At 37.6% G+C, this 72089-nt stretch overlaps 1 pseudogene; it reads left to right on the top strand.

The window, feature by feature from the left end:
* Positions 1-23870: 23870 nt before the first annotated feature.
* LOC118834258 lies at positions 23871-24251 on the top strand (annotated as a pseudogene).
* The last annotated feature ends 47838 nt before the right edge of the window (positions 24252-72089 follow it).

Genomic DNA, 72089 nt, shown 5'->3' on the forward strand with positions numbered 1-72089 from the left:
ACTAGTCAGCTACAGTTTTCTTTGATCCCTGCCAACTTGTGAGTGTCACTGGAATGCAGCAGGGAGCAAATCTATGGGAGGTCAATGGGTGGATATCCCCAACCCATTCAGGTATTTTATTTTCATTATGTGCATTTGACTGTGACAAATTTTCTCCATTTGTGCCCTTTCAAGAAATGCAGAGTTGAATGTATTTCATATGTGACAACTCTGGCATAGTTTCTGAATGCCAACACAGGCATTCGCTAGCCCTAGTAATGTCACTCCAGTGGGCTTTGCAAAGTTCTCTGTAATTTAGGTTTGCTTCAGCTTTTCAGTCAGATGAAAGAATCATTTTTAGCGTGTGCCCTTGTCAGCTGTTTCTCTGAGAATAGGGCCTTTGATAAGGCAGAGAAAAAAAGGCAATTGTGCCCCCGCCCCTGGTTCATTTACATAACTCAGATTGATGAGATGGGAAGGAAAGTGTTTACAATGCAAGAAGATAGGAATTTTGGGATTAAGTAGGAAGCAAACTGAAATGAGCTGTCTGAGGTAATTATGAAACACATACTTCATATGTTTTCATTAGATATTGCTATTATACTACACAAGGCAAAGGAGTTTGATTAAACTACCATTCAGTATATAAATGTACGCATAAATTATAAGGAAAGCAGTTACTTCATTACATCTCAAGAACTCTTCGGGAAGACAAAGTAAGTAGAATTTTTAGACTTTAGGCATACTTGTTTAATATCTTGGAAAAGATATTGGGGGTGGGGTGGGGGGGAAGTCAAAAGTCAAAAGAGTTAATAAATACACCCCACAAAACATATGTAATAAAACTAAAGAAATGCTTATTAAGATGGGAAGTGGGTAATACTATGTAACATCAAATAAAAAGGCATACCTGCTCCACAGTGGTTGTTGAAATCTATGTAATAAATAATGGGTTTGAATTTTCTTTTCTACAAGTTCATATGAAACATTGTAGTCACTCCATCTATCAAGTTGATTATATGCACATTCTCAAAAAACTCCTCAAAATAAAACGTTTTCTCAATATAAAATATTGTCGCAACAGCCAATATGATCTGCCATAATTTTTCACATCTACAAAGATAATAGGTTTGAATTCTTCTTCCCTTTGTTTAATTCTTCATTCATAAACCACTTATGGATTGGGTTCTTTATCTACTCAGGGCCATTTTTGTCTTGCAACACTGTGCAGAGAAAAAAAAAACATGTCACTTCCATCTCCTGCCAGAATCACCCTCTTTCTCCTCAAAGTCCTGTTGCTAAATGCTTTCAAGTACCTGTCATTGAGCTGAATTGGATTCATTCAGAAAGTCTCATTCATTGAACTAATAGTTCTTGAATTCTAGGAACTCTTACTCCAAATCCAATGCTGTTTTCACTGTGTCATGAAGTTTCAGTCAACTAGAAGAGTGCATACGTTTGCTATATAGGAGCACCAAAAGGAATTGGTGGAAATTAGTTTAATCAGGAGTTAACATGGTATGATGTAAAGCATACCAGCTGTGGAATCAGAAGACCTGTGTCTAAATCCCACTTCGGACCTTTACTCCTCATGCTACTTGACCTTCCTCAGATGTCCTGGGTAACCTACGGGGTCCCTTCCAGCTCTTGATCTGTGATCCCATGCTCCTCTGAGTCCAAGAACAATAATACATCATTCCATGGGACATCTGATCATCTTGCCTGTCAGTGTTCATATAAATATAAACAAAAAGATGGAAAACTGAAGTGTATGTATTAATAAGCCATAGAGAAAAATGCTTGTTTTATTCCATGAATTAAAAATAAAATAAAATAAAATAAAAACCAAGCCATACAGAGGATGAAATTTAGTAGAGAGGGGGGAGGGAGAAAGAGAGACAGAGAAAGAGAGACAGAGACAGAGAGAAACAGAGAGAGATTATCTGGGCTTAGAGTAAAAAAGATCTAGTTTTGAATCCTACACTGTGCACTTACTAGCTATGTGACTATCAGCGAATCACAACCTTTCTGGGCCTCAGTTTCCTTGTCTATTAAATAAGGGGTTAGATGACCTCTCTGGCAGTTCACAGCTCTAAATCTATGATCATGCCATGTAAGAAAGACAAATTCTTTGAAGAACTCAGATTCTCCAGGTTAGAAGAAGGGCAATAATAGATAGTGAGCAGGCCTCAAAGCTAGGAAGACTGGGGTTAAAGTCCTGCCTCACATGAAATAGCTATGTGACTCTGGGCAAGTTACTTAACCTCTAGACAATTCTCCGAAGCCCTTAAAATGCAGAGAAGCTGCTGATCTGCAATGGTTGAAGGAGTTTGCACTCCTGGGAATTCCCTGTATCAGTGAAATCACAAGTCTAGTTCATTGCCAATATTTTCAGATTAAATTGACACATACCTTAAAACTTAGTGATTTCACTGCAAAGGTGGGTAGGAATGGGGAGAAAGATAAAAAACATGTTGGAAAATATGACAGAGTATTAAGAAACAGAAGAGATCAAGGGCTTATAGACTATATAGAATATCATAAACTATTTTAAAATTTTTATTTATTCAATTTTTAATTTATGGAATAAATCAAATATTTCCATATTACAGTATAATTAAAAAAGATGCTTGTGTGCGAAACTGAAAAGCTATTATGCACGACTTGCTATTCATTTTAAATATATAATAAAGTTATCATGTAAATTCCTTCCTTTTTTTCTCCTCTTTTTTTTCTTCCCTCCCCACTCTTGCCCTAGACATGGCTACTATTAGACACAATTATATATTTATATCTTTCCATAAATCTACATAAATATATATACATATATAATATATACACATATGTATATATGTAAAATCATTCTGTGCATCTATTTATTAGTTCACAAATTATTTAAGAAGACAATAAAAAGACATGAGACATGGCAAATATCACATAACATCACAAAAATAAAATCTACTATACCTTAGTCAGGAAACAACTGTTTTCCAAGGTAGGAATCATTTCCAAGTCAGCTGTGTATAATCAGAACCTAGACTTATTAATGGAAAAATCAACAGTAAGAACAAATAAAAAGAAAGAAGAAGATATGATATATAATTAAAAGAGCTCTAACTTGACCTGTTTAATAATTTCAGTGCTCAAAAATGGCAAATATGTAAAGGAACACCCATCCACACAGACTACTACCACAATCACAATGAAGATGCCCCTAAAATCAAAAAGCCTAGAAATGACTTTTTTTTCCAGCGAATTATTCATTTCCTTGCCAAACAAAGAGACATGGGATGCAAGGCCAACACCATTTTAGAATAGGATCTCATTTGTAAAATCTTACTACAATAGATGGTGCAAGGTTACGAGGAGTCTGCTCATTAAGAATTAATTGATATAAGGAAAAATTAGTTTTTAGGCACTATGTCATGAGACAATTGAAATTGATCATACTGAGAATATTTAAGATTTAAGTTGAGAGGATAACAGCCAAAAAATAGAAAAGACTTCTTAACAGTTTTTTTTTCATCTGTGACAGGAAAACAATCATATTTGAGTGATAATACTACAGTCTGTGATGCATGAGGAACTGGAAATAGTGGTAAAGAAAACAAAGATAGGAATAATCACACTTTTAAAACTTCAACCCAATTATTTTATTCAGCAAGAAGGCAAAGGGCAGGTAGGTGGCGCACTGGATAGGGTGCTGGGCCTGAAATCAGGAAGACTCAATTTCCTTAGTTCAAATCTGGCCTCAGACACTTACTAGCTGTGTGACCCTGGGAAAGTCACTTAACCCTGTTTGCCTCAGTTTCTCATCTGCAAAATGAGCTGGAGAAATGCCAAATCACTCCAGTATCTTTTCTAAGAAAACCCCAAATGGGATTATGAAGAGTTCCACATGATTGAAATGACTAAACAACAACAACAAAAAGGCAAAAGAAATAATAATACTAATACTAGCATGTTGAAGCAAATCTATAAATAATATAACATATTGAAATACATGTATAAGCCTGGATGACATTGTTCCAGTGATGTTTTCAATAATTATGGTGAAGAGTTGGCACATACTCACAGGAATATGGCATAGAAGCAAGTAAAGGAGGAAAACTCATGCACTTAGGGCAACAAACAACTAGGGACTACAGGCTGCAATGTTCGTGGTGCATGCAGGAACATCTTCACCCATGAAACTACTTTTCTGCTCATTGCTTGGCTGTTGATCCTCACCATCCTAGACAGGGACATTCTTGGATTTTTCCATTAGCCAGTCCCCTTATAAAGGATATTCAGAACGTCCAAGCTGTTAATATAAAAGTCAAAGAATTTCCAGGCTTATCATACTGGCTACTGATATAGGTTATATTAATAAGCCCAATCAGTTATTCATTCACCTGAATGCCACATGCTATCTAATCAGAATGGAGGTCATAGCAACATAGTTCAGGTGCACTCTTCAATCACTAAACATTCATTAAGTGCCTATTATGTGCCAGGCACTGTGCTAAAAAAGCAAAAGACAGACCCTTCCCTCAAGGAGTTTACAATGGAATAGAAAAGACAGCATGAAAACAAATATGTACAAACCAGCAATATACATCCGGCCCTTATTAAAAAGCTTTACTCTTCTCCAAATCTAGGTAGTGCTGAAGGACAGAGCTGTCCCTGGATTTCTTGGGAAATGATGTTACTTCTTTCTGACCAATCAGAATCACTCAGCTGAATCCTTTGCTCAGATGAGTGCCCCTAATTGTCGAAGTACCGATGGAGTAGTTTTCCACCTCTCCCCCACCCTCACTCTCTAGAGTGATACCTCATATCTTTCTAAATAAGAGCTTCCTAACACTCCATGACTCACCTTTACATTAAAAAGTCACACCTCCCCAAATTACTCTGATCAAATTGCCAGTCCTTTTTCAATCATACCTTAGTCTCCAAATATTTGTTTGCTGATTGTTTTAGTTTTCCCCTCTTTAGTAATAAGGCATGCAAATGCAAAATATGGGCGGTACCCATCAAGGCTCTTGTCTGAAATCTCCTACAAGACAATCTATCTTTCTGGTTACCTTCAAACTGCATTTCTTTATGCTTACATTTATCTAGTTTTTAATAAATAAAAGCTCTTCCTTTTCTTCTATATGACATTAGACTTTTCCCACACAAATGAGGCACCAATCCACATCGTTAATGAGAGATCAGATACCTCATCCATACCACAGATCATTTTCTCTCCATAACTGTCCAAAATCTAGTCTGAAAGATATATTTCTTCATACATATAGTTTAGCAGTTAATGCTAAAAAATTATTTTTCTATTCCTATTAGACATCAAACTTTCAACCACAGGAGTACCCATACCTGTATGGGCAATCAAAATGGCCTCTTAGCACTTAATTCAACCAAGTGCCCTTGAAGAGTTTGGCCTTTATTTCCTTGATTAAATTAAGGGTCCTTGCCAACCTCCTTGCCTCAAGGGAAAGCCTAGTTTACATGGGTTTGAGTGACATGTTTGTGACATCAGAGGCTTTTAGACCACGTGTATTTAAGTTGCAGTTTTGTGACGATTTTAGGTCATGTGGGTGGGTCGCATGTATGACTCATCCTTGACCCTGAAAAAGATATAAAACCAGGGGGTAGCTTTCTCTTTTTCGGAGCTCTGACCCACAGCTGTGGTGGCGGGTGCGTGACTCTGGGCCAGCCCTTGTTATGAGCTCCTGGGCTAAACTTAGATGTTGGTAACTATGAATTGTATTTGGCCTGTCTGTCGATGTTTGTAATTTGTTTGCATTTGCTCTGAAGTTCAGGGTGCTGGCTTCTTCCCCTGAACTAAGTGAATGGTATTTGTATGCTGGATTAAAGTAAACTTGTCAACCCCTTAAAGTTGCTTTCTTTAGTAAAGCAGATCAAAAGAACCTGGGCTTGCAGCATCCTGTAAGCTGGTTGTTGTTGGTTTTACACTCCCCCACAGCAGCTGCTAGCCAAATTGTTGCAACAATACCTTACATCATTCTGCAACAAATGCAAATATTTTCCTTTGTACAAAAATTTTTGGCCTTTTTCATCATTAGCTATTTTGTATGAAAAGGGCTTTAAAGAGACAGAGCACCTTACAAGTCCATGAACTCAAGTAGTTTACATAGGGGGAAATAAAATATAAATGGTAGTACTGGCCCTGAAGGGATCTTTTGGTTTAGAAAATTTCAGGTTTGGTGAGTAGAACTATAGGGGAGTCAAAAGACATATCCTTTCAGTAGCAAAGGTGGTATTGTTTTGATTATTGTTCTAGAACTGAAAAAAGGGGAAGACGTGGGGGAAAGGTAGTGAGGAGGATACAGCAAATTGGCCCATAAGGAAAAAATGGGAGGGGAGCAAAGTGAATCAAGGCTACAGCCAGCCTGGCCTGATATAAATTGATCACATGAAACACCAATCAGGACAGGAAACCCCAAAGTAAAAGTGCCAGAGATGAAGTGGTTAAGTTCTCTAGGACACAGACTCTGGTCCTTAGGACAAGGCAAACGTTGACCAGTGTGGGGTCCAAAATTGTCCAATGTGCAAGAAAAACCACTGAATCAGAGCTCCAAGCCAATAGCACTTTATTAAAGGGTCCATGACCCCCTCTAATCAAGTGGATCTCAGACCTTTCTCACAAGCTGAGATACCTGCTTTCCCCAGGGCTTTACTTTTATAAGGTTTGATACCCAAACATGCAAAAGAGGAGTGGAAAAATACAAAATCTCATTGATTGATAGACCTTGATTTTGACCCTCTGGGAGGTCAAGAAATCATGCATCAGCATGCGTGGTCTCAAGATGGACAAGGCAAGGGTCATCTCCGTTTGTTTAAGTGGCCATAAGATCATGTTGGACAAAAGAGAATGGTCTGGAGTTACAAAAATAGGTTGGGGAATTTTTCAAAGAATAAGGCATTGCATACATGCTGGGCTTGGACGTAGAATTTTAGCGAAAAACAGAATTGGAAATATCTTTGTCTGCATTCTTATGGTTGCTCAAGTGAGCTTCATAACCAGTAAACAAGTGGTGAGTGTTGTATTAGTTTAAGCCTGACTATAAGAACCTATCTTATCTAATTATCCCTGTATGATTTATGTAAAATATCAAACTGATTAATACTGATTGGAATAGAGTAGGGCTCCAAATGAATCATTTCTCACATCAGGGAGTAAAATGAATGTCCTTAAAAAAAAAAGTGAAAGAGACAAAACATGCCAACTTGGATTAGTATCTCTGATGCCACATATCCTATAATCCAGGCCTACGTTTCTGCCTACTGAAGAACTTTGCTAAAATAATCAGTCCATTTGTCTACTGTTTTTCTCTTCCGACACTTCCCCCATTTTGATTCATGCCCTTATCATCTCCCCTATGGACTATTTCAGTTACCTATTGGTTTATCTCTCTCCTTCAAGTCTCTAGTTCATTCTCTACTCGATTGGTAACTGATTTGCCTAAAGTTGAGGTTTGAACACGTCAGCCACCCTAACCCACTACCCCATTCAATAAACTCTGATTGTTCCCCATCATCTCCAGAAATAAATATGAAATACTCTGGTGTTCAAGTCCCTTCATCACCTGGTCCCTTTCTACCTTTCTCATCTTCATAGATGAGAACCTAGACTTAGACCTTAGACTTCTTAGACTTCCATATACTTTGAGATCCAGTGACAACGGCCTCCTTGTTATTTATTACTCAAAACACTCCATCTGCAGACTTCTGGCATTTGCACTGGCTGTGGCCCATGCCTGGAATGCTCTCCATCCTCATTTCTGCCCCCTGCCTTACCTGGTTTCTTTCAAGTCTCAGCTAAAGTTCCATCTTCTACAAGAAGGCTTTTCCTTGTCCTCCTCCTCAACCTTAGTGCAGGGCAAGCTCTTACATGGTGGTCAGAAAAAGCAATACAAGGACATTCTCCAGCTCTCCCTTAAGAACTTTGGAATTGATTGTGTGAGATGGGAAACACTGTCACAGGACCACCCAGCATGGCATGCCCTTATCAGAGAAGCTTTGTGCTCTATGAGCAAAGCAGAATTGAGGTAGCTCAAAAGAAATGCTACATGTGCAAATTTAGAGAATCCACTCCAAATGATCACAGAGACTATTTGTGCCTGACCTGTGGTAGAGCATTCTGAGCTCATACTGGTCTGATCAGCCACAGTCAGACACACTGTAACTTGACCCTAGCATAGTGATGTCATTTTGGTCCTCTTCAAGAACAAAGGATAACAAACAACCAACCAGCTTCCCTCCAATTTATCTATTTCCAATTTTTCCTGTATATAACTTGTTTGTATGTAGTTGTTGGCATATCATCTCCCCCATTAGACTCTGAGCCCCTTGAGAGGAGAGATTGTCTTTTCCCTTTCTTTGTATCCTCAGGTCCTGGCACATAATAGGCACTTAATAGATGTTTATAGACTCGTTGACAGTTATCAATATATATATATATATATATATATATATATATATATATATATATATATATATATATATATATATATATATTTAATTTATTTAATATATTTAGTTTTCAGCATTGATTTTCACAAAAGGTTGAATTACAAATTTTCTCCGCATTGCTACCCTCCCTCCCACTCCAAGATGGTGTATATTCTGGTTGCCCTGTTCGCCAGTCAGCCCCACCATCTGTCACCCCACTCCCCTCCCACCCCCATTTCCCTTCTTCTCTTGTAGGGCAAGATAAATTTCCATGCCCCATTGCCTGTGTATCTTATTTCCTAGTTGCATGCAATAACTTTTTTTTGTCGTTGTTTTTGAACATCTATTTTTAAAACTTTGGGTTCCAAATTCTCTCCCCTCTTCCCTCCCTGCCCACCCTCCCTAAGAAGGCAAGCAATTCAACATAGGCCACATGCGTATCATTATGTAAAACCCTTCCACAATGCTCATATTGTGAAAGATTAACTATGTTTTGCTCCTTCCTAACCTATCCCCCTCTATTGAATTTTCTCCCTTGACCCTGTCCCTTTTCGAAAATGTTTGTTTTTGATTACCTCCTACCCCTTTCTGCCCTCCCTTCCATCATCCGCCCTTTTTATCTTCTTCCTCCTTCTTTCCTGTGGGGTAAGATACCCAATCGAGTGTGTATGGTATTCCCTCCTCAGGTTAAATCTGATGAGAGCAAGATTTACTCATTCCTCCTCACCTGCCCCCTCTTCACTTCCTAGAGAACCACTTTTTCTTGCCTCTTTTATGTGAGATAATTTACCCCTTTATATCTCTCCCTTTCTCCCTCTCTCAATATATTCCTCTCCTATCCCTTAATTTGATTTTATTTTTTTAGATATAATCCCTTCATATTCAACTCACCCTGTGCCCTCTGTGTGTATATATATGTACACACACATATATACATACATTGACAAATACCTATGTATATATATGTATACACATATATATATATATGCATACTCCTTTCAGCTACTATGATATTGAGATCTCATGAATCATACACATCATCTTTCCATGTAGGAATGTAAACAAAACAGTTCAACTTTAGTAAGTCCCTTATGATTTCTCTTTCTTGTTTACCTTTTTATGCTTCTCTTGATTCTTATGTTTGAAAGTCAAGTTTTCTATTCAGCTCTGGTCTCTTCACTGAGAAAGCTTGAAAGTCCTCTATTTTATTGAAAATCCATATTTTGCCTTGGAGCATGATACTCAGTTTTGCTGGGTAGGTGATTCTTGGTTTTAATCCTAGCTCCATTGATCTCCAGAATATCATATTCCAAGGCTTTCGGTCCCTTAATGTGGAAGCTGCCAGATCCTATGTTATCCTGATTGTTTTTCCACAATACTCAAATTGTTTCTTTCTGACTGCTTGCAGTATTTTCTCCTTGACCTGGCAGCTCTGGAATTTGGCAACAATGTTCCTAGGAGTTTTCTTTTTGGGATCTATTTGAGGAGGTGATCTGTGGATTCTTTCAATTTCTATTTTACCCTCTGGCTCTAGAATATCAGGGCAGTTCTCCTTGATAATTTCTTGAAAGATGATATCTAGGCTCTTTTTTTGATGATGGCATTCAGGTAGTCCAATAATTGTTAAATTAGCTCTCCTGGATCTATTTTCCAGGTCAGTGGTTTTTCCAATGAGATATTTCACATTGTCTTCCACTTTTTCATTCTTTTGGTTCTGTTTTATAATATCTTGATTTCTCATAAAGTCACTAGCTTCCACTTGCTCCAATCTAATTTTTAAGGTAGTATTTTCTTCAGTGGTCTTTTGGACCTCCTTTTCCATTTGGCTAATTCTGCCTTTCAAGGCATTCTTCTCCTCATTGGCTTTTTGGAGCTCTTTTGCCATTTGAGTTAGTCTATTTTTTAAAGTGTTGTTTTCTTCAATATTTTTTTCTGTATTTTTTGGGTCTCCTTTAGCAAGTTATTGACTTGTTTTCCTTGGCTTTCTCGCATCATTCTCATTTCTCTTCCCAATTTTTCCTCTACTTCGCTAACTTGCTTTTCCAAATCCTTTTCGAGCTCTTCCATGGCCTGAGACTAGTTCATGTTTTTCTTGGAGGCTTTTGGTATAGGCTCTTTGACTTTGTTGGCTGTATGGCTGTATGTTTTGGTCTTCTTTGTCACCAAAGAAAGATTCCAAAGTCTGAGACTGAGTCTGAGTGCGTTTTAGCTGCCTGGCCATGTTCCCAGCCAACTTACTTGACCCTTAAGTTTTTCAGTCGGGTATGACTGCTTGTGGAGCAAAGAGTACTTTGTTCCAAGCTTGAGGGGATGCACTGTTGATTTCAGAGCTATTTCTATACAGCCAGCTCTGCCACACCAGCACTCCTCCTTCCTCAAGAACCACCAACCAGGACCTGACGCAAATCTTCAGCAGGCTCTGCACTCCTGCTCTGATCTGCCACTTAATTCCTCCCATCACATGGGCCTGGGGCCGGAAGGAACTGCAGCTGTAGTTCTGTAGCCGCACCTCCCCCGCTGCCCCTGGGGCAGTGGCCAAACGGCAAACTCTGTCCCCTGCAGCTTTTCCCACTTTGGTGGGTCTTTGGTGTTTGTGGGTTAAGAAGTCTGGTAACTGCCACAGCTCACTGATTCAGGGTGCTAGGGCTGTTCCGCCCAGCTCCCTGTCTGGTTGGTCCTGCCACCACCCATGCTGAGCTCTGCTCCCAGCTCTGTGTGCTATAGACTTCACCCAGCAACGATCTAGGCTGTCCTGGGCTGGATCCCTGCTTCCCTCTGCTATTTTGTGGGTTCTGCAGTTCTAGAATTTGTTCAGAGTCATTTTTTATAGGTTTTTGGAGGGATGTGGTGGGGAGCTCACGCAAGTCCCTGCTTTCCAGCTGCCATCTTGGCTCTGCCCCCAAAATATATATATTTTTTTAAAAAAAAAACTTTAGATTAAAAACCCTTCGTAAAGTACTTGGCATATAGTAGGCACTTAATAAGTATTTATTGACCAGTTGACTGTCTAACCTTTCACATGTATCAGCTCTGGTGTAGTTTGGATATGAGAACAATAGGTCTAATAGTGTTGGGCATATAGTAGGTATTTAGCAAATACTGACTGATTGAATTATTGAATGAATGAGCTAAACAACTTCTTAGGAATCAGGTCAATGGACTCAGATGCTCAGTCTTTCTCATTCTTGCATTACCATTTAGGATAACCTCTTTGAACTCCATTTCCCAAGCTGTCAATTGTGTCCTGTCCAAAGTCTTATTGTGGAGAACACAAAAAATCATATGGCCGCTCCTTCTTCCTCACTCTAGTGGAACCAGCAGCCTGTCTCTGGGTTGGTAAGATGGCCCCAGATCTGAGCAAGTGACCTTGGAGAAAGCTGCTCTTCCTGGATGATCAGGGAATGGATACTCCCAGCCCAGATGAGGGCTCACTTATGATCATTTTACTTATACAGTCCATTGAAAGTATCCCTAAAGGGTCTTCATAAATAGGTTCAGGCTATTATCATTTTGAGAATTCAGAGGGTTTTCTTTTTCTTTCTTTCTTTCTTTTTCAATGTACATTCAGGCTCCAAAGCTCTTTAGCAACCCCAAAGCAATGGGATTTTTAAGTTGCTGGGCCTTTCTGGACTCTCACATCTGTTTATGAATAACCCTAACCCCTAAGCTAAGCAAATCTGTTTAACTCAATGTAATTATAAATATGAGCTTTTATTATTCAAATGACTTCTTCTTATGCCAGGAAAACCACCTTGCAAAGCTGATTAAGAACCACAGAACAGAAATCTTTGTTCTCAGAAATGACAGATGTCTAAAAACAAAACAAAGCAAAATAATAATAAATAAATAAAAATCCACTCCCTCCCAAATGACGGCATTGTATAGAAAATGGAATATTGTGAATATTTGACCTCCATACCAGTGAGACTTGGAAGATGGAAAAAAAGTTCATTTGGCTATTTAATTTACCATCATTATTAGTAACATTTTGCTTATTTAATATGGAATAGCGATTTGAAATCTGAGCTGTTCTGAAAAAAATGATTCACATTCCTTTGCTTTATCCTTCTCATAAACTGCCTCAGTTTCCTCAACCCAAAAATGGGATAATAATGACATGCATCTTCCAGAGATGTCATGAGGATAAAATATTTGTAAAGCACAGTTCCTTGTGCACAATAGGCAATTAATAAATGCTTGCTCTCTCTTTGCCCTACCCTGTAAGTGGAAATTCTATCAATTGCATTTTCTTAATAATTTTGACAGAGGGCATAGTTTTACTAATGCTAGCTCTTACTCACTATATCCTTATTCATCTTATTATCTTGGTTAAAGTCAATAAAGGTGGCACAGTAGGTAGAGCACTGGGCTTGGAATGAGAAAGACTCATCTTCATGAGTTCAAATACAGCCTCAGACACTTATTAGCTATGTGACCTTGGGCAAGTCACATAACCTTGATCACCTCAGTTTCCTTATCTGTAAAACGAGCTGGTGAAGGAAGTAGCAAACCACTCCAGTATCTTTGCCAAGAAAACCCCAAGTGGTATCATGAAAAGTCAGATATGACTGAACGGCAACAAAATTAATTCCTTTTTGTGTGTGTGTGATAGGCGTATAAACAAGAAGGTGGAGAATTTGCCTACCTCTTCAGAAATATTTCAACTTTGGTCCTGAGTTCTATTAGATTGCAAGCTCCTTAAGGGCAGAGACAGTTTTCTTCTTTTTGTATGCACATCACAGCACAGGGCCCAGCATACAGTAGGTGTTTAATAAATGTTGAATAGTAGATTGGTCTTGTGGCTATATATTCATGTGGTTAGGCAGAGGAATGGAGTGATATGCTGTCTCTTGGCTTATTTTCCTTTTATTCAGTCAAAGGAAAAGATTTCATGGTAATTATCACCTGTCACTCCCTAACTTCCAAGTGTTGTTAAAAAAAAAGACAATAACTTCAGGGGCATTGAATAGGTAGGTACAAATGATGTAACTTTCATTTAGAAGTTTTATTCATATTATTACAGCTAGGTGGGACAGTGGATAAGATGGCTGAACTTGCAGGAAAGAACTGAGTTCAAAGCTTGTCAGATCCTAACTAGCTAGCTGTCTGCTAATGGGCAAGACAACCTCTCCCAGCCTCCGTTTCATAATCTGTAAAAGGGTAAAAATAAGAATAGCGACCACATCACAGGCTTTTTGTGAGGGATGCTTGAGATTGCATATATGAGGTGCTCTGCAAACCTTGAAACACTGTAAATATTAGTCATTCCTGTTGTTAGTCCAAACTCACTTGTTTTTCAGCTCTAGTTTAATCATTTTTTCTTGCTTTGGTCATGTTGGGCCTGGACTAACTTGCTTGCCTTTTAAAATTCTCTTTTAAATGTTATATTCTGGGAGAGAAGCCTTGGAAGAGAGTAGGGAGAGGTTGTGGAAGCTTTCTCTCTTTTTGTCTTTCTCATCAGCTTCATCCTTCTTTATGTTCCCGTAAACATTTTTATTTCTAGCTGACTTCAGAGGTTTACTTTTGCCTTAAAGGATCCAGCACAGTCTGGCTCTAGATATGAAAACATCATTTGAGCTGAGAGTATAAGCATCAAGTGCTCTCCAAAGTGGAGGCTTATGGATGTTCTCTCTAAAGAGTTCCTGCTTTTGGAATTCATTCATTTGTTTGGTAAGCATTTACTGAGCACTCAGCATTATGGTAGATACAAGGGTTGAAGGAGGTTGCTACAAAAGAGAAGAAAACATGTTTCCTCCATGACAAGGCCCTATGGACTGAAACAAACTAATACAACCTTTCTCCTCTCTTGTGTTTGACTCTCCAGGTTTTGCCACCATGTTTCAGCTGTGATTTCGCCTTGGAATGTCCCTAAGTTTTTGGGGCCTTCTTAACCTGATATGTCTCTCCATGCTTCGTGCCCCCTTCTCCCATTGGTGTGGTCCTCCTAGGGAATCCATTTTGGGAATGGGCCGGATGGACCATGTTTCATTGCCCTTCCAGCTATGAGTCTTACTCTCCTGGGTTCATCCCCATCCCTCTTCCTTCTCATCCTACTTTTCCCTTTTTGCATGTTGTCTTCTTCATTAGAATATAAACTCCTTTGGGGCAGCTAGGTGGCGCAGTGAGTAAAGCACCACCCCCTGGAGTCAGGAGGAACTGAGTTCAAATCTGGCCTCAGACACTTGATGCATGTACTAGCTGTGTGACCTTGGGCAAGTCACTTAACCCCAACTGCCCTGCCAAAAAACCAAAAAAAAAGAATGTAAACTCCTTAAGGTCAGGGATTATCCTTATTTTTGCTTGTATTTGTATCCCCAGCTCTTAGTATAGTGCCTGGCATGTAGTAAGAGGTTGATAAATATTCCTAGCCTACCTGCCAGTATATAAACAAGAGTAAGATGCTGTGGTATGTGAGAATCTATGTGGTATAGAAACTCAGATTAGGAAAAGACCATTCCTACTGGAATTATCACAGAATGAATAAGTCATACAGAAAATGGGCCTTGAATAGCTCTTAGAAATATCAGTAGTGATAAGAGGGGATTCTCATATGTATAGTGAGGCCCACCTGTGGTGAGGCCTGTTGCTGTATGTGGCTCTGATGGAGGCAGAATGGACATCTCTAGCTTCTCTTCCCTCTACTCTTTTCCAAGAGAGACTTTCATTTCTGCCAGAAGGGAAAGAAGATTAGGGCCATAGGCCACTCTTCTCTCTTCAGAGAGAAGGGAGTTCTGGATTAGGAATGTATCTATCCACTTCCTTAAATATTGTTCATCTAGGGGATATGATTGAGTTCCATCTAACTTCTGATTGCTTTGTCATTTTGTTGGGGAAGGAGGGGCCTGAGCTTTACATCCAAGGCTTGACTGCTTTCCCACCTAATACCAGTTCCACAATGAATGCGCATAGCTACTCACCAAATTTATCCAAATCATAACAAAACAAAAGTCAAAGAAGGTATACAAAGGAGCATATCACCCAGACAGTACAGAATGAAGGAGCTCCTCCATTGGGAGTGAGATAATTCAGCTCAACCAAGAGTGTCCTAGATCTCACCTAACAAGAAACCCCCTGAAGTCTTAAGAGCAGCAAACCAGATATGGGGGCATAATGGAGACTCAACTTCTTTCATGCGAGCTCCTTCCCAAAGTCTTTTTCTTCAGCCACCTGAATTGGGGTTGCTTTCTTACTTCTCTCTTGAAGCTGAAAGCCAGAAGCAACTTGAAGCTTGAAGAACTCCTAAGGGGAGCTGCTTCTTGAAGAGTTCCCGAAAGGGATTGACCCTTGGAGAGTCCCAAAGGGAACTCAAAATGGAAATTCTGACTTGGAGAGCCCCAAATAGTACTTGCAGTGGCTGGAGCTCTCTTGCCTCTCTCCAGCTCTGCCCTGACTCTGATGTGGGGCAGGGCCTTCATCTCCACCAATTAAAAGAGAGTGCTATATCAATGGGTTTTGGAAAAGGGGTTACATAAGTTAAAAAATATAGAATGTTTTCATAAAAATCAGTTTTGGAACATGAACCACAAAGGGGCATATAAGAAAAAATAAGTTCTTATCATATGGGTATATGATGAAATTATGATAGAAAAAAACAAAAGAAAACTTACAAGGAAGCAAAAAAAGATGGACAGTTCTCAATACGACCTGTAGTATTTATTATATTGGTTTTCTTGAAATGGAAATTTATTGGAGTATATTTTGAATCCTCTCTCATGTTCTGCAGTGCATGTGGCAATGCTTTTTTCCCTTTTCTTATTTTGTATTATTTTAGTTTTAGTATTTAAGTTTGTTTCTTTTTTCTTTTATTTTGCATTTAAGTTTAAAATAAAAATAAAATTAATAAAAAATCTAAAACAAATTATGATAGAAATGGTAAATATTTCAGGAGTTGTCTACTCTATGTCTTTGCTTCTAGAAAGAATTTGAGATCAATTTAGACAAATGGCTTACAATTCTTTGGGGTATTTTTTTAAAGAAGAGAGTCTGCTCCTGCCTTAGCAAACCATGTCAGCATCTCACAAACTTTGTGCTCTCCACTGGGAATTGGGAAAAAGCTGTTCTCCATTTCCTTAGTTCTCTTTTACCATATGAGGCTAGTTTGAGGCCTAAGGGCACATGGAAATAAACAGTTCAGTTATGGTTTGAGTTAATCTTATTCTGAATGAAACTTTGCTTTTAACAATATTATACTAAAGAAATGAGGAGGTAGTGGCTATTTTTTACTCTAATTTCATGAAGGTATAATTGAGGCACATTTGAGAAAAGTGAAATTCCTTCCCAAAGTCACAAAGCAAATAACAAACTCCATCCAAAAAGAAAAATGAAAATTTCCTACCTAGAATCCTCTACCACACATCATCTTTGCCATGATATAGAAATGATTTGAAATATTAAATGTATGTTGGGAATGATACTGATAACTGCAATTAATAGAAATTTATTAAACATAGTTATGATAAGCAGGAAGAAAGGAATTCTTTTTGTCTTTCTTTGTATCACCAGAGCTTAGCACAGTGCCTGGTTCATAGTAGGTACTTCATAAATGCTAGTAGACTATCCTACTAACCTGCACTAAAATTGTTGAAATGATGTTAAGAATTGAATAATACATCGAGGATTTTGGATTCAGGGTCCAATATTCCAGGCAATCAAAAAAGCATAAGTCTTAATCACCACAAACATCAATCACTAACCATCTACTAATGCCCCAAAGCTCCTGTAATAGTAGCAACTCCCGTCCCCCACCGCAACTAACCTGCCCTATTTCCAGCCCTGCCCTAGAAACATAGGGAAGTAACAGCTGTGTTACAACCTGCCAACCCCTGCTTCCTTAGAATCCACAACTACTGAAGACCTGCAATAGAAAGTTCTTGCCACCAAAGTCCTGTCAAATGGTTCAGTATCAGATGGACTTGGTTTTATCTGTGTATATAGCATTAAAGATTATTCATTTCCATAATGTTTGCTGCTACACCCTACGGACCAGGGGTACTCCCACCTGACTTGCAACCAACACATCTGATATATTCATTCTTCCATTAGAATGTGAGCTCCTTGAGAGAACAAATTATTTTACTTTTCTATTTGTATCCTAAGAGCTTAGCACCACACTTTGCACAGTGTGCCCTTAAAACATCTTTTTTCTCCCTCCCTCTGTTCCTTCCTTCCTTCCTTCATAACACTCAACCAATATAGAAACTCAAGTGTGCAAAATAAGATGAGAAAAATAATATAGCTGATGTATTCTTCAATTCCTGAACATGCCATGCACTCTCCTGCCTCTTCTACCTTAAATTCTCCTCAGTGCTTATCTGACTTTCGAATTCCTACCCATCCTGGAACAGTGGATAGAACACTGGGCTTGGAATCAAGAAGACTCATCTTTGTAAGTTCAAATCCAGCCTCAGACATTGCCTAGCTGTGTGATGCAGGGCAAGTCACTTTTCTCTGTCTGCCTCAGTTTCCTCATCTGTAAAATGAGCTGGCAAACCACTGCAGTATCTTTGCCAAGAAAACCCTAAATGGGGTCACAGAGAGTCAGACATGACTGAAAATGATTCAACGTCCATCCTCAAGAGTTCAGCTCAAATTCTGTCTCTATAATGAAGTCTTCCCTTAACCCCTAGTTCAATAACCACCCCCTGACTTGGATTTCATATATTATGTTTTATAGCTACCTCTGTTTCTATTTTATCCCTCTACTAGGCTGTCAGCTCTTGAATGGAAAGAGATGCCTTAGCTAAACTTCCCATTTTCCTGAACATCTGAACCAGTACTCTGTACACAGAATGTACAAGCATAGTGATGCCTGATGAATGCAAGAAAGATACACACACACTGCAGAGTGAATGAAAGGAAGTAAATAAGGCTGGAAAGCTATGCTCAGAACACTTCATAGATGGCCTTATAGATGGGGCTGAGCAGTCTATTTTATCCTTGAAGCAATTGGAACCACTGGGAGATTTGGAGCAATAGATAGTGTGACATAATTATCACCACGGCTTTTCCAAATCTCCTCATCCCTCATCAAATCTCCCATGGCTCTCCCTTGCTTTCCCCACTTTCATCTGAGAACTTTGCCTCATATTTCATTGGAAAACATGAGGCTATTCACTGAGAGCTTTGTCCTTTTCCCTTCTTCCTCATCTCACATCACCCAGATGCCTTCTGCCACTTCCTCTGCTTTGACTTCTGTCTTATAAGAAGAAATGGACCTTCTCCTTGCCAAGAGAGACCTGTCTATATGAACAAGTGATCCTATTCCAGACAACCTTCTCCAATAGATTGCCTCTTCTATCATCCTTACTCTGCCACTTCTATTTTTTCAACTCTGTTTGTCCACTGACTGCTTCCCTACTGACTGAAAACATGGTTATGTCTTCCTCATTCTCAAAAATTCCTTACTCACTTGATCTCTTGTTCCTCATTAACTATAACCCCACGTATTTCTTCTTTTTGTGGCTAACCTGTTTGAGAAGGATATCTATAATAGGTGCTTTCAGTTCCTTCCTTCTTCCTCTCTTCTTAAATCTCCTTTATTAAATAAAAATTTTAAAGTCCGAGAAGAAAGATTCCTGTGCTATCAAAGAAAGATGAAATCTCTACAATCTGCTATCTGACTGCATACTTCAACCAAAACTCCTAACTCCAAAGTTACTAATGATCTCTTAATTGCTAAATCTAAAGGTCTTTTAGCAGTCCTCATCCTTCTTGATCTCTCTGTAGCCTTCAACAATCAATAATTCTCTTCTCCTTGATACTCTCTTCTATGTAGGTTTCTGTGATTTGTTCTCTGTATCAGATTTTTGCTTCTTTGCCTCCTTTGGTGGATCTTCATCTATGCCATGCTTGGTAAAGTGGGTGCCTCTGAGCTCTTTGTCCTGGGTCCTGATCTCTTTTCCCTATATATTATTTCACTTGGCACCTATCCCTAACCTCTCCTGACATTGCGTCTCCAACTGTCTATTGGATATTTCAAAGTCGATATCCCACAGACATTTCAAACTTAACATACACAAAACTGAACTCTATCTTTACCTTAAACTCTGTCTTCTTTCTTTATAACTTCTTTATTATTGTAAAGGGCACCACTAGACTCCCAATCTAGGTGTCTTGACATTTTAACTTCTCACTCTCTCAAGCCTAATATCCAGAGTGGTCAAGTCCTGTCATTTTCCTCTCTCATATGCCTTCTTCTCTCTTCTGACATTGTCACCACCCTGCTGTAGGACCTCATCACCTCATGCCTGGACTGTTGTAATAGCCTGCTGGTTGGTGTCCCTATTATAAATCTCTCCACATTCCAATATATCCTCTATTCAGCTATCAAAGTGATTTTCCTGGCTTCCCTGGCTTCTTTAAAGTCTCAGAGATATTGTAGAGAGAGAGTAAACAAGACTTGGGAAGTGGCTGGATGGAGGAAATGAAGAAGAGAGAAAAATAAAAAAAAGTGATGCTGAGCTTAGCCCCTGGGTGCTAACTGGCATTATCAATAAAAACAGGAAAATTGAGAAGATGATGATGAGTTCAGTTTAGGGTATAATGAGACATCTGGCTGTAAATTTTCAGTAAGTGGTTGGGAATGTGGATATACAGCTCAGAGAAGAAATGCATGTTTAGACTTGGGAATCATCTGCAGGTGATTATTGAATAAAAGAGATATTGATGTCATAATTTGGGTGGTCTAGGTTTGGAGATTAGCAAGACGGGGACAGTAGAAAAACAAGGAAATATGGAATTAATGAGTCAAAGATAGTATATTGTTGAAATGGTTGTCTATGAGATCAACTATGAAGAAAGGAGGTATATTTAGGTCAAGTGTAGACAGGATAGGAGAACAAAGAAGTATCAAAGAACCTTATGACAAGATGACAATAAAGATCAGTTTTAAGTATAATGAAGTGATAGCAGAAATGGAAAGATGGATGATTGAGACTAGAGAGGGCAATTTCAGAGTACATGATTTTAGAAATTGGTCATGTATTGGTGATTGTATAACCAATCCTGCTTATATTTGATATAGAATGCATAGAAGGGTCCCCTTATCTCCAGAATCCTTGATAATATTATATTTGATAACTGAGACCTTCTGTATGTGTGAATGGAAAGGAGGTAGAATATCTCACCCCTCCTCCATGTAGTTTGCACTACTTTATGGATGTTATTCAGTGGACCTTGGAGAGGGCCATGGACATGCTTGAGTGGTTTGGAATTGTGAAGTATAAGGAATTCTCTAGGTAGAAGGCAGAGGAAGTATAACATTTATTTAGACTCCAGAGGATCAGATCCAAGGACCAATGCCCCAAATTTGATATTGCAGCAATAATATTCCAAAACCTATAAGCCCACCTCACTGTAGTAACAAGGAAATTATAACAAAATATTATAGCAAGGAACCAAGCCATACTTGTAACTTCCCTTGCTAGGACCTTCCTATAAAAGATCACTCATGAATCCTAATTCTCCACTCAGCACTCTCTCCTGTAGCTCTGCTGCTTCTGAGTCCCATGATCTCTGTAACTCTTTGTTGTTCAGCACTTTCTGCTCTCTCTCTCTCTCTCTCTCTCTCTCTCTCTCTCTCTCTCTCTCTCTCGGCTCTCTGCTTCTGAATCCTGCTGCTCCCAGTTCTCAGTTCTGCTGCTCCCAGTTCTGGGCTCTCTTTTTATATAGACCTAGCCATGATCTGATTGGCTAGAACTCAGCTCAGATACCATTGGCTCTGGTCTTAGCAACTCCCCTTAGGGCCCTGAGGGCTTCACACCTACATTGGCTTAGCACCTAGTAAGTAGGGGCTTGAGGCCTACTTACAAACAAAGATATAATCAGGCCTTCCCATCTAGGCCCACCTGAGCCCTATTGAATGGGTGGGGAAGATCTTTGGTCAGATTAATACTACAACTAGGCACATGTACTGTATTTAAAGAGGTCACTTTCCTTATGCTAATGGGATCAGAGACTAAATGACTTCTTATGACATAGCCTGTAATAAGAGGTTGTACTATGCTTGGTGATTAATTGATAACATTTGGAAGCATATGAATGAATGAATGAATGAATGAATGAATAAAAAAATTATTAAGCACCTAATATGAGGCACTGGGGATAGAACTATGATGTGATGTATCACTGATATCATATTCCTTGCCTTCTCAAGGGTTAGGGGAGGCAAAGAAAAAAAGGGAAAAAAATTAAAACTCAATTTTAAAAAAATTAATAAATATTTTAAAAATAAAAAAAGAAATACAATATGAAGCGCTCCCTTCCTTCAAGGACTTTACATTCTAATAGTGAAGGATGATACATATAAAGGAGTAGCAGATAAGGAAGAAAGTTTTGTTCTTTGAAGACACAGGAATGGTGAGCAGAAACTTAAATAGTTGATTATCTATCACAATAGTGATGTTGGTTTGATCATTATTCCCAGAACAAGAGGGAGAAAGCTGTAGGAGCAGGGTAAAGTGGTAGGGTGGGAGAGGCATGAAGGTAGGCCAGATTGCAAGATGCCTGGGGTAAATGTACACAAAGTATGGTCTGGAGTCCATCTGGTATGAGTTAGGTAAATTTGCATTTACTACTCCCTTTCCATTCAGAACTGTTCATTCCCAAAATGGAGCTCCAAAGGTGAGTGGATTAATTCTAGCCCCCAGCCTTAGACGTTCCTGGTTGGAAGATGGTGTATGTGTGTGTGTGTGTGTGTGTGTGTGTGTGTGTGTGTGTAGGGGTGTGTATATGTGAGGGGGAAGGAGAAAACAATGACAGCCCAATTGAGTTACCTAGGGTAGATAGATGACTGGGAGTATGTGACATGATGATCATAAGTAGTAGATGGGGCTTCAACCAAGTCATACTCGGCCTTTTTCTTTCTAGATTTCTTCCTTTCTACCCAATTATGAGATAACAACAATCTTAACTGGTTCTTTATCTTGTGTTCCTCTTCTATTCCAAGATATGGAGCAAGAGGAGAACCTAAGACTTCTCTTTGGGAACACGTATGTGGAGAACTATTCTCCTGGTGAGTGGAAAAATGATCAAATTGTTCTCTCTCTCTCTCTCTCTCTCTCTCTCTCTCTCTCTCCCCCCCCCTCTCTTTCTCTCCCTCTCTTTCTCTTTCTCAAAAAATATTTAATTATAATAGTAAAATCTGGAATGTGTGTTCAGGAATTCATTGATTTTTGCTCATGTAAAATAGCCATCAACTCCAGAAAGAGCATTGCTCAGAATCTACCAAAGTAATTCTCTATTCTAAGTGTTCAAGTAAATAGAAATGTCTTAAAATTTTATTTTATAGCAAGAGTATTAGACTGAGAATCAGAAAAAAAAATAGGTTGTGATCCATGATGCATCAAGGTACAATATGCAGTGTATGTATGTGTGTGTGTGTGTGTGTGTCTGTCTGTCTGTCTGTCTGTCTGCCTGTGAATGTGCCTGTGTCTGTGTCTGTCAAGATAGATATTTGACACATATTGGTTAGAAAGACAGCTTCAGCATCAGGACAACTTGAGAATGTAAGGTCTAGTCCACAAAATTGGGTACATCGTAACCTCTAAGTGCTCTGGCAACTTTCTCAAACTAAAATCAAATGTTTTGTGTTTGAGGTGATTTCTATATTGCCTTAGTCACCTCAGTTTGGTGATTTATTTATATTAGTCCAATTTATTTATATTAGTTATTTATATTAATTCAGAAGTGGAAAGGATCTGTGTCATATCTATTCTTTTATCCATTTCCCAGTTTTTGGAGTCATTTATTTAAATAAGTTGGAACTACCTCATTTGCAGTTTATAGCTTCTAATTTTTCTTCTTCTAACCTGACGTTGATTTTGATCTTTGTTCTTAAAAATCTAAGTATGGGCAGCCAATTTAAAAATGTTGCCACATCATAAGATCGGAAGTCTTCTATCTGTAAAGATAAAATCAAATTTCTTTCTTTGTAATGCTATTTGGTACTCATAGGAACATAGGATGATAAGATCATAAATTTAGAGTTTTAAGGGACCATAGAGGCTATTGAATCCAACCCATTCATTTTACAGATGAAAAAACAGAGGCTTAGAGAGGTTAAGTAACTTGCATGAGGTCACACAGCTAGTAAGGGAACAGAATGTATGCACCAACAACTACTGCAAAGGATGGAGAGGTAAATCAGTTGTGTGAGGACTCCAAATTGAATTAACAAAATTGCTAATGATAACAGCATATACTTTAAATATAAACATATGGAAGGGAAGGTTCTTTTTAATTTAAAGATATGATTAGGAACAAGAAAAAAAAGAGAAATCAAAGGCTTGCAGATTCAGGAGAAATCTCATGTCTTTATAACATGAATGCAAGTCTAGTGGACTCTGTACCATATGATGCTGTTTCTTGTATCTCCAAACTACTGACTTTCCTCAACAGGAATGTTTCACTTCCTTTCTGACCTGGTCCCCGGCAGGATGGCTCCTGTGAAGAAAGGTGGAGAGAAAAAGCAGGAACATTCTGCTATCAATGAGGTGGTGACCAGGGAGTATACCATCAACATTCACAAAAGGATTCATGGAATAAGCTTCAAAAAGCAAGCTCCTCGGGTTCCAAAGGAAATCCTCAAATTTGCCATGAAAGACATGGGAACTCCAGATGTACACATTGACACCAAACTCAACAAAGCTGTTTGGGCCAAAGAAATAAGAAATGTCCCATAGTGTGTCCGAGTGCGTTTGTCCAGGAAATGCAATGATGAAGATGAAGATTCACCAAACAAGCTGTATACCTTGGTTACTTATGTACCTGTCACCACTTTCAAAAGCTTATAGACAGTCAATGTGGATGAAAACTAAATTGAACTTTATTTAAATAAAGTTATAAAATGTCAAAAAAAGAATATTCCAATACTGTTCATACTCTTTGACCCAGGATTGATATTACCCATGGGCATATTCTCCAAGGAGGTAAAAGGTAAAATGAATACAAACATGCATATATACATGGGCATATAATATACAAAGAATATAGGATGAAATAAATAATATATATGTACATATGTAAATATGTATGTATACTTAAAACATTTTTTGTGGAGGCCCCAGAGTGGAAGCAAAATGGATTCCCTTTGGAATTGGGAGATTGGCTGGGAAAAATATGTGATATGTGAATATAAATGCAATGGAATATTATTGTACTCTAAGAAACAATGAATATGAATAATTCACAGTACCCTGGAAAGACTTTTATGAACAGAATAAAATAAACAGAAAAAAGAAAAAAAATATATATACATACATACATATATATATATATATATATATATATATATATATATATATATATATATATACAGAAGGACAACTGTAATGGAAGGGGAAAATCACTAAAAATCTGATCAGAGCTCAGATTAATGCAATGACCAATTTTTATTCCAGAAAACTGAGAGTGACATACATCTTCCTCCTTTCAGGGAAAAAGATACGGTAGATTGTAGATGCACAATGCGGCCTGATGCTCTGGTTTGTTTTACTTAGCTGTGCTACCCAAAGGAAGGTACATTTCCATGGCTGAAGGCTTCCTCCTTAACTTTGGGTTTACTGGCTAGATTTCTTTCTCAAAAACCAAGCCTTAAACCCAACACACTCTGGAGCTCATAGATTTGCTCAATAGGTCCTTACTCTCCTAGAAAAGAGTAAATGTAAATACAAAATAGTATCTGTTTCTCTTTTCACCAGGAACCCTGAGGGTCTGCTCCTCCCAATTCGATTTTTTTTTTTGAGTTTTTGCTTAAAGGAGCCATCCCTCAATTAACTTCTTAAAGATGTCTATTTACTGAATGGGTATTACCTCACTCAAAGTGAGAACCTGAAAAGACCTTAGCCTAAAAGAGCCAGGGTCTCCCAATGCATCCTGGGCCATCTCTAGTCATCCTGGTGAATATCAGGCCACTGGACCCAGATGGCTCTGGAGGAGAAAGTGAGGCTGGTGACCTTGCACAGCCCTCCCTCACTCAAACCAAAGTCAACTGCAAGTCATGTCATCATTTCCCTGATGTCACAGTCCTCTTTGAGAACAAAGGACAAACACAACTTAGCTATATGTCTTTGTTAAAAGAGTTTAATTCCCACTATTGGGGTGGGAATATTAGGAAACAATAATGATATTTTAAAAAATCAATAAACCATTTTGAAAATGATGTATTCATGAAATAGGCATGAGACCTCTGCTCACTCTATAAACCTTGGACTTCTCTTTTTTTCTTTTTCCTAATCATTTCTGAACTTTTAAAAAATTGCCCTTCCCTGTGTTTGCATTTAAAGCATATACTATTTTATTTGGGAGTCTTATTAATTTAATTTAGAATTTATTTACTTCTTCATCCTCTGTAACAATTGTTGGTGCATAAGTTTTGATTATTTTCATGGTAGTATTTTAGTAAATGTGTATTATGATCACTAAAATATGAGATAAAAATCCAGTGAAATCATATTTCTTGTTCCTTTTGAACACGTGATAAAACCAACTCCACTGACTCCTTTATTTGCCTTTCCAAAGAGAACCTGTGAACCATCCTTCCATTTATCTTTAATGTTTGTCTTCTATGATGTGGAAGATCAAGAATGATATAATTGGTTTCCTCTAGCAGTATGTCTTAGCAGTATTGGTTAGTAACAAGGATATGACATTTAGGGTACTGATGGATGCTAAATTTTGTAGGTGACCCATAACCTATGTCGTCCTTAACGCTTTTAGCCACTTTTCCCATAACTCTGCTGCCATCACTGGTAAAGTGAAAAAGGACCTCATAGGACTGAGCATTTTCATTTTCTCTGTTTCATTGGTTGCCATGACCATGACTTCATTATCAAGAGACTAGATTTCTGGTAATGAGCTGGTAATGATCCTACAGGCATAGGATAATACAATTAGAGCTGGAAGGGAACTCTGATGTCAAATCCAAACCTTTATTCTGCAGATGAGGAAATTGAGTCTCAGAGTGGTGCAGTGACTTCCCCAAGGCCACAAAGCTAGTAAGAGTCTGAGGCATGATTTGAGTTCAAATCTTTCTGACTAAGTCAATCACTCTACTCACTATACCTTACTTTATGACTGGCACCAGAGCTGAAAACTTAGGAACACTATTTTTATGTAATGAAGCAATGGAGCAGAACATTGTGGCAGAAAGTACAAATTGGTATGAATTAGTTTCAGCTAAAGCATAAGGCTACATGTGGCCTCGAGGCCTCAGGTTCCCCACCCCTGGATGGCGATATCAGAGTCTTTCATCGTTTGATTTGGATAGTGGTTAGATAAAAGAAACATCCTAGACATTTGAAGAAGTCAGAAGTCAGAAGAGGATATAGACGCTAAAGATGCTAAAGACAAACTTCACAGATTTCCACACCTTTGCCCCTAACAGGCCCTATTTATAGGCTTCTGGACAAAGAGGTAGAAGTGCCTCTACCGACACCCTCCAGGACTTCAGACAAAGAGCTTGGCAACTTAGTGGAAATAATAACTCTTGAACAATTTGCCTTGAAGATTAACTAGATAATGCCTGGTAAGTCCCCTGAATAGCTCAGAAAAAAGGTAAAAGAAACATTTCCACCTGGTAAAGTTTTTCCCAAAATTATCAGATCCTTAGAAATTAATTTTGATCTGTAAAATTTGCACTGCAACCACCTATGCTGAGTGAGCACTGTCACTCTCTGTCTCTAAGTTTCTTATTCCAGCAAGTTTGAGGAATGGAAGATGCTCTTACCTGTATCTCCTTGCAAGGGAAGTATTCATTTGCCCATAAATAGGGATTCTCATGGAAACAGCAGTAAAAGGAAATAAAAAGGGAGACTGTATGCTACTTTTTTGTTGAAGCCCCACTGCCTGATCCTCATTAGACTTGTCCTGATTTCTCTTGAGCTTTAGACCTTGGGCACCTAGTTCGGTGCTTTTCTTCATGGCTGAACAGTGTGCTCCTGGGGATAATTTTCCTTCACCCATGACTGTTGCTGTGCTTCCCTGTTGATTAAACATTTGAATTGTTAAGCCCATTGGGTTGCTCATTCTAGTGTATTTATTGTTAGAAATAAATGAGTACAATGCTCCCTATCTATTCTGAATTGGCTACTGTTCTCTCCACTCATTCTTTCATTTCTTTTCCTTGTCTCCTATCTATGGTCTTTTTTTCTTCTTTCCCCACTCCATTTTTTTCTTCTTCTTCTTCCTCCCCCACTTAATCATGCAGGGTTATTACCAGCTCTTTCCAGTGGGATTTCAGTAGGTGAACTATGACTGAATTAGTTTCATCCATCCCCTTTTCTTTATTATCTTTATTTTCAATCCATAGTAGCTCTCCCCCACTTTTTATTGCTCCAGTGTCTCCTATCTCATTTACTTCAATTGCTTCAATAAAACGTATGGCTACTTCCCTCTCTTCCATTCTCTCTAATCACATTTAGTCAGTCATTATGCTTAAATATTTAACCCCCATTGATTTTCACCACAGTTTAGTTAAGACCAGTATGTCAAGTATCCTTTACAGATTCCAGTTCCTCTATTTTCCTGGTCAGACCTCTTTACTTTTGAATACAGACACCTCCAAAATTTCCTTAGGGTGACTTTTAAAAATCATCTTATCTCTTTCTGGGCTCTGTCTCACTGTGTTTATATCATGTCCTTCTTTCCATCCCATCTGCTTCTGTGAGCTGTTGCTTCTCTTGTTTTCTCCCCTCCTTTACTGGTGAGCAATGTTCTTATTTCTACACACACACAGAGGCCTCTAATTTCAGGAATTTGATAGCACAACGAGAAACCAAATATATCACGATAGCCACTCCAAAAAATAAAGAATAAAAAATAATGGAGAAGTGAAAAGCTGCTAAAATAATGCATGAAAAATGTCTTGCATTTTACCACTCGGCAACAAAAGACAGAATCAGTTGTGAAGGAGCATTACTATCCATTTGTTAGAAATTGTAAAACCAGCCTGGGAAGAAGAGGCAGGTTAACCATGGGGATTACAGGAGGATGCATAGCATACACACACAGACACAGATACAGACACAGACACAGACACGCACACACACACACACACACACACACACACACACACACACACACACCCGTGGGTACATGCACAGTGATGCTAAGTGCAGCATGGAAAAAAGGACTAGAAACAAAGACCCTGAGTTTAAACCCCAGCTTTCCCTCTTGCTGGTTATGGGTAGGTGCTTGTCACTTCACTTCTTCAAGACTCTTTTCTCATATTTAAAATGGGGATATTGTCACTTGTAACTTGACATGTAGTTGTGAGGAAGGTGTTTTGTCAATCTTCAATTCAAAGTTCCTATTATTTTACAAGCACTCTGTTAAGCATTGTGGGTACAAAAAGAGGCAAAAGATGGTCCTTGCCCTCTAGGAGCTTACAATCTAATGGCACAATCAACATGCAAACATGCAAAACAAATATATACAAAGCAAGCCATATACAGGATAAATAGGAAATAATTAAAAGATGAAAGGCACTGGAATTAAGACAGGTTGGGAAAGACTTCCTCTAGGAAGAAGGAAATCCTTAGTTAAAAGCCCTAGTTGGGATTTAAAGGGAGCCAAAGACGGCATTAGTCTGAGTGAAGGAGGGAGAGTATTCCAGGCCTGGGGGCAGCCAGAAAGAATGCCTGGAGCCAAGAGATAGAGTGTCTTGATTGTGGAATAACCAGGAGGCCATTGTCACTAGATTAAAGAGCACATTGTGAGGAGTAAGGTGTAGGAAGATTGGAAAGGTAGGAGGGGGCTGGGTTATGAACTGTATGCATGCACTGTATAAATGAGTTAATTCAACAGATCAGTAGATCTATGTTTTCAAAGCCCAACAAAACTGTGTCCTTCCAGAATCTACCATAGAAAATCTACCAGATGTGCTAGATGCCTTTATCTGAATCTTGTAATAGTTGGTGGATGCTAGAGGAATGCTTTGGCAATCCACCTCTTCTAACTCCGTATTGTTTCTGGGGCAAAATATAAAATCCTTCATCAGCTATTTAAAGCTCTCCAAAACCTGGTTCCCCTTTACTTTTCCAAACTTATTTAATTTTATTCCTCTTCATGCACCTTCCATTCTAGTAAAAATAACCTCCTTGCTGTCCGCTATTCATGATTTTTCGTTTGCCTCTCTTATACAAATGGTACCCCATATCCAGAATATACTTCCTTCTCATTTCTCTCTTAGAATTGCCATCTTCCTTCAAAGAACAGCTCAGTGTCACTTTCTACAGAAGACCTTTCTTACCTTCCCTGCCCTCTCAACCTGTCCCCCAGTTGTTTTCATCTTGAAATTACTTTTTATAATTCTAAACGTACTGTGAATATACTTGTTTGTACAAGTCACATCCCACTTCCAGTCCTCCCTACCCCCAAGAGATTCTGAGTTTCTTAAGAGTAGGCACTTTTGCTTTTGTCTTTGGTATCTCCTGTACCTAGCAGAACACTTAATAAACATTTGTTGAATTGATTTGAATTGAACTGAATATCTCACTCTCACTATGTGGCTAACCCAGTTCCTTTATACATGTCCCCAATGCTGTCTTTGATGTCAAGTTTTGCACATATGTCACCATCACATATTTGATGCTGCATATATATATATATATATACTCACTATATTTTCATTGATCTTTGAGTTTGATTCTTCTGAGACTATGTTATATAATATGTGTATCATAATCTTGTCCTACAATATCCTATAATATATCCTACAATGTCATTAGGAGACTAGGGATAGGGATCAGGACTGTATCTTGATTTCTTTGGTAGAGAGGACTCCTAGATGAACAAACTCCCACTACTGATGTAAGTTGGCTCCTACCATGCAACTTATAGTCTTAGTTGCCAAAAATGTTGAGTAAGGTAAATCACCTGTTCTGGGTCACACAGTTAGTGTGTGATACAAAGATGGGCTTTGGTGGCAGTCAGCCACTAGGGATCATTTGAGGCACTACGTAGCTCCCCAAATATAGTCCAGCCTGCTGTACTGGTATTAGGTTCTGAATCCATTTCATTCTCTATTTTTAGTATCTAAGATATATCTAAAATTGCTCATCCAAGTGCATGTATGGTTATGTCATCAATATTCATTCTCTGTTCATTTGTTTGTTTTTCCTGAGTGTATTACTAGCTAATTTCTTTTGAGTGGCTGTGGATCTTAGTGGTGAGACAGTGTCATATTCTAGATCTTGATGTAATAAATACAATGTGCTTTGCAAACAGGAACATTTGGAAGACCTAGTCCTATATAAGGAATCTATCTTCCATTTGGGCTTTATGCAGGATTTCTTATATGAAAACACTGAATACCTTTGGTAATCATGGCCCCCAATTGTATGCCTTGGACACACACATGCAGTACTGAGAGGATCATTAAACAAAATTAGCTCTGCAGTTGCATCTATCAAGAAATATTTTAGGATCTTATCATATGCATTGGAGAGATCTTGGAGGAGAACCATTAGGTTTCATTTTGCTCTGCTATGTCAAATACTTTGTGGTAATCAATGAATAAAATGGGTGAGTGGACTTATACATTTTACACCTTCTAGCCATTCTTGTGGCTGAAGATATAATTTGCTCTAGAAAATTATCTGCAAAAGACTGCTGATTTCATTCATGTATTTTCATTGTGTATGAATATGAATCATTTTCATACAGAGTTTATAGCTATGAAAAAGTAAGGTTTTGGTCAATAGTGATTGATTTCTCTTTTTTGGGGTAGTAATATAGTTGAGGTATTTTTTTAATATTTCCCCTATCTTAATCTCAAAATCTTAAAAATGGATCTTGAATACCTTTAAAGTTAGGTCATTTCCAGTATGGATTCTTTCATATATGTTTGATTAGATCAATTATTCACTGATAGGGATAGTTTCTGGAGTTCTTTGGCCTCCTCATTGTGGTGACTTTTTACAATGTTTAAACTCTTCTAAAAATATTAATCAACAATGCAAATAAATTCAGTTCAGCAAGCATTTATTAAGTGTATACTATGAACTAGACACTAGAGATACAAAACTAAAAGTGAAGAAGTCATTGACCTCAAAGGGATTCATTTTTACTAGGGCAGCATGATACTTATACCAATAAGTAAATACATTTTATACATAAAGCACTTTCAGGGTAGGTGAGCACAAGTGATTGGAATGGTCAAGAGTTTTTTTTAGAAAATGTCTAGTAAGCTCAGATTCAAAGGGAGGTAGAGCTTCCAAGATGTAGAGATAATGATTAAGGAACTAGAGAAGACTCAAAATGGAGATTATGTGTGTATACACACACACACACACACACAAACACACACACACACACACACACACACACACACACACACACACACACACACCAAGGACACCAGCTTGGAAGGAACATAAAGTGTATGAAAGCAAACCAAATGAAATAAGTATAAAACATAATGATGCATGTGTGGCCTAGGTTGAATTGCTCGACTTCTTAGGGAGGGTGGGTGGGAAGGGAAGAGGGGAGAGAATTTGGAACTCAAAGTTTTAAAATCATTTGTTCAAAAACAAAAAAAGTTTTTGCATGCAACTAAAAAATAAGATACACAGGCAATGGGGAGTAGAAATTTATCTTGCCCTACAAGAAAGGAAGGGAAAAGGGGATGAGAGGGGAAGGGGGTGATAGAGGGGAGGGCTGACTGGGGAACAGGGCAACCAGAATATAAGCCATCTTGGAGTGGGGGGGAGGGTAGAAATGGGGAGAAAATTTGTAATTCAAACTGTTGTGAAAATCAATGCTGAAAACCAAATATGTTAAATAAATAAATTTAAATTAAAAAAAAAAGAAAAAAAGAAATAAGTATAAAAAATAGGCTGAAGCCAGAAGGTGAAGGACTTTGAATGACATAAGCACTTATATTTAATCCTCTAGGCTAGAGGAAACCAATGATGTTTCTTGAATTTCAGAGTTTAGATCTTTATTTTTAACTATTGCCTACTTTTCAATGTCATGTTTAAATAAGTGGAACTGTTGTAATTGCATATCATGTATTCTCAGATTTATCCTTTCTTCTAATCTGGTGTTGACTTTAACCTTTGCAATAGCTAGGTGGAATAATTCTATAGCCTTGATGCTCTATCACAGAGACCAGAGTCTTAAATGACTCAAATAACAAGTTCTATCATTTTAGTTAATATATAATAAATGATTATTTATGGTAGTTTGCATTCTCTCTGTCTAACTCTTTCTGGTTTTCTCCTTAAAGAACACATTCAACAAACATTGGTGTGAGGCTATTCGGCAATCAAGTACATTTTAAAATTTGAAATGCTATGTAAATGTTAGCTCTCCTCCTCCTCCTCCTCCTCTGCCTCTCCATCATCATCATAGCATCATTATCATCAATTATCATTATTACAGATTAAGCCTTCTCTCCTCATCAAGAATATATTCTAGGAGGGCAAGGACAGCTGATCTTTAGCTTCTTCTTATAAACAACACAGATAAAAGAGTGATTTTTTGTTGTCATTTCATAGCATCCTCAATTTGTTCTCCATTTTAGCAGTCTTAACACAATTCTTATACAATTGTGACAACATTTTATGTCCATATTCAATTACCTGACTGTGCTACTAATTTTTATAATTTTTTCCCTTAAATGCAGATTGGCTGATGAATTTCTTGTCCATGCACATCAATCTCCTTAGGGAAAAAAAAATCTTTTTTAAATAATAGGAATTGTTTCTATTACCAGAATTTCATTCTTCAGATTTTCTTATTCCTATCCAGTGACTTCTTCTATAAAATTTTAAGCCATAAGAACCCTGCTCACCCATTCTGACAACTATTTAGCATTTACTCTTTGAAAATCTAAGCTGCATGTCATACTGTATCTTACCTTCCCCTCTTCATCTGTCATAGACTCTAGGATGGAATGATCATGTACCTTCAAGGGCTCCATCATTGCTACTTGAACAATTTGTGCCTCTTCAGTGGTTCTAATCAGCTCCAGAACAATAGTTCTGATTACTTCCTCCACTTTTTCTAAGAATTTCTTTGACTCAGGTTAACTCAGAGAAGCTAGTTCGTATTAGTATGATAATGAATCATTTTAGCAAGGAATGTGGAAAAGAACATTAGCTTCCTTAAATAATTTAAATATTTCAGTAAAGCTCAGACAACATGGATATATATATATATATAACATATATAATATATAGTTTTCAATTATATATGCATATATGTGTGTATATGTATGTATGTGAATCTATACATGTTTTCAATAATGAGTCTTTTTACATAAATTCATGATTCTGCTTAGGTGTTAGTCTCTATCTAGATTGTATAAAGTCATAATTCTTACCTAGTAATAACAACAAAAGAAGAGCAATTTGAATTTTTTATTTAAAAAAATAAATGGTTTAAGAGGACTTCCATGAATTTTCTTCTATGATCACAATCATGCATTAATTAAGCACCTACTATATCAAAGGCACTGGGGATAGAGATGCAAAAGTGGGGGGAAAGAGAAATAGTGACTACCTTCAAAGAGCTTACTCTGAAATTCTAAAATGGGTCTGGGACTTGAAACTTAAAGGCAAGAACATGCTTACTAGCTGTGTGACCCCAGGGCAAATTGCTTAACCTTCCTGAGCCTTGATTTCCCCATTTTATAAAATGAAGGAGTTGGACATGGTGACCTTTTTTAGTTTTTTTTAGCTTTAAGGTCCTTTTTTAGCTTTAAATCTGTAATCCCACTTACGATTTTAGAGTTCCCACCATCAGCAGGGATCACAGCCTATCCATATCTGCATATTCTATGGAACTCATCCATGCTCTCCCCAGTTTGGCATAAGAAGTGTTCATCCAAAGTGCTGGAAGTCTTCCTTGACTTTTCCCAATACCACAAATATTCCAATAAAGAACTCTATTCACCTGTCATCCCTTGTGTTTGTCCCTCGATCAGCCTATCATCTCTTCCTGTCACAAAATTCCTTGATGTCATCTTTTATTCCTGTTCTATTTAGAGTTTGTCATTGGTTATATGTTGCATTTATTTTACATCCACGTTAGATAACATTTTTCAGCTAATCCAGAAATCATTTTTTACGTTAATTTTTCTCAACTGCATGTAAACAAAAAAATTTAACATTCATTTTTAAAAGGTTTGAGTTCCCTATTCACTGCTCCATTCTTCCCCTCCCCTCTTCTTGAGACAGTAAACAATTTGATATAGATTATACATGTGCAACCATGCAAAACATATTCCCTTATTAATCATGTTGTAAAAGAAAACACAGACCAAAAAATCCCACTAAAATAAAGACAATGAAAATTAGTATTTTTCAATCTGTACTCAGACTCCATCAGTTTTTTTCTTTGGAGGTAGACAGCATTTTTCATCTTGAGTCCTTTGGAATTGTTTTGAATCATTGTATTGCTGAGACTAGCTAAGACATTCAATGTTCATCATTGTACAATCATACTGTTCCATTGCACAATTTTCTCTTGTTTCTGCTCACTTCACTTTGCATCAGTTCATGTAAGTCTTCATAGGTTTTTCTGAAAGCATCCTGCTCATCATTTCTTGCAGTACAATAGTATTCCATCATAACAATATACCACAATTTGTTCAGCCATTCCACAATTGATGGACGTCCCCTCAATTTCCAAATCTTTGCCACCATAAAAATATCCACTGTAAATATTTTTGTACAAATAAGTCCTTTTCCTTTGGGGTATAGACTAAGTAGTGGTATTGCTGGATCAAAGAATATACACAGTTTTATGCTAATCCAGATATCTGATTCTGATCTCCCTTTCAAACTCCCTTCCTCACCCACCTTATACTCCACTTATTAATAAGCTAATTTCTTTTTCACCTTTTTTACCTATCTCTCTAATAGAACTTCTAAGAGAGAAGCTAATAAACAGTTGCCCCAAAAGCAAATGGCATGAAGGATGAGGAAGAAGAAATAAAGTTTTAGATAATCCACAAGCTGAATTAGCCATCTTGTAATCATGATAGAGACTTGTCTAGCTCACTAGTAGGGTTATAGTTCGGTGCTTATTTGTGATGCAACTGGGTTTAAAAGTTTTTTAGACTTTGTGTGCCTCTTTTTTCCCCCTTATCATTAAGATGGCAGTAACTTTCAAAGGGGAAACAACCTTGTTTCAAAGAACCCTGGCCCCAATACTGAATATTTCTATCTTGCAATCTCAAGCAGAAAAATCAATGGATCTGCAGTAAGAGGTCACAGGTTTAATTCCTTGCACTTCTATTTAAAAAATCACATAACAATAATAATAATGACATATGGCATATCATTTTATCTTCTTGAGACTTATATTCCTCATCTGTGAAATGCAGCATTTGGATTACATGATTTCTAAGTTCCTTTTCAGTGTAAATTCTGAGACCCTTTCAACATATCACCTGATTGATCATGCTCTCTTGGGCCTTGTTTCAGGCATCTTCTCAATTAGATTAGCACCAGGGAGCAGAACTGAGAACTTAATGCCATTTCCTTTCCTATCTGGGCATCCATATTCTTTCTCTTTTCTTGAGCCTATAATAAATCCATTCCCTGTTTTTGTCACACCATGTGTGAGCCATTCTGTGTCTCTCACACAGATGCCTCACAGCTGGGACTGGGATTCAGGAGTCACCTGTGAAGTGTCTAGCCACATACTTCCTCCCATGCCCCCCCTTCTCACACTCCCAACTCCATGCAGGGAATTCTGCTACGATCCTGTCTGCAAACCCTGTTGGTGGAATTATCCACCCCCACCCCCACCCCACTTCAGTAGGTGTTCTGCCTTTTTTATTCTATGGATGGATTCATTGCCTGTGTTACTTCTCTCAAATCTTAAGGGTATGAGTCTTCATAAAAAGAACAAAGGAGGAAGAAAACTCTCTAGTAAATTATCACAAGAAAAAAAAACCCTGCTAAAAGCAATAAGTTTGCTGACAGATGGCAGAATCAGTTGAAAATTCTAGTACCATATTTCCTAAGTCTAACCCATTTAGTAAGCCAAAAAAGTGTTATCTAATTCTCTCCCCTGTGTGTGTGTGTGTTTTGGAATAAACAGATGTCTAATGAGGAATGTGTCTAGTATGGTTTGGGAGGAACCTGGATAGACCCAGGTTCTGATGCAAGGTTTGATTTTGACAAATATCAAAGTGTGCATAGCAGAACCCATTGTAAATAAAGTTGTTAGAGGAAAAACAGCATGAGAATGCTGTCAAAGCAACAACATTAATATAAAAAAGGAAGCAAAGCTTATCCAGAATCATTGTACAACAAGATTTGCCTTTTCTATTTCTCATCTTATTTATGTAACACACAACAAGGTGGTGCGAGAGAGGGCAGGCACCCCCTAATCACCAACAAACCTGGCAGGCGCTGATGTGATGAATTTGCATGTTCTATGGAATTCCATTTGCCAATATAAAATAAAATGGCAATAGTTTATCAAGACATATGCTTGCTTATCATCTGTGACTCCATAAGGCACAGAATCCTGGAGTTGGAAGGGACCTGGGGAGACTATTTTATTCTCGCTCTTACCTATATAGTATAACCATCCTCTGCAATAGTTACAAAACCCCACATAGCCAGTTGGTACCACAAGCAGGACAAACAGCCAAGTCTACTGTCTCCTAGTCCTGTGTACTCTCCTTCACAACACAGCACATTGTGGCTTTCCACCACCAAGAAGACTGCCCCTCTGCTTGTGTCTCTTTTGTCTCCTTCTGGCTCTCCCTGTTTCTCTTATTTCTGCTCCTCCCTCATCCATTCCTCTCCTTTCTCTATTTTCTGTCTCCTTTCCTTTCCTTCATCTTAATTCTACTTATTAATATCCTTAACTTTTTAATTCAGCTGAATTCATCTGTTTTGGGGGCACACAAATACAGAAGGGCCAATATGAAGAAAGTTCAAGTCCACTTTTAAAACAACCACTGGTATTATTTATAAGACAACTCTTAACATACATAATTCTGGACCATTGGTATGGGATACTTTCCTTATTGGTGAAGATGAAGGCTCTGCCTTACTTGAGGGTCAGGGTGGAGTTAGTGAGAAGCAAGCGATTCAGTTCTCAGCTAGGCCCTCTTAGGGTCTCTTCAAGTTTGAATTCTCCATTGAGGGACTCACCCAGTGAGAGTCTTCTTTAAGTGTTCTGTCCCTTCGGTCATTCCTGACTTCCAGCTTCAAGAGAAGATGGAAGAGGCCAACCTCTCTTCAAGCTGCTGAAGGAAGAGACTCATGCAAGACTCGAAAGGAGTTGGTAGTCTCTATCAGGTCCCTACATCCAGCTTGCAACTGGAGATTTCAGAGAGTTTTCCTTTTGGATACAATCCAAGACCCTCTCTCTTGGTTGAGCTGAGTTACCTTGCTCCCAATAGGAGAAATCCTTCGTCCTATATTGTCTGGTACATATTTTCCTATGTATGTCTTCTCTAATTTCTGTTTTACTCTGAGTTGGATAAAAGGATTTCTTTGCTATTTGCTATGTATGTTCAATATGGGACTGGAATTTGGTGGGAAATATGTCAAGTCTTAGATACAGAACTTAGAGTCCCCTTTCCCCTCAGAAATGACAGAATGATTAAAAGTTAGCTTACCCTTAACTAATAATATTTAAAAGGATAGATGGACAAAATTGGAGTCTGGTATTCCCTCTTGCTTTGAGGAGAGCAGAGCGTCTCATTTTATCTTATAATAACTTGCTATGGTAGGCATTATTATTGTCATTTAACAGAAGAGGAAACTGAAGGCCAGAGAGGTTCCAAGCCTTGCCCAGGGTCAAGCAGGTGGTAAGCTAGTAAGCATGTTCCAGGTACAGCACTTTCACTTTCACCATGTTGCTGCCATGCCATGTCCTTTCAGCATGCTGAATTTTGTGACTATGTAGTCCAATAAGTAAGAAGGGAGAATGACATAATGGAAAGAATGCTGGATTTGGAGTCAGAGGACCTGGATTTGAATCTTGACCCTGCCACGTTGCCTGTTTAACTTTGGTCAATTCCATTAACCTCCCTGAGCTTCATTGTCTCTTCTATAAAATAAAGAGGCTAGACAACAATGATGTACTGACAATACTGACAGTATTTCCACCCTAATTCTATGCTCCTGTGACTTCCTACGATAGGAAACAGTACAGCAAAATTCACATGAGTAAGGGGCAATGTGGTATAGAGGGCAGAATATCTGACTTGGAGTCAGGAAGAGCTGGATTTCAATCCTGCCACTGCCACTTCCTAGCTATGGGACCATAGACAAGTCACTTAATTTCTCAATGCCCTAGGCAGTGCCCAAAACTTGTCCAATAAATCACAAACCTTTGAGACCTTTCAGGGGAGGGAATTTCTCTGCCTGGAGTCCTCTATGCTGATAAAATCCCGTATCATTCTTGTATTTAGATCAAGATTATCAACTTTTGGGATTTTAGACCACTTGGTGATCAGTTTCTTCTGTTAAGGATAAAAGCAAGCTCGAATATGTTTAGCAGGTCTGGTGCTGACTAAATGTACTTGGAGATTTTTAATGCCTCTGTGAATTTTATTATGGGAAACTATTAGGATTAATGACTAGCTCGAGGAAGGCACTGATGTGATGATAAATATCAATGGGTAGTCAGTGTACATAAATGTAAGGGGAAAAAATTCTTTCCTTTTTATATAGGACCTTAATGATTTTTTTAAAAGAAAAAGAAAAGAGAAAAGGCAAAAGCTATTAGATTTTTCTCCACTCATTTGCCAACTGAGGATCTGTCTCCCAGTGTTCCCTCCTTGTGTCTACCAAAGGAAAATACTAGATCTGAGGCCCTGTGATTTTCTGCTGGTTTTGATCCTTGCTTCTTCAAGTCACTATGGAGCTAAAAGAAATATGAAAAAATGTGTTGATCATTTTTCATCATGAGTATAATGCACAGGTACAAGGGGGCACAGAAGAGACCCTAATTTGGAGTTCCAAAGACTCTCTGAAGAAGAGAATTCAGGAGGGCTTTGTGGACTTTCTCCACAAAGTAGGCCAGGCATTTTTTTTGCTGCTATCTGGAAGTAAGACAGAATTTCTGTCACAGCTATTTCCTCTCCTCCTAACAATGTCGATGGTGGAAATATTTCTATAGGCCTGTTTGCCACTGGCTTCGACATACCTGCCTTTCCTTTTGGAGAGCAAGGAAGTGAGCCACCCCCAGCCATCCAACAAAATGAACTGGGCAAATTTGACGGTTGCTTGTGCTAGTCATATGAACGAGAGCTCAAATCCAGATCCACACATTTACTAGCTGTGTGCGACCCTGGACAAAATCACCTAACTTTCTCAGCTTCAATTTCCTCATCCATAAGATAAAGATAATAGCACCTGTCGTTCAAGTAAGATAACATATTTAAATCATGTTGTTCAAGTAAATGTGTAAGATCAAGTGAGATAATGTATGTAAAGCATGTTGTAAAACTTAAAGAGCTATACAAATATTAGATGATGATGATGACGACGACGATGACGACGACGACGACGATGATGACGATGACGAGGATGATGATGATGACGATGAGGATGATGATGATGATTTCAGTTTTTTGGTCTCAGATCTGACATTAACAAGACCTTTTCAGTTTAGGTCTCTTTTATAGTATCCCAGAGATTTACCTCCCACCCTGTGAAGTTTAACACTGTTATCAGTGATTCGAGAAAAGAAGTAGCATGACTGTCAAATTTGCAGAAGACACAAAGCTGGGAAGGAAAGCTAATATATGGTATGGAAGAGCCAGTTTTCCCCCCAAAAAATCCCAAAAGGCTAAAATGCTGGGACAGATCTAATAAGACTATATTTAATAGGAATAAGTATAAAGTCTTCTGCTTGAGGTTAAAACATTAACTTTTCAAGTACAAGATTGGGCAGGTATAGCTAAATTTGTCTGAAATAAGATTTTGAGGTTTCAGATCAATAGGAGTCAAGGTTCAATCAATAAACATTTGTTAAATACCTACTATGTGTCAGACATCATGCTAAGCACACAAGAATGATATGGAAAACTCAGAATGAATCGAGTGTGATATGGAAGCAGAAACAAAACAAAACAAAGAAACGACAGCAGCAACAACAAAAACCCTGATGCAATCTTGGGCTAGATTAAGGGGGTTTAATGTCTAGTACTCTAGTTCATTTTGAAGTGGCAAATAATGGGAATCTGAGGTATTACTCATAAATGGGACATGGATGAATAAGGAAGTTTTATAAATGTTATGGGATACTACAGCATTGAATGTGAATTGGCATGATGGCATGCATCTGAGTCAGATACCCCTGCTGTACTATATACCGGTAAAATACCATCTACAGTATTTGTTTCAATTTTTGGAGCCATATCTTTGTTCTGTTGAGGGGGGAAGGCAAAGAAATGGGGGTTAAATGACTTGCCCAAGGTCCCACAGCTAGTACATGTCAAGTGCCGGAGGCCGGATTTGAACTCAGGTTCTCCTGACTCCAGGGCCTGTGTTCTATTCACTGCACCAGCTAGATACCCCTGGAGCCACATCTTAAGAAAAGTATTGATAAGATGGACAACATCTAGAAGAGGGAAACCAAGATGTTAAAGGGCCTTGAAATGACATCACATGAAGTTTTTTTTGAAAGGAATGGGGATGTTTAGCCTGAAGAAAAGACAACATGTGTATATGTGTATGTATATGTGTGCACGTAGAAGGTAAAGTCTAGCCTCATAGATATCTTCAAACAAATGAAGATGTGTTATATGTAAAAGGAGATTAAGCTTGTTCTACATAGTCCCAGAGGCTACAATTAGGATCAAATGCAGCTGTCCAGGAAGACCCAAGTTCAAAATCTGGCCTTAGACACTTACTAGTTGTGTGACCCCCGGGAGAGTCACTTACCCTCTTTTTGCCTTAGTTTGTTCATTTGTAAAATGGGCACCTACCTTTCAGGGTTATTGTGAGAATTAAATGAGATCATAACTGAAAAGTTCCTAGGACAGTGACTGGCAGAGGTACAAAGAGCCACTTATAAGCCCTATATAAATGTTAGTTTATCACCATCATCATTATGAGCATCATCACCATCATCATCATCCTGAATGGATATTAGTTGTAAAGATAAAAACTTAGGTTTGGTGGAAGAAACTTTCTAATAACTAAAGTGTGCCAAAAATTGAAGGGGCTGCCTCAAAAAGTGTTGAGCTAACAATCACCAAAGGTATCCAAACCAAAGTTGGATGACTATGTGTTAGTGATGACACAGAGGGAATTCTTGTTTGGATGTATTTTGGACTAGGTACTCTCTAAGGCCCCTTCCAAGTCTGAGATTCTGGGATTCTGTGAAAACTGCCAAAAGCTCTTTGCCCTAGCTTGAGACCCATGTCTTACCCTGGCATTACCTTTTATTTCCTTTCCATTTTATCACTTTGGTTCTTAACTCTGACTCTTTTTCTGCCCCCTACATCCCACGATCATCCTGCCATCTGTCATCCATACACTGTGTGGATAAACTCTTTCACCCCCTTTCCCTTTGTATTGTTTGGCTAACTGATCACTGACCTCCTCAATACAGACAAGTCCCAACTCTCATACCTTACCCAACCTGCCAAAGGTGGACTAGTCATAGGCCTAGTGACCGGCACTGAGATAAACCGAAGCAATTTTCTCTGTTCCATGGCTCAAGTACTACCATTGGGTGGGGTCAGGCTGGACAAGGCCAAATACCTAAGACACTGTTTCCCAAAGGGTGTGTAGAGCACTTTAGTGAGCAGCAAGATTCACTACGCCACAAATTAGAAAACCATCACATATACATGTATGAGTCTCCCTGCCTTTCCACAGTGCGCTAAAATTCCTCTTCCCAGGGAATAACGCTGTGCTGTGTTTGCAATGTGTTTGCAAAATGTTTGCAATCCACTAATCTCAGGAAATGCTTTATTTCCTTCTCTGTGTAGTCTAACTTCAATATCAGGGATCTAGGATTCCTTTTCTCTCTTTTTCACTCAATGCCATGCTTCATTTGTAAATCTGTAGGCTACTTCATACATTTTCTCCTGTGGAGCTGAGGAAATTAGTGATTGTTTCAGCAAATCTGTTCTGTAATATTTGCCCATAGTAGACTCTAAGTTCAGAGTGACACGAAGCAGGCAATTTAAAACTAACCTAATGCTTTCAGATGTCTTCTCTGAAGTCCTATATAATTTCCAGTGTTCTTTTGAATGAAGAATGAAGACGAGGAGAGCTAGGCTGGGAAGGATCTGCATTTCCAATTGCCCTGATTAGTTCTTGATGAGGTGCTGTGGGATCTCTGAGCACTAAAACATCCAGAGGGCATTATTCAGATACAAGAGTATGAAGTTTGCAGTACAGCCTCTTAGAACACTCTTATCCTCGAGAAAGTTTGTCTCCGTGTCTTTAATAAGGGAAGTCACTCCACAAAGTCCTTTGTGTTTTTTCAATCCAGACAGATGGTATGTGAACAGCCTGGTAGGAGGAGAATGACCCAACTCAGAGTAACAGTGTTAGAGATGATAGCAAGGAAGAAACAGACACTCTCTATTATTGCCCAGTGCCAAGAAGTTTGTTTTTCCTTCTTGCTTATCACTTTTAGACTGGTCACAAATTAACTTGATTTTTTCAGCATTGCTGCTATATAATATCCTTTTCCCTGCTACAATGAAGGTGTATTTTTTGTGTACAAAAACCTGATTTTTTTTCAGTTCTTTTTAGGCAGTGGATAATTGGCAATGAAAATGGTTCAGAAACCTCCAGTGGTTGTAATAACACAGAGAACATCAATTTGATGCTCTGTAAGAAGAAGTGAAAGGAAACTTTCCGGTGGGCATTATCTATGGGAGGAGAGAAGGGGACCATGGGGAAAAGAAGAAAGAAGTTTGGGAAATTGTTGCAAAATGTCTTCCTAAATATACCGGACCATGTTTTGGTTCATCTTGCATAATCTGTCAGTAAGTCTATCAACATTTTTGGATCATTTACTAGACTAGGAAAAACGACAGTGGCTTTCTCTTGTTTATTTCTCAGCAATTCTTGAATTTATTTATGTAAGCAGTGGTCCTCCTGAGATCTGAGTTTCAAAATATGGGAGACAACTGACACAATCTCTGAGAAAATGTTATAGGGTTTTATAGCCAGAGTGTGAGTGGGTTAAAGTTTTAGAACATATACTTTTAAAAGCACATCAAACATACAAGCACAAACATGTATATTTGTGTGTGTGTGTGTGTGTGTGTGTGTGTGTGTAACCTTGTGCCCATCCAAAGATTTCTCAGATGGTTTCCCAGATCTGGTTGCTAGTCATGAAAATCTCTTCTTCCCCTAGGATATGATGGAGGAAAATGAGCAATTGGCTCTGTGTGAGACCAGGGACTGGTGGAATTATCCATTCATGATTTAGTGACCATGTTCTACATGCATGAAATGAGTGAAGCATGACATAGCCAATCTGTTCATTTCAGGCATCTTGACAATCAATACCAATCATCACAATCTAATCAATTGTTCAGTGATCCATGTCGATCATTAAGACAGCTGAAATTAATGCTCTGGCCATGTACTGCGCATAATAGCCTTTGTTACTTCTTCACCACTTGGGAAAATGATTTCTCCTCTCTATGCCTCACTTTCTTTTTAGTCAGGCTCACCTTCTTTGCCTTAGACAGAGTTATGAAATTTGGCTTACGTAATCCTAGCTTTCTCTTCTTGTACCCTTGTCCCACCCTACCCCATTGACCTCCCTCCTTGGATTTCTCTCTCCACTTAGTACTCAATAGCTTTGTGTTCTCTCTTTCCTACCTCCTCAGAGAAATGCCTTTCATATGCTCTGATGTCAGTCATTTACACCTTAGCATGAATTTTATTATTCTCTAAATATAGAATGAAATATTTTGTCCCTTGCTTCATAAATTTCTGGTATTCTGAGAGAAGGTGAGGAAGATTTGTGTGAGGAGCAGATGTGTGTGGCAGGAAAGGAAAGGGGAGTATTCTTTCAGGAGGTGACTGATGTATTCTTTCTATTGCTATTGTGCCTTCTGCTTCTAAGATATCTAGGCAGCGTATCTTTCTTGATAGACGATGTCTTATAAGTTCTTTTTTCCATTGGTCATGGTATTCAGATAGTCCAATGATTCCTAACATTTTTTTCCTCATTCTGTTTTTGAGGTTAGTTGTTTTTGCTATAAGATATCTTAAATTCTTCTATTTTTTTAAAAAATCTTTTGACTTTGCTTTAATATTTCTTGTTGTCTTATGGACCGGTTGGCTTCTATTTGTTCAATTCTAATTATCAGGGAGATTTTTGCTTATTAAAGTTTTTGTTCTTCTTGTAACAAAGATTCTAAATCTTTTTTTACATTTTCTCCCATAGTTCTCATTTTTTTCTATATTTTCTTCTACTTCTCATTTCATTTACGAATCTTTTTTTTAAAAAAAATCTCTTCATAACTTTAAAATTCTAGTTGAATTTATGATCAAGCTGTGTTTTCCTTTGAGACCTTCCTTGTAGATATTTTGTAAGTCATTCTCTTTTTCTAGGTTTGTCTTGACCATCTCTGTCACCACAATAGCTTTTTATGGCAAGACTCCTTTTTGTTTATTCATTCATCCAGTTGACTTCTTGACTTTGGACTCATTAGTGCTGGGTTCTGCACACTTCTGTAGGGAAAGTATGGGGTAGTCATGTCACTGCTTTATTGGGACGGATTGTTGTTATTCCAGGATCTCAGGGAAACCTCAGCCTGTGGACTTGCAATCTTTTAGTAATCCCAAAGGAGTTTGATCTAGGGCAAAGTCTGATGTTTGCTCCCCTGATCTGAGTTCTGTAAGTTCCTGATCTGAGTTTGGATGTTAGCAACAGTAGATTGATGCTGGGCTCAGCCACTAACAGCCAGGTGGGAAGCTCTGATGGTTTTGAGACACAGTACTGCATGCTCCACTTTGCCCTGGTTATCCCTCTACAGGCTTCAGAATGGGCTAGAAGTTGGAACTAAGACCCTGGTTTGCTCTTGGGGTAAGTGACAGTGCTTCTGTTTGCTTCTGAACTTGTTCCTCTCAGACAAGGGCTTGTAATGTTCCCTTCCCAAGGAGGGCAGAATCCTCTTCTGCTGTCTGCCCTGGATCTATCACCTAGAACTGGTTAGTGAGTGACAATGCTGCCAATTGGGACCTGTTTCTGTACCCTGCAGTGCCCTGATATGAGGCTAGGACCTCCTCTTGTCCTGGTGCACAGCCTCTCCATGGATGTCAGAGTGCTCTGTTAACATGCTTCTGGCCAGACTCCATCCCCTATATCTATTGTCTTCTTTTTCTTTCTCCCCCATGACAACATAGGCTGGAAAAATAGTGTTCTGTGACTTTTTCTTGTATTTCTCCATCAGAATTCAATCTGGTGCATTTTCTAGGTCTGTTTGGAGAAAGTGTCATCCCCCACTCCTGCATCTCCCCCTCCTCCCGGTGGAAGCTGGGGGAGTTCACTGCATTGTTTCCTGCAACTCTGCCATCTTGTCTCCCTCTTTCCTCTTACTAGTTATAGTCTTGTTTATGTATAAACTGTGGCCTTGTTTAGATCATAGGTTCATCAGATTATAAGATCCTGGAAAGGACCTTAGTTGTGTCCAACCTTCTCCTCTCTGAGCCCCAACAGTAAGTATTTGCAAAGTGATAATGACAAAACTTTTGTAGTCTCTAACTCACAGGGCCATCTGAGGAATAAAAGGAGACTCTATATTTGTCTTGATGGCCCTGAGGAAGGTTGTTGGGGCTATTCTGAGTTCCAAAGAGAGAGACCAGTGTCTCCTTGGGCCTCAGTTTCCTCAACTGTAAAATGTAGATGGCCACAGAGATCCCTTTGAGTTCTAGGACTCTGGCTTATGTTCAGTAGGCATGTCTTTATATATAGCTACCTATTTCAAACCTACGCCACTTTTCACCTAAACTACTTCAAGAGCTTTCTCATTGATCTTTCCCCACCCTCTTGATTGATTTTTCCAAAGCTCTGAATTTAACCCTGAGGAATGTTGTCGTAGTGGGAAGGGAGCTGACACAAAGTCAACACACCAGCCACAACTATTTTGTCAGGAGAACACTATTAACCTTAGGGACTTTAAAATGCACTTTGACAATCACAGGTATTGAGCAATGTTACACGGACAAGGTCAAAAGTTCATGGCCTACAGTGTAATACCAAATAGGTCTTTTTTTTTTAATTTTTCAAACAGAAAAGCAGGGTTGCTCTTAGCAACAAAGGAAGCTATGAACTAAAAGGTAAGATTCTTAAGAGTACCCAAACTCCTGGATTCTTTTCTCTAATGTGATTCTGGGGTGACAGCATTAGGACCAATAATTCTCTTTTCTTAGTTTTATTTTCCCCATCCCCTCATTTGAAGGTTTCTCTATACAAATTCTTCCTCTTTCTCTGACCTTTTTCCTTCTACTCTTCTCAGCCTCACTCCCACTACTCGCCAGAGCAGAGAAGCGCATGGCATGGTCCCCTAAGTCTTAGTCTGGTCTCTAGGAGTGTGCTTAGGAGCTCTCCTAGAGGACCTTTAATAACACAGCAATGATACGGTTCCAGAGGGAAATGGAAAATTGTACTTCTCTTCTATTAAACTCCAAGCTGAAAGAATCTTGTGAAATGCCTTCTACAGCACTTCACATATTAAATTGGTGCCTAATAAATACTTTTTGATGATGGTGAAAAGGGTAATCCATTGGAAATGAGAAACTTCACAATAGTAATGATGTTGACAGCTGTAAAAAGGCACCGGCAGGAAGAACTTGCGGCATGTCTTATCAGTTTTGTTTTGTCAGTGTCATCTAGCACAATATCGTCTAGTGGCTGGATGCAGAGCAGTCATCTTTGCTCAGTTGTTTTCAGTCCTGTCTGACTCTTTGTGACCCCTTTTGAGGTTTTCTACTAGAGTGGTTTGCCATTTACTTCACCAGTTCATTTTATAGATAAGGCAACTGAGTAAAACAGGGTTAAGTGTCTTGCTCAAGGTCACACTGCTAGTAAATGTCTAAGGCATATCTGAACTCAAGAAGATGAGACTTTCTGACTCTGGCCTGACACTGTATCCACTATACCACCTAACTGCCCAGCAGCCTGTACCACAAAGCCACTACCAAGGAGGAAGCAGGCGAGGGGAAGGGAATAAACATTTATAAAGCACTGACAGCATTCCTGACATTGCACTGTGCCCTTATTAAATATGTTTTTGCTGTTGTTCAACCATGTCCAACTTAACAACAAAAAATCAACAAGAATATGAACTCCTTGAGGGAAGGGACTGTTTGTTGCCTTTATTTGCATCCCTAGAACTTGGAATAGTTCCTAGCATACAGAAAGTATTTAATAAACATATAATAAACTCATTGAAATTTTAAAATATAAGACAGAAAGAAATTTAGAAGGTGACACAGGGCAGTTTTGTTACTACTATGTAAAACTTAATAAATATCTAAAAACTGTAAGCAATAGAAGTTCACAGTTTCCTATACTATCCTCTTTTTTTGTTGTTCTTTGTATATTTAAATGTTCACGTTTGTTGGTTTTTAAGTTCGTTAATAAAAAAAAGTAGGAAAAAAAACACTGGTTACTCAAGTTGGAATAAAAGTCCCTATGGAATTGTCTTATTGAAGTGTAGTCTCTTAACCTTATCTATGTCATGGGCCATATATATGAGCACCATTTTCTAAATTACCCACTCAGTACAATGTTAGTGACTCTTCTACAAGCAGGCTCCACATTCTTGCTGCAGTACATACAAAACATATTCAATATATGTCTTTGGGGAATGGGAAAGCATTAGTCATTAAAAAATCAATAAGATAATAAATTGTGGTTTGTTTCTCTATCTGTGCTTAATGTCCAGCTTTCAGATAAATGTCTGCTTGCTCATTATTTTCTCAGGTTTTCTGGGCTCCCGCTCTCAGAAAACATACAACCTTGCCATGAATGCCTATGCTTGCCTTCTCAGCTAGGCACTGGGCAGCAGAATCTGTGAGAACAGAAAATGAGGGAGAAGAAAAGGCCAGATGATTCAGGGGGTGAAGTACATTATGGCACGCATGCAGCAAAGCTTAAATGATAAGTGGCAATTAAAGAGCCACAGCCCATGCCAACCCTAGACAGCACTAAAGTTCCAATTATAACACCCTCATCTACCCCAAAATATGCTTCCACATTATTTCATCCAACTTGCAAAAAGCTTGTATAACATTGTTTCAGAGAAATCGCCATTCTATCAAATTGTCAACTTGAAATGACCAGTTTGACCCACTCAATATTTGAAAACAGCATATAGATACTGTTTTGGATTGTTGAATGGTTTGTTATTTTGGGTACTTTAGCTCAGTTGATACCAACAATTAATGATCAGAACCCAAGGCTTGATCCAAAACTACTGTGCAAAAGCAAATTATATTTAGGTCAATCAAGGATGATTTACAAGGTGAATCGTTGTTCTTCTCTCCTGCCTTTTTTGATTTCCCTTATTTTGATAATTCTAGTTAGCCAACTTCCCACTTTCTTGAAAGGAAAAAGAGACAGGGAATATGAAAAAGACCTCATATATATTCTTTTCTTCATCTAGCTCCCTACTGACCCTTTCTGAAACAATGAAATCAGTTGCTTTATTAACCCAATCTCACCATTGGTAGTTTACAGCAATAAACTAGCTTATTTCCCTTGTTTTAGGATACCAAATATGTTTTGTTACACATATGTATAGATACAGAGAGTTACATATAGATATATGCATATCTATCTATACATACATGTATACAGGATATCCCAAAAGTCTTAGTGCATTTTTAAAAAACCAGCTATTAGATATAATCATCTTTAATAGCTATTAAAGTCTGAAATTTCACTAAGACTTTTGCGATACTCTCTGTGTGTTAATTACCCGAGGGTGAAGCTTCTTATGAAAAGTACTCTCTAGATATGGGTGGAAAAACTAATATATTTTTGTACTGGTAGAAAAAAAGAAAACAACCCAACACTAAGAGTCCATACATTGTAGAGATATACCTGTATGGTGAGCAGAGGGTGGAAGGAGGTGGGGGATGGCCAGCCAGCTAAACAAGAATGTCACCTTGCTCTTCGTCAAATGAGGATAAGGGGATGAGAGACCCCCATACCCCCTGCAACCGATAAGACTCAATGTACTACAGCGGAAGATACTTGGCTCCTGAGTCAGAAGACTTTTGTTCATATCCTGCCTCTACTTGTGTGACCTTAGGTGATTTACTGTGTCTCAGTTTCTTTATCTATAAAATAAGGGGGGAGGGAGACTGAACTAGATGGCTTCTGAGTTCATTTTCAGCTCCAGATCTATGATCCTACGTAGATAACAAAAATTTGTATCTTCAGTTTTATTGCCAAAAAGGGATTTTATAAAGTTAATTCAGAAATGATTTCAAGAGGAGGATTTTGGCAGCAGAGAGATATCTGTCTAGCAAACCACCTAGTCTTCTTATCTTTATTTCTTTGTTCCCTTGATCAGGAAAAAAAAAAGATAGAATTCTAGGTAAGAGAGTAATACCATTAGCTAGGCTGAAGAGGGGGGATATGCTTCTGATGGTGGGAGGCAGGAAGGGATGGGATGGAATGGAATGAGATGGGATGGGAATGAAGGACAGGAAGAGTTAATTTGGTCTCTTGAATTGTTAGGTATGCCGAAGCAAAGTTATGCTTGAAATATGCAGCCACTGCACTGAGTGGCTTTTACACACCCTCATAGTGCTCAGATAAATATGTCTGGCTTAGCTTTTGTTAATTGCTATTTAGAGTAATGGTGATTAAAGCAAATACAGGAGTACAACTAAGAATGCTTTAAAATAATGGCCTAATCATTACTAATTCATTTCATATTTATTGTAGTATTAATTCTAATGAATCCACTTGATATTAATGTGGATGTTATAAGTACTCATATTGAATTTTCACTGTGCTTCAGTATTAATTAAATGAATGGTTATTATTACCTGTGTAATGGGGCCTGGATGGGTTATTGTTGTAGGTGTTTATAAAAATCGATAGCAATACTATAATAGTAAAAAGCATGTGGTTATTCTTCCATGTTGATTATTAATGTTGTTTAATTAATGTGATTGTTTATAAAGGTAAGATTGCAGTGCAAGAATCATTTGAGTAAAGGCACATACTGAAGTGCTTTCTGATTCCTCATAGAAAGATGAAATTATACATATTAAGCATATTTTAACGTTAATGAATTTATGGCATTCTAATTCTTTGAAGTAAGTAATCTATTTGTAATAAATACAGCAAGTTTCAACTAACTGGAATATTAATTTAATTGGAACTGGTTCCCTGACTATACAGGATAACAGCCTTTGAATATATATAAAATAACATAAAGCAGTATTTTATGCAAAACTATGTGCTACAGATTATTACTGCTAAAGACATTCGGAGAATGTCAAGATACTTCTCCTCTGGCTGCACTCCTTTGAATTTCTCCATCATGCACCCAGGAAATTCATCAATGAGGCCTTGTAATCCAGCAAGATTCCATCAGCCTTGGTACTCAATGTCAGGACCTTTTGACCTGGGACTCCTCTAATTGGGGAATGGAGTAAGAGCTCCTCTCAAATCTTCCACTTAAGGAGGCCACCCAGGCCAGCAGTATTCTCATTTGCCACCCAGCTATGCTTCTTTTAACCTCTGGGTTCTTTCTCTCCCTCATTCCCCCTGCCTGTGTGGTTCGTTTTTGTGTGTTCTTTTCCCCATTAAATTCTAAGCTCCTTGAGGGCAGGGATTATTTTTCTTTGTCATATTTGTATCAATAGTACTTAATACAATGGCACATAGTAGCTACTTAATAAATATTTATTGACTGACAAGTAGAATATTCAGGACAAGCTTCTTAAAGAAGGAGGGATTTGAACACAGCTCCAAAGAAAATAACAGGAGATAAAGTGCAGTTGGGGCTTTAGAAATCAGATAGCCTAAACACTCGTTTTTACAAATGAAGAAACTGAGACTCAGATAGGTTATATCATTTGCCCAAGGTCATATACGTAGCAAGCAGCCAAACTGGAATAGAAACTCAGTTCTTCTGAATCCAAGTTCAGGACATTTTTCAATACACTCCGCTCTTTCTCTCTGGATTTGTGGTAAGATGTGAGAAGAACAAGGGTATTGAAGACTTGAAGACCAGCTTATGCAAAACTCAGAGAAACAAGAGTAAGCATGGCCTGTGTATGAAAGGAGGAAGGCTACAGCAAGAATACTGTTTAATTGTACTACAGTGGGCTCAGGTTGAGAAGAAATAAGAAATAGCATTAGTTATATAAGACAGGCCTAAACTGTGAGATGCTAGGAGTATCATGATTGGGAGTTTGGACTAGACCCAATAGGAAGTCCTTGCACATATCTTTTAAGTGCTGTGATGAAAGTGGCATTTTAGAAGATGAATCTGGACTTAATCAAAAGGGGGATGGAAGTGGAGGCAGCGAAGATTAAAGGAAAGAACCTAAGTTAGGAGACAATTGCACTCATGCCAATGCGAGGTGATAAGATCTGGATGGTGGCAGTGGAGGAGGGGGCATTTCTTTGGCATGTGATAAACAGTGTGGTGTGTGATTTCTTGGAGGCTTTCCTAGGGATACAAATGAAAGAACTCCTAAGTGACCCTGAGTGGCACTAACCTTTTGGCTCCTTGTAATGAAAAGGCCTGTTATGTAGCACAATGCAGAGACAATAATTTAATTCAAAACATAGGACAAGCATTTATTAAGGGCCTTCTTCATCTCAGGCCAAGTGATCTAAACATAAAGGAGAAGTGTGAGGCAACTTCTGTGCTAGAAGCTAGGAGGCTGGCTATGCACTACACCTGATTTTAGCCTCAAGAGGCCAAGAAGGAATGGGTGTTTACTTTCTCGGTGATTGTTTTCAAGGAAGTTAACTGGGAAGTCTATATATTCAGGAAAAATAATCAGATTTTTTTAGCAGCATGGCTAAATTTCTGCATGGTACCATATCTGTACATATAAATACGCTTAAAAATATATGTATACATGTATATACACACATATATATGAACATCTATAATGATAGATATACATATATATGACAATATAGCTTTATTATTATATAATAGTATATATTAGAATATCTACTTTTGTGTAGTACATATTAAATAGGATATAATGCTTTATACATAATATAGTAGCATATCTATGTATACATTATATATAGTATATATTAAGCGGTTAAAAAATACATAAGTATATATGCTTAAATATAGTTTATGTTATACTATTTAATGCAATAGAACCTTGGTTTACAAATTTAATTCATTCCCAAGATTCTGTTCATCATGCAACTTGTTCATATTGCAAAACAAATTTTCCCATAGGAAATTATATAAAGTCGGATGATCGGTACCACATCCCCCAAAAATTCATATAAAAATAATCATTTATAATTTTAAGTAAGTTTTTTGTCCCTAATGCACCTGAAATAAAATAACAATGATTAGTACACAATATAAATGGGAAATAAAACAAATTAACCTGCACTTTACCTTTGAGAAGAGTCGTGGCTGGTGTGAGGGAGATGAGAGGGAGGGGGAGGAGGAGGAGGAAGGGTTATTGCTTGGAAGGGGATCAGGGATTTCAACGTTGGGAGTGTTCTCTCTTATGCTACTTTCACTAAAAGTAAGACTAATGCTATTGCCTTCACTTAGTTTTCATTTTTTGAAATCACTTTCCTGTTTTGACTCACTAACTTTTTTTCTTTATGTTTGCTTTTGACTAGGAACCCATCTAAGGACTTTTGTTTTTGACATTTTTCCAGAATGTCACAGAAATGTGACATTGTATTATGGTGGCTCTTGTTGCTACAGCCTTATTTGGGTGACCTGAGGTTCCTTTGTTTCACATATTATAGCAAAAAAAAAACCCATTGCCCTGGTTGAGTGTCATCCCTTCACGAGCCGTTCAAGCCCAAACATGATGTTCCTACTGTGAAGTTTTCTTTATCTTGCAAGACATAATTTGTGAAAAATTATTCCTTGTCCAGCGAAGCATACGTAAACCAGGTTACTCGTAAACCAAGGTTCTACTGTATATAATATATAAGTATATATGCTTAAATATAGTATATGTTATACCAGTTAATATATACTATATATAAGTAATATACTCATCTATTAGTATAACAGTATATGTGCATGTGTGTGAACACAAGGATATATATGTGTCTGTATACACATATACGGTTATAAGCATACACCCATATACGCACACATATATTCTTACTTTTCCTTGGTGCTTGCATCACTTTGCTTTTGTAGTTCCTGTGTTCAGTATATTTTCTTATTAACTTCAATAAGCAAATTTACTATAATCTATAATACAAAGTACACAGTAAACATTTAACAAATGATTGTCTAATTTATATTGTATCTCATAATATGTGGAAACAAAAGGTTAGCAGCAAGATATTGTTTGGGGAATTAGATCTTCCTAATTTCTTTATCATGGAAAAGACATTATTAATAAAATTTTCCAGAGTGCCCAATTCACTTATATTTGATTCCAGAGATGGAAGCAAATTTTAAAGGACTTAGGAGAAAGCTGAAGACCTCAAAATTAGCTGCCATCTTGATTTAGGTGGAAATCACACAAAACACTGGAGGTTAAAAACATTCATTCTTTTAATTGAACTTCTCAAAATGCACTTTTCATTTAATGTTAATAGGATAGTAGTTCAAAGTTATAATGAATAGTCAATTCCTTCGGAATTATAATGTATTTGACTGGTATTCATTTGGATGTAATAGATACACTTATAGAAATTCCAATGTAATTTAGTAGTAATTAATTTTAACTTAACATTAAGTACTCTCTAAGTAGATTCTGTTATAAATACCAATTGATTATTTAAGATGTATGATATATGCTAAGGATCAAACTTCTAGTAATGGATACATACTAACTCCTTGCCAAATACTGGTAAGTAGATTTTAATAACTATTGAAATAGCATCAATAGTGATTGAGTCTAATTTAAATTTATGATTGTTTTATATTAAAGCATGAATTGGTAACTTTAGTATATTTTTTGAAAATTAACCTCAAAGTATAATATTGTTAAATCTTAATAACTGTACCCGATAAGCACCCATTATGTTTCATTCACAGGAACATCAATGCATCTTAATTCAGGATCGATGTTTGCTTAAAACAGATGAACTGAAAATTAATGAACATAGAATTAATCATCTGAAATCTAGACTTGTCACAGTGTTAATTTTCCTATAAAAGCCCTTACTGAAAGCCGATTAGTGACACTGGCCCGTAGGGCACATCTATGCTTACAGTTACCATCTTGGATAACTTTTACCAACATGGAAAAGTTTTACTAGTGTCTTAGTGATAGCCTCTGCCCACTATCTAAGGACCAGCCAGAATAAGTAAAGAGAAGCTAAGCAAAATCAGTAGGTTGACTACTAAATGAGGAATTCTTTGACCATGGTTATCCAAAAAATTGATAAAAAATATAAAATGACCCTATGACCTATATAGCCTCAACCACTTCTACCATAAAAATAAATGGGAACAAGAAAAGGGTACAGTGGATCCTAAGAATCACATGTTTTAGACCAGCTACAAAAATTAATTGGTCACTACTCTAGATGTGAGGTCCATCCAACAGCCTATTGGCTTCTGACATATTCCTAGGGGAATTAAACCACAACCATATTTACTTTTTCATTGTAGATGAAAATGGGAGGCATAAATAAATTGCTATTAATAGGAAGAATGGCTCATAGGTTTTCCTCAGAAGGGTAAGGTTACTGGTGTTTTTGGTTGCATTTTGGGCCTAAGGAAAAGAAGAAATATGAATTCATATATTACTTGCTCATCCTGCCTATATAGACAAGGAGATCATCATGAAAATAGTTACCAATTGTACCCCGATATCTGTCGCAGATTGATGTAGTAGAGAAATTCTATAAAGAATTTGACAAAATCTTATGAACTAAATGAACATATAGTTTAATGTTTGGCATCTTGAACATGGAGGTGAACAGTAAAACATGTTGGTAAATGTAGTCAAGATTAAGAAACAAAAGATACTAAAATTGTATTGATTACATAGAAGCCCTATATATCACAAGTATTTTCTTCAAAAAGAGTCAGAAAGCACTTGGCAAACACTAAGGAAAATGAGAAAAAAAAGGTTAATTTTTTTTCTAGGAGACAGACAACTTATTAGTGATATGAGAGTCTTTTCAGAATTAGCTACTTTAATGTATAATTAGATCATCAAGTGGTTAGGATAAAAGTAAAAAATAATGCCAAATTAGGAAAGATAAAAATAAAAAAATGCTACATGTCATTATAACAGCTCCAAATCAACTTACTGAAATCTACTTTTATGTTTGAAAAATGAGAAACAGATAAAAGTGAAGATATTGACTCTGATTATTGGTGTGTGTATATTTACAGATGTTTAACTGTTGTCTAAGAACTACCATAGTGAGGAGGTCAAAAAAGCTAAGAAGCTACCTCAGCCAGCAAACACTTAAATTCATTGCCAAGTGGAGAGATATTGCAGTCAAGGGAAACATATGTTAAGAATGAAAGTTTATTTGCAAAATGTTACGGGGAAACATGACAAAAGCTTATCAGCAGTCAGCAGTCTGCCCTCATATAATAGTGACAGGCAGTGAAGTGGAAAATAAGATTACAAAAAGCTTGGCACAACACTCAAATAAACCAGTTTATTCCAATAACATTTATAAGTAAAACTAAAATGGGGACAACAAATAGATGTGAAATGGAATGACTACACCAGCATATCTAGAGCATCCTGTGTTCCTCATCAATGATAAAAGAGTCACCACATTTGGACCACTCAAGAATTCAATAGGGTACTAGAAATGCCCCTGAAGAAAATGAAATCTGGAAGAGTAGGTGGGTAGTTTATATACAGAGGAAATCCATGATTGAGATTAATTAATTAATTAATTAATCATAAAGGAATTTAAAAAATGAAGATTCTAATAGGGAAGTGGAAAAAGATACTCAGAAAGTAGAATAGGAGAAAAGAGAGCTTTGTAAATTACAGAATAATATAAATGAATTAAAATTTTCACACCATACCCTAGAATTCACCAAAGGTAAGGTTTTCAAATTCATATTATCTATTATAACCCCTTTTGAGATTAGCTGATTAACCATCCTTCATAAATCTTCAGCCTTCTCAATGAACTAGTCATTGTGGTCTAGAGTAAAGGATAACATAGGTGATAACCAAAGGGATGTCACCTTGAACGCTGAATGCAACTATATACTGAGGCAGAGATCTGGATCCTTAGGAAAGTAGAGTGGGAAGAGCACCAAACGTATCAAAAGACCTGATTCCACTACTTCCTAGCCATGTGTAACCTCCGCTACCTCATAACTTCCATGAGCTTCAGTTTCCTTGTCTGTAAAATGGTGATAAAATATACACATGAATGTTTTCAATTGTTATCATGAGAAAAAAACACCAAACCTATGTGAGCCATCAATATTATTTATTTGCAGATACCCATCATTGGTATACTATATATTGTCAGCATTAACACAAGTAATCTTCCCAACTCCAAATGCATAGGGAGAATAAAGATAATTTTTTTGCTGCTCTTGATAAGGAATAGAGACATAATAGGTGGCAAACTGGGTGACTAATAAGGTAAAAGTTAATTTTTAAGATATTAAACTCATTTTTATCTTTTAACTCCTTTTACGTTCCTATATTTTGTGATGTTGTCCAATTAAGAATTTTCCTGGACCCTTAACATTCTGTTTGATCATTCTGAGTCAGAAGTATTAAATAAATCTTTTAAAACAGGCTCAATTTCTTGCATTAGGAATGCAAACAACATGAGAAATCTAGAATTGTAATTTCCTAATGAGGTTCTCTACTTGTAGACCCCTCCCAATAGCATATGATACAATTTATTATCCCTATTTGATAGAGAAAACACAACAGCCCAAAAAAGTTGGATAATTTGAGCAAGTCTCATAGTAAAGGCGAAATTGAAACCCAAAATGTGAAATGCTTTATCACTCAAGGATATATTTCTCCATCGTGTAGAGGAAGATGAACAAAGTAACTTTTCTAAATCAAGAAAACATTTTAGTCTTTAAATAACATCCAGGTGTGGCCATGCTATTGGACTTACATTGGTTTTGATATGCACAAAAATGGAAACTCATACTTTTGCTGATTAAATAATATATTTCTTTCCTTGGTTAACCCTCTAATCTTAGGTTTATCTCTGTCTATTGGCTCCTTTTCATATCTCCCCATCCTTAAAAAACCCTTACAATTTGACTACTCTTCCTAACTATTGTTTTCAATTTTTCCTCCTTTTTATGGATAAACTCCTTAAGAAAGCCTTCTATGATCAGCACCTCTAATTCCCCTCCACGCTCTCTTCTAAATAAATTAGTATTTTGTCATCTGATCTTATCATTCATCTAAAGTTGGTCTCCTTAAAGTTACCAGTGATCTCTTAACTGCCAACTTAGCTTTATTGACCTTGTTCTAAACTTTGACACTATCAATCAACCTCTCCTCTAGGACACTATTCTCTTCCTCCTACCTGTCTGACTACTCCTCAATCTCCACTGTGGGATTTTTATCCAGATCCCACTACTAATGACAGGTGTTCCCCAAGGTTAGTTCCTGGGCCATCTTCTCTTTTCATTCTTTACTATCTAATTGGATGATCTTTTCAGAATCTGATGGAATTGACCATCATTTCTGTGTAATTAATTTCCAGATCTCCACATCTAGTAATAAATTCTCTTCTGAGTTATGATTCCATATCACCAACTGTCTCTTAGATATCTTGAACTAGACGTCTTATAGGCAATTCAAATTTATCACATTCAAAACAGAACTTGTTATCCTTGCCCTCAAATTCTCTCCTCTTCCCAACTTCCTTATTACTGTGAAGGGCACTATTTTCACAGACACTTAGCATTGCAACCTTACATATCTCTATCGCTATCTCTATCGTCTCTATTTATATCTCTATCTATCTATCTATCTATCTATCTATCTATCTATCTATCCAAGGCTTGACTCCCTTTCGAACAAATGCCAGTTACACAAAAACTGATGAAGTGAATAGCAAATCAACCTCTTCATCTAAACTGATAGATAACAAATCAGAGAAGATATACAGATGAGAATGTACAAGACAACACACAGATCAAATGAGTTCTCTCACTGGGAGTTAGTTATCTCAGCTTAACTAAGAGAGAAAGAATCCCAAATCTCACCCAAGGGGAGATTTCCCAGTCTCTACTATAGCAAGCTGGGGATAGGAACATGATTGTGGTGCTAGATTCCTAAATGCTGGCTTCTTCCTAGAGTCTTTCTCTCCTTTCTAGGCTCTCTTCCTGAAGATAATCCTGCATTGAATGTTTTCTCCAGAAGCTGGAAGCCAGATGACCCAGATCTCTCCTCCTTTGACCTACATACAACTTCAGAGTAGTGAATAATGAATCTCCACCAATAAACAGAGTATTAGAGATTTGAGTCCCTAATTATACCTGATTCTTAACAATCTCCACCTAGAAATAAAGCAGAGCAAAATCCTGTATATGCTATAGTGGGAAGCAAACTGGGGAGAAATCACCACAGTGGAGTAGAAAATTACAATTGGTCCTGTCTTTCCAAGATCTTTTTGATGCAATAGCATATCTGGCTTGTGGGATTTAATAATAAATAAAAATAAATCTTGAATCAAAAAGCATCAGGCATAGCAAGACATGTGAGGCATGTCAACTCATGTGAGTTGAAGGGTGAACAGCATTGGGTCAACTATAGCAGGAGGTAAATATCTCTGAGTATGGCTCATAGAGGGAGGCTCATGTAATGTTAAAACAATTTGAAGATCTTCCCTGTCCATTAATAGGCCTCACTTGGAGCCCATTAAGGGAAGCTTGATTAGGGGAGGCTTGTTTTGTAGGCAGGCGCATACCTTTTGATAATGTCTAATTAGGCACTGGGTCACGAGGGTGGTGATGCCCTCTTGCTCTGAAGAAGTGTATATATACTCTGCGGTTAGCATTTTGCTTTGGGGCTCGCTCATTGGAAGAGTGTTCTGTGATTTGGCCAGAGGAGATGCTGAGTAACCATTAAGGAGCCCCCCTGCTTTGAAAATCCAAATGTTGGTGCTTGTTTCTCTGGTAACTATGTACATGTAATGTTGGACAGGCAGTTGGATATGTCTGTTGATCTGTGCTAATTTTTCAGACAGTTTTAGAAGCCCTGTTTGTTGGTCTTTATTTCTCTGCTTGTAATTTCTATTTGTATTTTCTCTGAAGTTCAGGGTGCTGACTTTTGCCCTGAACTAAGTGAATGATGTATATGTTAAATTAAAGTAAGATTGTTCACCCCTTTAAAGTTGTTTTCCTTTAGAAAAGCAGGTCCAAGAACCTATGCTAGCAGCCCTCCTGTGTGCTGGTGTTATTGGTCTTATGCCTCCACAGCAGCCACAAGTAGCATTGTTGTTACAGCTCTGTATAGACTTTCTAATGGGACTAGATAGTGTCTCCTGAAGGCAGACCTTTATGGACTCCTAGGGACACAAGCTCCTGCTGTGGTTTAGAATGAGGCATGGGGTTGGTAGTAATATGTGAAAAGCGATTGAAGAAATTTTCCTTTAAAAAATGTTCTTTCTAATCTTAGGGGGTTCTGGGGCTTTGAATGCTCATCTTTCCCTCTCCTTCCCTTCCCTCTGTCCACATGGGGTAACATACCCTTATCTTCAGGTGCTCTACTCAAAGGACTGTAACTTTTGATGACTGAAACCTGGCAAGATATCTTGGGATTTAAGACCTAGATTACTTTTTAAGGACCATGCCTTAAACCCAAATCACTCTGGCTCTCATAGGTTGGCCAACAGTAGATTCCAAGCCAAGTCCACTTGGTCCTTGTTTGGGCCTTGATGGACTTAGAGTGAATGTAAATAGCAATTGTTTCTGTTTTGGCCAGAAACTTTCCCCTCCCAGATTGATCATTTATTTATATATTTTTGACCAGGTAAAAGAGGCCATCATCTGTCTCATTTCTTACCTAGCCTTAATCACTGATTGGATGTTACCTCAGTCAAACTGAGACCTGCTAAAGATTTTATCTTAAAAAGTAAGGAAGAAGTTAAGACCTTCTCTCACAGGTATCTTTAAAAGGAGACTAGAACCCTCAGGTGGAGAAGATACAGACTTGCTTGGAGGTAAAGAATTGGGATGATTGATCTCTAATTGACCCACACAATTATCCCCAGGGTTATGAGAAAAATTACTCAGAATGAGAGAAACTAAACTTCCTACTCTCTCCCCATCCAGCAAAAGAACAGGACTTAATGGAATAGAGCTCACAGCTGTTTGAAATTTTGGCAAGTTGCTTCTTCAGAACTCCCTAGCCCCAGATTATGAGAATACTGGATTTCTTGAAATTAAAGATCTCATCTCAGTAAGTGATAAATAATGCATTCTCTGGAAATTCTGAGAACAGAGCAATACCAAATAATTTATTTCTTTACTATCACATTAAAATTCACAACACAATTCTTTAATTACCATCTCAATCTAATTCTCCAAGAAGTTTGCCCTAATTGCATTGTTGATATGCAATGATGCAAAAAAGATGTTAGTTGTTTCCCTTGTAGCAAATGACTTACTTTAATGTGCACTGACTTATCTGTCCTCTTGTCAAAAAGGTTGGTGTACCTAAAGGATCCCCAGAAAGTCACCCCTCTATCACATGATGTTAGCTAAACACAGGCATGCATGTGTAGAGGCAGACATACACTCACATAGTAGTGTTGTCTCCAAGTAAGGCAGAAAGAAGCAGGAAATCCCCCTCCCCTCCCCATAGGCTTTCAGGACTGAAGTGTAAAATGGACATTTGTGTTGAAAAATTCACCAGAAGGTATGTGAAACAAACACCACCCAGCTGCAGCTGCTTTGTTTTGCTTTTGAAGAAAGACTTTGCCAATGTATTACAAACACAGTTTCAAGGAGGAAAAGGAGAAAGAAATGCAGGAGGAAAATGATAGGATTACAGTTGGGTGGGTGGTGGAGAGGGAGAGGTTAGTATCTAAGAATACTTTACTGTATGATTTTGAAAATAAGGAAGAAATAGCTTGATATCATCTGGGTCATTGTAGTTTATTTCTCTTAATCTGATTTTCTCCTAATAGAAGTCTGCTGTTCTGATAGGTGGACAGAATAGAGTCCAATCCCCACTACCTTAAAAATAGAAATTAATTTTAAAATATTTGTTTTCAAGTCAATGAAATGGAAGGTTCACATGTTCAAGAAAAATAATCACCTTCTTCAAAAACATGGTTAAATTTCTACAGACCATAAATGCACAATGCCTAAATGTCCATATAGCATAGGATATGTGGGTATAAACCCTGGCTGGTCAAAATGGTTCCCCCAAGGAGTGGCCGTGCTTCTACACCTCACTCTCATGGTCCTAAAAGTAACCTGGTATGAGGGGAAGATATAGCTCCTGAGGTCCTGCTGGGGTGCTTCTCTTTTAAACAAATCAGTCAAAATGACACCATTAACTCTTGATCATGAAACATTTATTAAGCAAGAATACAAAAGCAGAAATAATTATAGTTTACCTACAAATCTGGTTTATACCTTCCCTCCATTATACACAGCATCAATGATGTGCACAAACTTAGGGAAGTCTGGTAGTGAGGCACATGAGGAAGGAAACTCATGTGCCCAGGGCAGCTCGCAACTTTGGACAGGAGTTCTTGGTGTCTTTAGGGAATAATCCACCATGCATAGATTTTCAGGGCTTCTGAAGCTCTCTGATTCAGAATTCTCAGCATCAACCTTCTTAGTCCTAAAAACACTCATACATAAACTAGCTACTGGGAAACAATGCATTGCAGCTATTTTTTTTCCTGTCAGTCCGTACTTTTGTCCATGAGTGAATTCAAGTCAATTAGGGAGTGCTTCCTCTCAGAGCTATGTTTTTCCTCAAGCTGTTTTTCTGTATTTCTCACATAAATGTCCTTTTCCTGCCCCTTTTCAATAAATAAAATTTCCACATTAAAAATAGAGAGTACCGTACATATATTTTTATAGGCCCGTGAAAATATGCACATATGGATAGATATATATGTGCTTTCTTATCCTATAGATTTCATTTATTGTTTGTATACTCTGTATATTTTCTTATACCGTGAAAAGAAAAGCTGTTAAAGACCATGTACCCTAAATTTAGACTTTAATTTGTAAGTATCATTAAAAAATTGGACATTTTGTAGGCTTGAGGAATGAGACTGCTTTCAGGTTCTATTGCAGGCTTGAATCATAGGGTTGGCATTCTCTCAATTCAGACCTGTTGCAGAAAACACTCAGATTTGATTTCAGGAATGTGGGTGAAATAGGCAGTGATGAACCCCTACAGCTGTGGGGTAGGATGTATCAGGGTCCAGCTATTAAACTGACTCTCTGGGTTGGAGAGAGAATCAATCAATGTACATTTGTTAATTACCTACTATGATCTAGGCACTGCACTAGGCACTGGAGATAAAAATACAAAAATGAAAGAGCCTAACCCTCAAAGAGTTTATATTTTATCCAAAGCAGCACTGCTGTACTTCAACCCCACCCCCACTAGGTCTAGTTGCCTCCTAATATAAAAAGACCTAGTTCTGGAAAAAAAATGGAATATGTACCATACAGACCTCATAGGCTTTTTTTAGAGTCATAAATGAGATAATATATGTGATGACATTTTGTAAACAGAAAATCACACAAATATAATCTGCTTCCTTATGCCTTAGCATAGTGACCCATAGATATGAAGGAATAAATGAATATGTGTTGATGATAATGATGGTCTTCTGGCATTCCAATCCCATTCTAATAAGTATCATCTAGTTTAAAGCTCCTTTAAAATTATTTTCTCTGATCTTCACCTTGATACCTATTCTGAATGTATGAACCAGAAGAGCTCTCATACAGAGAATGATCTGGGTCAGAAGTAGGAAGAAGGAGAGAATGGTATGTGGAAGGGGGTATTATCCTCTATAAAGGATAAGTACAGCAGGAGGTATTCAGTGTCTATTCAGTTTCAGGGACGCTAAGCAAATGCTTCCAGGCTGCCAATGTTTCACTGTAATGCCATTCACATGGGGTGACTGTATGGATAACCCTTCTAGGACTGTCAAGTTTCAAGGCAACAGCTTCGAGCAATTAAGAGAAAGGTCTGGACTATAAAGAACTTAGCTTATTATTTTATCTGATGCCTTCTTTCTATTCACACAAATAGCCAGAGTTCATTCAAGCAATTTGATGCAATAGTTCTCATAATTGTGCATTTTTTTTTTTAAAAAGCATCCAGCAGGTTAGGAAGAAAGAATATGAACCTGAATTGAACTATGTGACTACTCTTTAAAGACAAATCATGCTAAAAATGTAGAATCTGAACAAGTGAGTTGGCTCACAGGGAGAGAGAGGAAGAAGAAAATGATTTAAAGATTAGCATTGAATTTGTGAGTAATGGCCTTGCTATGTGACTGCCACAAACTGACGAGATGATTTTAAACTTTAGCTTCCTTGTCTATAAAGTGAAGATGGTAAGAATCATTAAGAAGTAATATGGCATAGTGGAAAGACAGTGTGCCTTGTAGTCAGGAAGGCATATGTTCAAGACCAGTACTCTGATGAATGGCCTAGCTGATTACAGAGAGGCTCGTGACCAGTAGACTGGCCAGTAGAGGAATTCTTTGGCTATAGAAACCCATAACACAGGAAAAAACACAAAATGCCCCCTGAGTCCTATAAGATCCACTTGCAATTCTGCAGTGAAATTGACAACTGAGCTTTTCATATACTAATTGTGAGATCTTTATCCAATGGACAATGAGTGGATATATTATCTCAAGGAAATGAATTATACAGATCTGGATATCATCCCTTTAAATAAAACCAGATTAAGGGAAAAGTTGCAATTAAATGGAAAGATGGCTCACAGAGTCTCTTTGCAAAGACAAATAAAGGAGTTTTGTTTTTGATCATGTGTCTCAAGTCAAGAAAGACCATTTCATGGTATGTTCGATCAGCACATATTAAATGAATATATAAATAAAAAACATTTTTAAAGAATATACTATACGTAAAGCACCATGCTAAGCAGTGGGGATACAAATAGGAAATCAGGTCAGTCCCTGCTTTGAAGGAACTCACATTCTAATGAGGGAGATAACACATATAGAAGGTTTCAGCTTTAAGTCAGATGGAAAAGTCCTAGTCCTTAGGGTGCAGCAGCAAAGCAGATGCTAATGCACTTTCTTTAATGCCATTTTCACTGGAAAAAAATTACATTGGTTTCTGACACTGAACCATTTGGCAGTGCCAACAGCTTTGATGGCAAGGGCTTTCTTTTCTGGGTTTTCAATGGTTACTACTGCATGACCTGCAGGAGCAGTTGCCAGGTTGCATTCCTGTAGGTTTTACTTCCTAGAATAATGGCTATGGGCCTTGGGTTGGAAGCATTGTTTCTCCTAAGGTTCTTGTGCTAAAGGTCCTAGACTGTTTTCATCAGGGTTTGAGAGGAGATGATGGTCAAGGTGATGGTGGTGGTGATTTGACTTGCCTGGCACATGTCCTGTCCTATCTCTCATAAAGTGTGTTGATGCTTCAGCTAGGCTGGCCTGTCTACCCTGTGGGTGGCAATTGGTAAGGGCTGCTTCCCTGGAAGAAGGCCACAAGGGTTGAGTTGAAGGCAGGACCAATGTGATGGGGATGTAGGGATGGGGTACTGCCAGTACCTCAGGCTTCTTGTGCTTACCTACTTTTTCTGGTAGTTGGTCAGCATTTGTTGCTGGTGTTGATGAGGAAGGTGGGCCCTTCCTATACAGTGATTTGTCCCCCTAATGATGGATGTGTGGGCTAGAGTGGATGCTGGTCTGATGGTCTGAGGGGCATGGCAATTTCAAAGGCTCTTGAGTTTAGGGTCCTACACTGTCTTCATCAAGGAAGATGATTGTCAAGGTCGTGCTCATGATTTGACTTGCCTGCTACCTCCTGTCTCTCCCACAGGGTGCTTTCAGCTATGCTGGCTTACCTGCCTCCTATATTCCAATTTACCTGATAAATATGTACAGATAATTAGAGCTTATACACCAGCATCTATTGTAGAGGATGTACAGGTAGAGAAATTCTACAAAAACATCAATAAAACCTTTCAAATTAAATCAGTAGTAATAGAGATTTATGGTTTCATATATAACCCTCTTTTTCTGTTCTACTGTATATGTAGAAAAGCTCATTTTATTTGATGTTTGTTAATGTTAGAGGAAACCAACAGGCACAGTGGGAAAGAGCACTGGATTTGAAGTCAAATCTTCTTGGCTTAAAAGTTCACCTTTTACTAGTTGTGTTATCCTGGGCAAGTTGCTTGATCTCTTTCAGTCAGTTTCCTCTTTCGTAATATAGGGATAATAATGTCTATCTATCTATCTACCTATCATCCATTTCTGTCTTTCTATCATCTCTCTACATATTTGCCTATTTATCTAGTGCTTTGCAAGCATTAAAGGAACATATAAATGCTAGCTATCATTGTCGAAATTTTAAAAGAAATATATAAATTCAAAAAAGAAAACAGAAACAAATTAAATCAGCCTACACTTTGATGCTCATTTTCCTTCAATACAAAAGTAGGAGTAATTGAAATTTCTAAAAAAAAATCTTGGGAAAAATATTTCAGGAGTAAGGTGTGAGAGAGTCCAAAATCTTGTATACTATGGAGATGCCCTATACCTATGCCTTCTTTGAGAAAAGAATCAGAAGGTATTGAGCATGGAAGCACAGAACAACATTACCAATAAATGAAACTTACTATATTTTAAAAGACAAAGTCCATTTTATAATTACATTAATAATTCATAATTCCATTATTGATGTAATTCTTAAATTAGCTCTCTGAGTATAGTCCAACCACCAACTTATTAAAGAAAAAAATGCAAAATTAAAAAAAAATAAAGTTATATTGTGGGAAATTAAAATGAAAGTTGATGATAAAATTGGGAAATACATGAAGGAAATAACATACTATTTGTAATAATTTTACACAAAAATTTAGCCAATGTAAATTAATTGCCCTAATTAGGAGGCAAGACCAAAAAGATGAAAACCAATACATGAAAAAAAATAAAAATAAACAAAATATGTGCTAGGAAATTAAAACAATTCCAATCTGATTTATTTAAAGAAGTTACTGATGACAAAAATGGGAAATGCATGGAGGAAATGATACACGTTAATAGTAATGCTTTCATACAAAAGTTTAAACAATGTAAATAAATTGCCCTAATTAAGAGACAAAAAGTCTAAACAGGGTTTTAGCCAGCATATATGAATGAAACAGAAAAAGAGAGAGAGAGAGAGAGAGAGAGAAAGAGAGAGAGAGAGAGAGAGAGAGAGGGAGGGAGAGAGAGGGGGAGGGAGGGAGGGAGGGAGGTCAACCAAGGACAATATTAGTTTAGCTTAGAATGTAAACTCATTTGTGAAATCTTACAGAGCAGAAAGGTTGAAGATTATGAGCAATGTCTCCTCATAAAACAGAGCGGAACAATGGCAGATAAAATCGATTTTTTTCGAAAAACTTGGAAAGGGCCCCAACTAAGCAAAGGTCATTCCAAGGTCATTCCATTGGCCTCAAAGGTGAAACAAGATAGAGGACATCAAACAGAGGAAAGATAGGACAGACCTTAGGGGATTTTTGTTTTTTAAAAAATCTTTTCACCATAAAGTACAAGAAAACCATCATATTTAAACTGTAACATCAGAGTCACAGATGTGCTCATATTGGAAACAGAAATGGCACTAATGAAAAGGATCGGGTAGAAGTAGACAGATAGTACCTGGTTTATATGGAAGTTGTCCATACTGAAAGTGATACAATTTTGAGGGCATTGAGAGACTGATTTTCCAACTGTCTGAGGAAGGAAATATACCAAAGGAATAGAGAAGAAAAGTCCCAGAACACCCATAACTAGCAACCTGTATGTCTACTTTCCCATTTATACAGAATTATTTCTTTTAAATGAGAATAAGCTACACACACATCAAGAAACATTTTGTCTTAAAGGTTATAGATGGTAACATGCAGACTTTTACAAACAATATTTTATAGTAAGCCACATCTTTACTATGATTAAATTCACTGAAGGATACCCATTATTAAAGATTCCACTGTTATTATATGTTAATCATAAAAGACCATGTGAATTGGCAGAGTAAAAGATCCCTTTAAAGGTCTTCCTCCACCATAATGATTAGTGTAAGTACTTTAAACAAGGGACCTTAAAAGATTGAAAGGTTGGTCAATGAGTCAATCAATCACCAAGCATTTACTGAACCTAGACTACAAGCACTATTCTCTATTATGGGGAAATAAACACATTGAAGGAAACAATCTCTACATTTAATGAGCTTCCACAAGAGATAACTTTATTTGATCACTAATATCATGCAAATGATGAATAGGTATGTATGTTTGTCCAAGGTGAACATTGTCATGGAAGTGTTTTAGAGCAGAATCCACACAGAAGAAGCAAGAGAGCCTTCATATATTTTGTGACTATTTAGAGATAGTATTATGATGATAGCATTAAACCCCGGAAACATTTCAGAGCCTCTTGAATAAGACCCATAGCATGGGTGGCAGGGAAAGTGAATGAAAACAATGTTATTGTCAAATACATGAATGCCTGTTTATTCATATTTACATATACAAACATATATGGGTATATATCTATGTAAAATCCATCTAAAAGATGAGTGTCTGTTTCAGGAAGAATCTTAAAGTAATTAAAAGAAATTTGCATTTTCCTAGAGGCAATCTGGCTCCTTCTTTTCTTGTTTAACTCATGGCTAAACTCATTTGGGCCCATTCTCTTATCTGCAGTATCTGTCCAAGATCTCTCTCTCCACATATACATATATATATATATATATATATATATATATACACATACATATATATACACATATACATATATATATACATATATATACACATATACATATATATATATATATATATACGTACATAAAAAGTAATTGAAATAAATTCCTGCAATAAGAGACAAATAAGTCTTAAAGGGCCTTGGGGGAAAAAAGTAAACTTGCTAGCCAAATGTAGAAATAGGTCATCCAAGGAAACACAAGTTTAAAATAGAAACTTATTTGTACAATATTCTGGAGAAGAATTATAAGTAGTATTTGTATCCCAAATCTGTAGCACAGAATCTGATGTGTAATAAGTGTTTAATAAATGCTTGTTGATGGATTTATTACTTGATATGATAACCTAATAAAATAGAGAAGTAAAATCAGTTTGGAAAGAGATCCAGCTAAGTGAAGCCCTCTTGAGAACATTTAAGAATGCTACTCAAAGGAGAAAAAACAAAAATAAAATGGAAAAAAATCTGCAAAGATGTTTACAACCAATTTTTCTCACCATCAAAGATTCTAACATCACCATCTCAGATGTACTTATTAAAAGAGGTTGAAATGGTACTAAGGAGAACAAAGAAGCAAAAGCAGCCAAATTGGTCTAAGTACCTGTAAAGAAGAGATGTGCTGGAAGGGGTAAGATTTTGAGGTTTTTAAGGGGTCAGATTTTTTGAAGAAGATGACAGTAAATGTGTGAAAAGAATCTCAGACTTTTATAAACACTCCACCCCAAGAGGCAAATGAGGGAAAATCAATAACTATTGCCCTTTCTACCTACTTTTCCACTTATATAAAATTATTATGAGAATAGATAAAGATATTCAGGGCATTGTTCATGAAGATATTAGTAGAGAACAGTTAGGCTTACAGCTTACAGAAGTAACATAATACAGTGATTTTCATTTTTAGTATTTTATGTTAGTGAAAAATTTAGAGAGTACAACATATTATTATGTTTATTTGTTTTTTTAAAATAAGATAGCATTTTATTTCCTAGAACAAAGCACCCCCTTAAAGGCTTTCTCCCAATAAGAAATTTCATCATCATACATGAATATTTTTCAGATATGCTAATCAGGAACACCAGATGATATTAATAATAACTGTTCTCACTTATCTAGTCCTTTATGACTGGCAAAGTGCTTTATGTTTGACATTCTGATTAGCAGCTTTAGGAGAGGCATAAAACATGGATATATATGTTCAATGAAGGTACTTACAACTATAATAAATGAGAGCCAATGAAGTGAAAGTTAAAGAATTCTCTATAGATAATTTAATCATAATAACAATAATAGCTGGCATTTATGTAGCACTTCAAGGTTTCCTAGAGAGGTCCTAAAGAAACTTCTATTTTCGGATGGCATTATGCCAGTTGCACAAAGCACCTGGAACAGCGAACAATCTCTTGGAACAGGTTTTTTTTTTAAATTGAAAGTTTGACATAACTGTTACCATGAAAGGACCCAAGTGGATAAAGAATATCTCTTGTCTTGTTTATTACAAGTAGTTAGATGGAAAATCTTTAAAGCTTATGCACACATTAGGCAGCTAGGTGGTGTAGGGAGTGGATAGAGGTCTTGGAATAAGGAGGACCTTAGTTCAAATACTACTTCAGAAACTTAATAGGTGTGTGACCTTGAACAAGTTACATAACCTTTGTCTACCTCAGTTTTCTCATCCGTGAGATGGTGATAATAATTGTGAGTCTCAAATGCAATAACTTTTGTAAAGGGCTTTGTAAACCTTAAAGCCTATATAAAAGCTAGTTATTGTTGTTTTTTGTTGTTAAATTGTACCCACAATCAAATAAGAAAGAGAACAGGCTGGATTATCTTTAGCTATCAAACGATCCTTTAATTACCCCCCTATTTTCCCCTGAAAAAAGACTCATCTTTTTAATACCAAAATTCTACTAGTGTTGTATGATTTCGGGTCATGGAACATTATGTTCTTCAAAGAATTAAAAAAATGATTATTTCTCATAAGGTTCCAGAAAGGCATATGGTGGGTCTGAGTAGTTTGCAACATATAGCAAATGAGGAACTAAAAATTTAAGCCAGAATAAAGGATGCCATTTAAGAAATGGATGAGCTATCCTCAAAATGACAGGAAAAAGCAAAGAAGGGTTTATTGGGCTCCCCCCATGACATACACCAGAAATTTGGATAAACCCTGTGTTGAATTTACAAGAGGCCATAGACAAGAATCACACCAGGAGAGCAGCCATGGAAAGATGGTTTTGGATCTATATTCCTGGAGAAAGCATTCACACCAATAATATCAGAGATTCATTTGAGTTGAGTATTGAGTAGGCATTTATGTTATGACCCACCTCACATAGATACTTTACATGTATATATCACAGATCACTCCTCTTAAAATATAACCATAGAACCTCATAGCTATTGATAAGGGACATTTTTCCTGTCTCCCAATATCATCACCATATATGGGTTCCACTGTGCTGCATTCATTTGAAATAATTTAGCACAGTTCTTGGCACACAGTAAGCACTTAAAAATTGATGGATTGATTGATCATTTAGAACAATAAGAAAAAGAACATAAAGTGAATGAAACAGTAATAATGACAAAATGAGGAATGGATTCACTTGGGAAGCATGAATTACCCTATTGGTGTTAAAGACAGAGTAAAATGTTATATATCACCTTGAACTTCATTTCCCCTCTTAGAGAATGAAGGATTGGTTGTCAAAAATTGGAGTGCCTTGTTTGGGTTTATGCAGATAGGAAACGAATATGCCCTACCTAATTTAGGGAAGCAGGCTCCTCTATGGCTATCCTTCCCTCCAATCATAAGAGTAATCATAAGGGAAAAAGGCTTGGGAAAAAGAGATTTGCAGTCAAAGGAAAATTGTATTTTTCTGCCATGCTAGATCATTCTTCCACTGAAGTCCTTTAATGACACACTGTGGATCAGTGTTGGTCCCAGGGCTTTGGGGTAAGGGACTAAGCATTTACATAGCACCTATTAGATGTCAGTAACTGTGCTAGTGCTTTACAAATACCTCATTTGTTCCTCACAACAACCTTTCATGGTAGATAGATACTGTTATTATCCTCATTTCACAGTTGAGGCAAACAGAAGGTTAAATGACATTTCCAGGATCACCCAGCTAGTTAATGTCTGAGGCAGAATTTGACCTCGGATCTTCCTAACTGTAGGTCTAGCACTTTACCCACTGTAGTACCTTACTGCTTTTGAAGACCATGCTGGTGCATTTCAAGCTTTGGCAGGTTCTACCAAGCTGGAAGGGCTTTGTGGATAGATTGAGTACCTGTCATCTGAGCATCAGCCTAGTTTAGTTTGGAGTGGCTCATCCCCAGGTCAGCTGCCCTAGTGACTTTTATTTTTATTTATTTATTGTGGTTATAGCAGCCCATGAACACTATCTACTAAGGGGTTGTGACCTACATCAGCAGAGGGAGTACCCACAAGACTGAAATCACAGATGCTTGGAGTAATGACTTAAGTAATGAGATTATTACTGGACCCTTTCTAAAAAATCTTCATAGAAACCTAGGTTGGCAAACTTTGGGACACCTGCCAGATACATGAGAGTCAGATCCTTTTCTCTTGTCTTAGGAAAATATAATGTATCCCGCTT

The sequence above is a fragment of the Trichosurus vulpecula genome, chromosome 1 (genome assembly GCF_011100635.1).
Source record: "Trichosurus vulpecula isolate mTriVul1 chromosome 1, mTriVul1.pri, whole genome shotgun sequence".
In the NCBI taxonomy this organism is placed as follows: Eukaryota; Metazoa; Chordata; class Mammalia; order Diprotodontia; family Phalangeridae; genus Trichosurus; species Trichosurus vulpecula.